Genomic DNA, 72,089 nt, shown 5'->3' with positions numbered 1-72,089 from the left:
TCGAAATAACTGCATGTATGTAAGGGATATTCAACTACAGGCAAACTGATTGCGATGGCTATCGATATATCGATACTTTTCTGCTGGAGCTATATATCTGTCTTATATACGATATAAATGATATGTAGCTGGGTGACTCTGTAGTCATCTTAATAACTGCATATCTGTATAGGATATATACTGCATGCGATAGTTATCGAACTATCGATAAGATTCTGATGTTAACATATGCCTGTCTTATACAACCTATGCAATATTATAAATAGTATTCGGAACAAGAGGCTTCAGTTACACTTTATTCGATATTCACTTTGTTATCGATAAGTTTCAGCGGCTCATTTATGCAGTAATCTATGCCATTTGATAAGGGACGTGTTCGAAAGAGGTAAACAGGGCTAAAAATCTTTCCAGTTGATGCTATATATAGATCTTTCTATGACTAAAAGTTGTATTGGACATGAATTGGCACTGAATGGGATAGAAAACCCCACAGACTCATAGTCAGCACTAATCTACGCCGTAGAGTTCACAAAGTCCGAGGCTCTCAGCCGCATCTCTGACTCGCGCCCTCTCTGGTCACATCGCCAACTTCTACTTGACTTGACCAAGTTTCCGACCGCAATTTGCTAATATATTTTTGGGCATGAACAAGTTAAAAATGTATTTTTAGCTCAACTATTCGAACTCAATTGGCTGGCCGGCAGCCCCACTCAGGCCCCACTCAAGCGCCGCCAACGAATGCACAATCAATTACATTTTCATGGTCTGTCTGATCCAGGAATAGGTCCCCCTGGCCCCAGCCCCAACCCCAGTCCCATTGCTGCTGTCGGCCATTGGCATTGCCTGGCTCTATTGGTTGCATGTTGCCAACAATTTTCTTCGAGAATTAAATAATTAATTATATAATTGCAAGGCATTCGAAAAATCCAAACGTTACATTCTCACGCTTCACTCCAAAACCAAAACCAAAACCTAAACCTAAAAAAAAGAGACAAAGAGAAAAGATAAAATATATTTATTATAATTATGGGACAGCAGCTGGCTCTCGGACTATTCATAGTCATGTCTATATGTATTCATATCTAATTCGATTTGGTTCGATTCCGTTCCAATTCCATGCCGTTCTATTCCGCTGCAGCTATCGGAGATCCTTGGGCAATCGATAAGCGTGCGTGCGCGTTTATTTTTGGACCCACACAAATCTAACAAATTGAGTGAGCCAGCAAAGTTGACATATTTAACTGGAGGTTGCTAACATGCCGACGGCCACGCCTACTTTGCCCACCTGCTGGACAACGTGGGGGGGGAGGGGGGAGAGAGCACAGCCCAGCCCACGCCCACGCGAACAGGTGCTGCTGGCAAAAGTCGCAACTTTAACGCCCACATTTATCATACAAATCAGTGGGAGAGATGGGTTAAGCTGCCTGATACCCTGTAATTGGTAGGCGGGAGAGAGGGAGAGAGGTGGCAGAGCGGGGAATGCACAGATAAGTTGGGGATGTAAAAAGATAATAATCAGTGTAATCTATATACCCTGTAGAAGTCTTACATATTTGAGATTATATATACTCACATTTGTATACCCATTATATACCCTATATATAACTTCATATACACATCATATATCCATCATGAGTCCATTTACATTTACACTAAGTATCAGTCTACGTTGAACTTATATACCCACCCTGACTGCCTGTACAGGGTATCTAACGAGTCAAATTGGCGTGGCAGCAGCTGTTGCCGATGCGGCTCAGGTTATCCAGCCGGAATTGTAACTGTGGCCCGCTGCTATGGCTGCTGTCGTTAGCAGCTCCTCCTGTCATTCAGTCTGTCTCGCACTCTGCCCCTCTCTCTCTCTGTCTCTCTCTCTTTTGCTCTGCCTGCATTGCGTTAACAAAAAAGCTGCTCTTCATTTCGATTTCAATTATGCGCAATCATTTTTCAAGTTCAGAGCGATGATGCTGCACACCCTTGTTACACAGCGTTCCATTCCCACTCCCATTCCCATTCCGTTCCGTTCCGCTGCCGGCACGCGACAAAAATTAATAATTGAGCAGCCGAGCGATGCCATTTGCTAAATTGAAGCCGGCAACGCCAAAGTGGCAAATCAATTTCGTTTCACTTTGATTGTATGCAAATCTTCGCTGGGGGAGTTCCGAGTGCTGCGCTCCGACTCCAACGCCGACTTCAGCTCCGCCTGTGGGTGAGGGCGACAGCGGTATAAGTGTGCACAGCAGCAACAGCAGCAGCAGCAGCATTGCTGTCGCATGTTGCATGCAAATTAAGTGCAACACTTGTTGCTACCAACAGCACTACACAAACCCCATCATCATTATCATCCACGTCCTCGTCATCAACTCAATCACAGCTGTCGCGACTGCAGCCAGCTGCTGGCCACAGCAGACCTAAGCAGCAGAAACATCTTTTTAGGGTTTGATGAAACTATAGAGGAAGATGATATCGATAGAGTATATATAGATAGATATATATGTAGATAGAGCAATGTGCATATCTTTCAGATGAGCTTATATAACTTCATTGAACTGAGAATAGTGGTGACCAAAGATCGAAGCAATGAACTCAGATGCGGTAGTTTATCGATCTGTGTTGACTTTATAGAGATTTGTCTATGAAGCCATATGTCGATAGATGTATATCTATAAAGTCATTTGCATATACTGCAGGTGAGTTTAGATAGCTTCAATAGTGCTGACCAAAAATCAATGAGTTTTCCTTATAAGTTCATGTATAGACATATATATATATATATATATATATATATATATATATATATATATATATATATATATATATATATATATATATATATATATATATATATATATATATATATATATATATATATATATATATATATATTTATCGATACAGCTATATATTTCAGTTGATCTTAAATAGTTTCATTGAAGCAATGAACTACTCAACGGTAGCTTCACGATCTTTTCCCTGTTGCTTTATGTCAATCTAATGGTCTATGTCTATGGAGCTTTTTATCGATAGAGTTATATATATCGATAAAGCTATATCATTCAGTGATGTTTCATGAAAGCTATAACCGCTGGAAGATAATTTTAGGCTTTTCCTTAGGTCAGTATCTATATACATATGTGTTATATGTACATATATGGTATGTCTATGTCTTTTAGATAGATTCTGTTAACTGTATTGGGTAGTCGCTGCTGACTACAAAAGACAAATAAGAAGAAGAAGAAGATGAATCTCATTAGTGGGACCTTTTGACCTTTTTACCTATTTCTATATCTAAAGAGCTATCTATATCTCTATATGTATCTATACATCTATACATCTTTATATCTATACATCTATATATCTATACATCTGTATATTTATATATCTTTACATCTATATTACATATCTCATATATCTACATATCTATCTATCCATCTATCTATAAAACTCACACTCCTATATATGACTGCATCTGCATATATCTTCTCGGTCTTCCTCATTGAGCGTTTGCAATGTGCATGCCCACAATTTTTAGGCTATCGAATTAATTGAAGAGTTACGCAATGCCTCGTCGTTCTGCCACGAGTTAATTAAAATAGTTAGTGTAGCATTTCAGCTGCTTGAAAATAATTTCTAGTTTTTGCAGCTTTCCACTTGACTTTGCTCGTTTCGCTGTGTCTGTTTTTTTTTTCTCTCCTCTTTTCCTCCATTTCTATTTACTCTTACTTACTTTACGCCGCCAACGGTCAGCAAACTCTGCCTTTGGCTCGGCTTCTAATTAAGATGAATTAAGCAAAATCATTTCGATTAGAAACTGGAAGCAGCGGCAAAAACAAAAAAGGCAGCAACAGCAGAGTAAGAGAAAGAGATAGAGGGAGAGAGAGAGAGAGAGAGGGAGAGTAATGTTGCTAACTGTTCTTGAGCCGTTTGATGATCAGCCGATGAAAGACAACAACAACAGCAAAGGCGAAGCTGAAGATGAAGATGAAGCTGCTGGAGCTGGAGCTGGAGCTGGAGATGATGACCACGATGATGGCTCACAAATGTCGCTGACAAACGGACAAACTTCGGCTGGGAAGGCTGGCTGCGCCAGCAAATGCGGGCCATAAAAGGGCTGCGCCAGCCGGGCATATTAGCTAGGCCAGCGGGTTGACCAGGCCTCGCTCTGAGGTCTTCTGGCTCAAGCACACATCTGAATGTCTTAGACTTCAGCTGTGACTTGATAGGTTTCCATATCCCATATCGTATATTTATTGAAATAGAAATTTCATTTGCTTTGCTTTTTGTCTCTTCTGTTCCGGGAAATCGCTTCAGCTCGTGCGTAATTGCAAAATAATATTTTCATTCGAGCGAGTGTAGTTTGTAGTTCGTTTTGATGCTGTGTAGAAGACTTCTTTTTTTTTTTTTTTGCTGTTGTTGTTGCTTATTGTTGTGTGTACTTTAATTAATTAAGATTTATAAGCAGGCAGCCGGAGCAATTCAGCGGAAATTTAAATGCAAGAGCAAGACAAGTGGGCTGGCTCTTTGGTCGCTCGCTTGGGTTGTTGTGCGAAAATTTTCACATAGTCTTTGGCCCCATTCGACCGTTCGTCCCCTCCCCGGGCCGCGCGAGCCGCCCGCGCTGCTGGCGTCTTGCTAAGTGGTAGTAGTGAGCGTTGTTGCCATGTATTTAATTTAATTGAATTTGCGTCGCCGTCAACGACGACGACGACGACGGCGACGGCGACGATGATGACGAACTTAACGAGCGAAACGTGGCCCGCTGGCCCCCAACTGGACCCAGGCAGGCAGGCAGGCAGGCAGTCAGTCAGCCATCCAGCCAGGCCGGGTCCAGGCACATACATATACATCTAGGGGTATGGGTAATATGATAAAATGATTACACATCCGGCGCAACTTTTGCACCGAGACATTACTCATACGACACGTTGCCCGTTGCCCGTCGCTGCGGCGGAAATGTGTTTAGTGTAATCCGGCGGCGACCCTTAAAGCGATATCCACGCGAGCGAGATGTGCGCATGACATACGCTGTCTGTCGACCCCAGCAATGCAATTATGAAAATTTACGAGTTTTTGTTTAAGGCGACCAACTTTCAGTTGAGAATTGAGCGTTGCTCTTCCTCTTCCTCTTGCTCAAGCTCTTGCTTTTGCTCTTGCGCTTGCTGAATATAATTTACGATGTGCCAAAGTTTGACCCCAGAGCACAAACAATTTGCAAAGCATTATAAAAATTGAACGCAGTCCGAGAGAAGCTTCAGCTTCAGCTGCAGCTGAGGTCAACTCGACAAAGCATTTGCTTATGAATGCCAAACTATGGAAAATGAAACGAAAGTTGGGCCAAGTGCTCAAAGGAATCTCAGATTAATTAAGACAACAGAGAATATATGGCTTTATCTAATGTGCTGACGCAGACGTTCATTTAGCTCGTTTTCCCTTTGCCACTGTCAACTGTGGCCTCAGTGTCTCTGGGAATACTTCTCTCGTCTTTCACTTGTGGAAAAGCTGAGGCTTTTGTTAGCCTCAGCTTACGGTAATGCAATGAATATAAATTCTTGATCAGAGCCAAGAGTTGACTTAAAGCTAATCTAGCCATATCCGTCCACCTGTCTATGCGTCTGTCCATTCATCCGTATTTCCATCAACGAATTATAGAGATTTCAATACCATACACAGTTCGAGCTTATCATTTGAATATTTAAGCTTATCATTTGAACTTTTTTATAGGGTTGTTAAAAATATCTCCAATTTACGACATATCGATATATTTTTCCACAAATAAATATATGTATATATATATAGAAATTTTTTTTTGCCCAAATCTGAAATATTTTTGCAATATTTTTGATATATTTGCGTTGGTCAAAATTGTATAAAATTAAAAATATGGTGATAAGTGAAAACGTATTATTTAAATAATGGAGCAGCCAATGAAAATAAGAGCTAACCCATTAAATATGGGGTCGCATATCAAAAACAAGCATTTTGAGCACACTGAGTACCGTATACTGGAGTTAGACAGTCTTTTTCATTTAAATAAAAAATATTTATTGCCATTATTCTTGTTTTTTGGAACAGATTATATATTTATTGTGGAAAAAAGTTAAAAAAAAAAAAAATCGAAATATATTTATATATCGATATTATTAAATATCATATTATCAAATATCGTATTGATATTTTTCAAAATTTAAAATATCTTCAATACGATATTTTTAAATATTCGACAATCCTATTCATTAAATAATCATTATTATTATTAGTTAAATACAATCAGTTAATTTGATTGAATTGAGCGTAGAGTCTAATTACATACATATAATAAAAAGGTTGTTAACAAATATGATATTTTAATAAAGCCCACGGACAAAGAATAAAAGAAGAATAAAACAAGAGTTATTCAAGAATTATGATGCCATAGTGAAGCCCATAGATTCAGATTAATTCCAAGATTCATTGATATAGCTGCTCCTTAGTCGGCTGAAGGTATTTGTTAGCTGGGCACCTTATATATAGCCTTGCCGGGCAATTTCATTCATCTATCTGCAGAGATATTTATTATGCAGACAATAAAATAATATCAATAATAATAGAAACTTAATATAATATAATATAACATGATATAATATAATATAATATAATATAATATAATATAATATAATAAATAATACTGTTTCAAGTATATTCTTGCCTAAGATATTGCTAAGCTTGACCTATGCAACTTAATGCTCTCTCTCTCTCTCTCAATTGGGGTCAACTATTTCGCAAATATATCTATAGCTAATATCTATGCACAAATAACACTTAAAGTTTTTACTGCAAATGCTCGACTGCTTGTCGAGCTCCTTCCACTCAGTCAGTCCACATATGCATATTTGGTTGTTGCTTTTTTTTTTATTGCTTCACTCGAAATTCCTGTTTACTGTTTATATACAAATATCTATTGATTTGATTAAAATATTTGAAGCATTTCGTTGAAGCCCTCAACACACAAAAATTCATTTTTGACACGCTTCAAATCAACTCTAAAAATTTCAACATAACTTGGATAGAATATTTATGGCTGCTCTCAAATTAGCCAATGATAATTTTGTTGCTGTTGGCTATTGATATTATGCGTTCTATGGCTGTGCGTGATGTCTCTGCATGTGTGTGTGTGTGTGTGCGTGTGTGTGTATCTGTCATATAGTATAATGCCATAAACTGGCGCCAAATCATTCGCAAGTCTCAATGACACCTGCACGAATTGTCGTGTAACGCTTTGAATTTATTTTTATATTATTTCTAGCTTGATCTGTGTGCGTGTGTGTGTGCTAGTCAGGCAATGGACGGGTTTTGTGCGTCTTTATGTTTTCAAATCGAGCAGCCAAATCAAAAGGCGACGCTGCCATGGACCACGCGTCGTATGCGCAACGCGGCAGCTAAACAAAAAACAAAAAAACAAAAAAAAATCAACTCGACGCGAGACATGAAAAAATGTTTGTCGCGTGGGCGTTGCGTCTTCAACGACGGCAACAGCCAGATAAAAACCTGCCCCACAGCTCTTGGCTATAACTTTGGATTTGTTTTGATTTTATTGCAACAACAACAACAAACACATTGACAACAGCAAATGACAGAGAAAAATGCTAATAACAATAACAAAAACATAAAATGGGCAACAGCTAAAAAATAAAAAATAAGTGAAAAAAAAAAAAAAAAATAAGTTCGATTCGAAACGAGTTTCTCCGGAGAGCCAAAATGCCCTGCACAAATCGCGCCCTGATGGGTATCCATAGCATTATTACATTAGATTCGTTGCGTGCCAAGTGCAGATCATCATATTTTAGTACTATATCCACAGTAATCCAATAGACAAGCATATTGCAGAGTTTATGCTCAGCCAGAGCTTAAATATCGTATTGAGGGGAGAATATATTTGATATAATTTCAAAATTTTATTTCAACAATTTTTAGCTTTTCGATACATAAATATATATAACAAAAGATATATGTATATTTATTTATATATATAATTTAACGAATTTAATAATTGTATTTTTTGTATTGTATTATATATAAAATTTAACGAATTTAATAATTGTATTTTATTTTAATAAATTAAATTACATTTTTAATTTAAAAATTACATAATTAATTTTGAATATATGAAATAAATACCTCTTTGAAATGCTTAATAAAATGCTATTTATAATTTTTTGTATATATGTATATATTTTATAAAATAATTTAATAAATATTTACTCTATTTTCATATTCTAGTCCCAAATATTCTCAATTAATAATTTTGCATGAAGAAACGTAAAATATATTATGCTTGTATTTTATTTTAATTTAATTTCTAAAAATATTTAAATATATTTGTAATAAATAGCTCTTTGAAATGCTAAATAAAATGCAACTTATGTTTTTTTATTTGTATATTTTACAAAAAAACTTTAAAATCCTTAATCTACTTTCATTTTCTAGTTCAAAATATTTTTAATTATAATTTTTTTTTTTTTTTTTTTGCATATTTGCAGATATATAAAACATAATATTCTTTTTCTTTAATAAAATTTTTAAATTATTATTATTATTAAAATATTAAATTTTATATTTTAGTTGCATTTTATTTATATTTTACAACATCATTTAACTAATATTTATTTTATTTTGACATTCTCAATCCAAACGTTTTTAATAATTTTTTTTTTTTGCACATTTTACGTGCTCTGCCGTTTTTTCCAGGGTATTTACAGCTCTGGTCATTTCGCTTCGCTTCATTCAGCTCGCTGTTGGCCAACTTTTTGCTTGAGCCTCGTGTCCACTAGTGCATATTGTTGCTGTTGTTGTTGTTGTTGCTGCTGCTGCTGCTTTTTTAATTCAATGTTCGAACTGTTCAAAATGCTTAATTTAAGAAATAAAAGACGCTACAGCCGAGGAAGAAGAAGCAGAACTCGAACCAAAAATGTTTTTAAGCACTTTTGATTGTGTCGCCAGCTTCAAGTTTAATCAAGCTGCGTTTGCCTTCTATTTATACACATGCACGAAAGTGAAATGGGTATATTGGTTTCTGTCCACAGTAAGTGCTTGGGGAGTGGAAGTGTGCTATATATACATATATACTGCTGTAGGGCGTATATATACACGCTCATTGGAGGTGTGGCCAATGGGGAAATGGATGATGCCGTGAATGGGTATGCTGCAGTCGGCTAAATTCTCATTTACTCTTGTTGTAAATACTATATAGATAAAAACTGATAAATATATAGATATATATACATATATTCCGTATAAAAATATATATTTATTTACATCTCCCTGTGGCTTCGTTTCTCGATATTTTTATGCGCTTTTTATATATTCTTTTGCGCATTTAATTTAAATTTGATTGGTGTTGTTGTTGTTGTTGTTCTGGTTATTTAACTACCTGATTTTTATGGCAAACAAAACACAAAATGCTCAACTGCAATTTCACGTTGCTGGATCTGGCTCTTTGTTTAGGTTATTTTTGTATTTATTTTATTTATTTATTTTTTATTTTTATTTATTTTTGATTATTTGTTGTAGGCGCCTCCGAATATCGTATTTTGCTGCCGTTTTTGGTCAAATGTCTGTCATTGAGTGTCTGAATGTTTCTTTTTATTTATTTATTTTTTTTTTTTTTTGGTTTTTTTTTTCTTTTTGTATGTTTTCAGTTTCGGCCATTTGAATTGAAAAGCGTCATAAATAATTTTCAACAACAATTTGATAAAGGAAATCAATTAATCTATTGTAATCGAATGGCATTTTGTGGCGTCTCTGATTTGTCTGCGATTTGTCTCGCTGCGCGCATTCGCCGAGGGCGTGAATATCGTGAAAGTGAGTTGATTTATCAACTGATTTATGTCCAACATATGCCAAACTTGGCTAGGAATGTCATTTGGCCGGCCATTGGCTGCCAAGTGGGACAGACTGAGACAGAGATTGGGACTGGCCCCCTCGCACGGCAGTGCGCTCTATCTAAATATTTTAATTTATTAACTGTTTTATGGACCATTAAGCTAACAACTTTTGGCCCAGTTTTTATTTATTTTTATTTCATTTTCTTAATAGATTTCTAGTTTTCTGGAGAATTTTATGAAGATTTGATAGACAAAATTAAGTATATTTAACACTGATGCTGCATCACCTACAGATAAACGCCAATTTTGGATGCCAGGGGAACTACAGCTAGTCTGAAAATCTAGCCACAGATTAGCTAATTAACATCATTTGATCGAGGCCGTGCAGCATAGACTCCATGGGTTACTATACCTGCTCAGAAAGTCAAGAGAGTATATGGAATGTTTCACTTTCGGTATGATAAGTCGAGGTAGTACAGAGGTATTACCTAGAATCAGCCGCTTCTTTCGTATAGACGTTTCTTATCAATAGCTGTATAGATTCTAAAGTATGGATATACATACATACATGTACATGTCTTAGATCTGATATTTCAAGGATAAGCTCACAGTGGAGGTATCTTCTAGTCGAACACAATTACTTCCTGCTGAGTAACTTCAAGTGTAATATTAGGCATAGATATGAAGTAGACATGGATATAAGTATAGACAGATACCTAAACTAAGACTTCTCGGATAGCGACTTATAGTGCAGGTATCTTCTAGTCGGACTCATTTTCACTTCTTCCTCATTCTCTTAAAATATAAAAGAAATCTTAGATATGAATTACTTATAGATATAACTATAGATGGGTTAGCTAAACATATGTTTCTCAGACAGTTATTCGGAGTAAAGGTATCTTCTAGTCGGGCCGCAGCTCTCTTACTTCTTTGTACATATAAAGTACATGCACAGAGGAGTAAACAAATGATGACATCTTGCTGTGAATATACCTTCAAGTTGATCCAAACTTACTTCCATATCACTTTCTACAAGTTTACACATTGAATACTTGGCTAATTTCTCGACAATCCTCGTTCTCAACTGTTTTACTGGCTGCATATTCGAGCCGTTGCCTTTCGCTCTTGTTCTGCTTGCCTTACGAAATTTCCTTCTGCCACGCACATTGAGAGTGAGTGAGTGAGAGAGAGAGAGAGAGAGAGAGAGAGAGAGAACTATGTTTACACATCAGCTCTCAGACTTTCGTTCTAATGCACTTTCACTTTCTGTTATGCAGCGACTCCTTTGCCCTCAATCCTCTCTCCCTCCCTCCTCCCACCTCCGCCCTCTCTCGTCAAGTGCAGCCTCTCGAAAGTTTTGTGCGTCTTGCTCAAACGAGGCTAAGTAAGACCGAAGCCCAAACTAAACTTGGACAAGCTGCCCCAGCTGTAATGGATATAACTATGTGAAACACAAATTTGTTTTGTTTGCTGCTTCTTCCACAGTATTTTTGTATCTCTTGTGATGTTGCAGTTGCAGTTGTTGTTGCAGTTCTTGTTGTTGTTGTTGCTATTCTCTGTTCACATAATCGCACAATTTGCATTCGCAACTCCATTTGCCAGGCACGCATCAAAGCAGCTGTTGATCTTATTACAGCAATTGCCACATAGGTGCGAAAGAGTGTATGCGACTAGCACATACCCTGTAAAGCTGTTGGCTTAGCACTTCCCTGCCTCACTTCTTCTTCCTTCTTCAAATCTGCTGCTGCAACAAAATGTTGCCCAAATGTTGTTGCTGCCCTCTCGCTCTCTTAGCCCCTTTTTTGAGGCAAGTCTTAAGCCAAGTTGTCTGTCGAAACAGTTAGCTTGCATTCTAATTAAGCCATAGATTAATTGTGCGCTCTGCTGGCGCTGCTTCTGCTGCTGCTGCTGCTGCTGCTGTTGCCTCAAAGGCGGACAGCTTAGCCGAGTTTAAATACTCTCATAAAGCAATGGCAAGGGGCAGGGGGAGGGGGGGTCGACGGGGCTGGCGGGAAGCCACGTCCAGTCGAGCTGCAGGTGATTCGTGCTGAAAAGAGCTCGACGAGAGGCCAAGTCTCGCTCACAGTTGGGCTAAGCCCAGGTAAATACCTCAAAAACTTGGATGCATTTTAGCCAAAGCAGGATTCGAAAACGAATTAAAATGTCATCCACTCAGCAGCTGCAAATCCATTCAGCTCGCTGGCTGAACTTATGAAATGTTAAATGTATATATGTATGTAACTACAGCTCGGCCAGAGTGTGGCGCAGTCTACGGTGGAAACCAGTGGAAAATATCGTGAAAAGTCTCTTGAGCAGAGAACTTTCGAATTGCTTGGATCTTCGGCAAAAGTAACTGGGCAACTGGGCAGCTGGGCAACTGTTGCTGTGGGCTCAACTGTGAGCAACAGCTGTTGCTCACCCACACACACACACACAGGGGGTGTGAGAGAGGTGGAGAGGGGGTTGGGGGTGGCAATCAACACGCAGCAGATGCGATTGCAATTGAAGAACTACAATATGAGATACAAAAGTATCTGTAAGCGTATGCCAGCAATGTTCAATTGTGTGCATGTGTGTGTGTGTGTGTGTGTGTGTGACAGCAACACCTTGGCATAGCTAAAGATTCTCACCAACACGAGCGAGTGTAACAAATTGCTGTGCTACTTTAAATGTTTTACTAAAATATATATCTTAAAGTCATTTAAATGCCATATCAAATGTCTATGTGCGTGTATGTGTGCGTGTGTGTGTCTGTGTGTGTGTGTGAGCATCAGCTTTAAATATTTCACAGCAGCAACAAACCGAAATTATTATGCCTTGGCGTGGCTATAAAATATGTCTGTCTACTTTTTGATTATCACACACACACACACACGCACGCACACTCAGACAGAGAGTGAGAGAAAAAAAACACAAGAATACAACAACAACAACAAAATGCTGATGATGCTTTGACGCCTGACGCTGGCTTTTGGGTTTTCTGGGTACGCAGCACAAATCACATCAACAGCATTTGCATCCGATTCGAGTCGAAGTGATTGAGTGTGTGTGCGTGTGTGTGCGCGTGTGTGTGTGTGTCTGTGTTGTGTGTGTATTGCAAATGATTTATGAACTGTTTGCCAAATTCGAACGTTGACTAATTTCAAGTGTTGTTTTTGTTGCTGCCACCGCCGCAATCACAAATATAACAAATAGTCATAGAACGCGTTTTTTTTTTTTTTGCGCGCGCGTTTTTGGCGCGTTTTTTGACGCGTTCCATTCTGCTGCTGCCAATTGAAAAATGTTTGGCTCTCGGCTAAGGCAGCTGCCGAGCTATGCTTTAAGCCAGCATATCAACTGCACAATCGCTCACATCGATTGCCCATTTGCGTTTCGGCCGCAATTTGTCTTACCTGTGCGCAGTCTTATCTTCTGCCTGCCTGCCTGCCTGCCGGACTGAATGTCGTACTGCCAGTCGTACTGCCAGCCGGCCAAGCTCTTACATCATTTATTTTGCTTATGCAAAAAATGATTTACAATGGGGTGTTTCAAGTTGCCGAATTCACTGCTGGGCTTGGCCGCAATCGAAGCTGAACGTGTTGACGGGCTGACTCTGGGAGGGATCTGCGACTGGGACTGGGACTGTCTAGACAGAAGCCAGTCCAAAGGGAGGAGCTCAGCTGTTGTCCTCGAATTGATCATTGTGCAGTGGTGAGCGTGAAATGGAGATGTGGCGACTGAAACTACACTTGAGAGGGAGAGAGAAACTACACTAGCCTGCTTAGGTAGAGTCCGGGCTACTACTACTAGGATACTAGGCTAGGAACAGAATTGAGTGTTGGATATTAATGCCAGCAGCTAATGCAGACACCGTCCTAATAAGAGACAGATAGTTTGAGAAAGTAAAAGTAAGACACAGAATAATCTGTCTAAGCAAGCAGTTGCATGAGTAGAGTCAGGGCTCTACCGAGCCAACGATCGGTCGTTGCTGGCTAAAAGAACAAATACTGACTGTTTGAGGCTAATATCTAATATCTAAATAGATAGAGAAACTGGTGGAAAGTGAGGCAGATATAGTTGTAGACAGACAGTTGCTTGGGTAGAGTCAGGGTCCTACTAGGTTGGCAACTTAAAGTTAAAGAATTTAATTTTAGATGCTATTACAGACACCGTCTCAATAAGAGATAGGAAGTGAGAGAGAGAGTGTAACTGAGTGTGAATGAGACAGAGAACAGTTAGTCTATCCATGCAGAGTAGAGTTGCCTGGGTAGAGTCAGGGTTTTACTAGACCAACAATCACCGACAGCTTAAAGTAAAAGAATTGAGTGTTACATGTTGTTACAAACACCGTCTTAATATGAAAGAGGAAGGGAGAGAGAGAGAGAACAGTTAGTCTAGTCATGCTGGGTAGAGTCAGGGCTCTACCCAAAGGAAAGAAAAGAATTCATTGTATAAGTTATTACAGACACCGTCTTTCTAATAGAGAGCAAAAGGCAGGCAGATGGAGAGTGCGACTGATACAGAGAATAGTTAGTCCAACCATGCAGTTGCCTGGGTAGAGTCGCGGCTCTACCAAGCCAACGATCGTCGATAGCTTTGGCTTAATCTTCGTAAGCATCTACTCTCTGACTGTAGTATGAACTCTAATACTTCGCCGACTCCCTGTCTCGCGGCCTCAAGTACATCGCCTCTACACACCCGTATATACTCCCACTAGAGGCTGCCTAGCCAGCGCATGACAAATGTTATCAGCAGACAGAACCGCAAGACAGTGAGGTGAAACTGAAACTGAAACCGAAACCAAACCTCCCCGAAAAAAAAAGAAGTCGAATCTATTGCGAGTCTCGCACACGCGGCGGGCGCTTATCAGTGGCTTGTCAGGCCCCTTGGCCGTTGGACAGACCCCAAGCAGCCCCACCAGCCTCATTGTCTGAGGTAGCTGCGGCGGCGTCACATTTAACCTTTTTGTTTCAGCTGCGACTGCTGCTGCTGCTGCGGCGACGTTTGCGAAATTGAAAGTTTGTCGTCGGCTCTTGGCGCCAAAACTGGTTTACGGGCCGAAAAATCAACTGCAAGTTGCACCGCAGCGGGCACCCAACCTCAATTTCTGCTGCTCTGCGGTCTCTAGTTGAATTGGTATTGGTATTGGTAGTACCTGGTAGTGCTGCTGCTGGTTCGACTTGATTTCGTTTTCGCTGTGCTGGCCCCCAACTAATTTCTGTGCACCTCCTGTCAGGGCTGGGCAGGGCGGCGGGGCATTGAAACCACTAATTGTGCGCTGTGTGGAGGCATGGGAGGCGTGGCATGTGGCTGCCAACTCCACTCCCAAAATGCAAAGCAACAGCAACAACAACAGCCAAAAGAGGCAGTTTTTCCACATCTTCGATGCACGTTTGATATTTGCACAGGTTGCCGGGCAACTTTTTGTTGCGGCCAAACCCGAAATTATTTACAAGTCTACAGCTCACACTCTGACCTTTAGCGCGACGATGACGCATACACCTGCCCAAGTTTATGGAAACGCATTGCCGAGATTAGAGCTGATTTCCGTCTTTCCGTCCGCTTGGATTCTACTTGGTGCCACTATTTGCCTCACAGCCTCAGCTCGACTTTATTTTGCCTGACTTGGGTTTTCGGGTTTTCGGGCTTTCGGGCTTTTGGTCTTTGGTTTTTGCGCCGCAATTCGGTTACTTTCATTGTTTGCAAAGTTTTGCGGCAAGTTTGGGCCGAGCTCAGGCAGTGTGTGGCAGCCTCTTCGGGCAGGCAAATCGGAGCGCAGCCCCCAACAATTATGCAGTGCACTCGGAGCGGGGCTCCTTCGAGGTGCTATAAATAATTACAAGCAGCTGAAAAGTTGCTGCGGCTCTGCAGTTGGAACTTGTCTTTGCCTGGCTGCCAGCACAAGCCGGCGCCCGTTCCCGGCCGGCTAGCCTGAATCTGCGGCACGCCAGCCAAACAGCCAAACTGCCAAAGAGTTCTGCCAGCCAGCAGCTGCGCAGGCGGCAGTCCATTTGATAAATTGCTGCTAATCCCTAGCCTGGCTCAGCCACGATGCTCGCCCATGGGCAATAGCCAGCTCACAGTGCAAAGTCGATCAGCGAGTCCCAATCGAACGCTCAAGCACAATCAACTACGACAATGCTGCACTTAATAGTTCCATTAGCTCTCGGTCTTCAACTCAAATTCTCATATTCACGTCCAATTTGAACTGTTAAGCCCTTGAATCTCTTCAGGTGCTCAGAGCAAGTCCAAAGTATTGCACTTGAAATTAAGCTTGTCTCTGCCAGACTTTTCGACTTTGACTGAGTTGCCTCATAGGTCACCAATATGTAGAGTATAAGAGGTTACGAACTCTAAGGAATCCATTGTTTCATATATGTTTATTATGCCCAAGTCCAGTTTAAGGATTTCATATCATTTTATTGAAATCACAATGCAAACAATGAGTTCAAAGGGAGTATATTGGCTTGCCAGTTTCTGTGGAGAGCAAGTGCTTAACGCTTGGAAAAGCAATTTAAGCGGGATCTTAATGGAGAAAACACACATTTAATGGGTGAAACATCGAAAAGATCGCTCATTTTTGCAGTTTTTAGTCTTTCTCTCTCCACTCTCACTCTGATCCCCTATGTGCCAGTATCTCTCTCTATTATGCTCTCCCTTCTCGTAAACTCCTTTTCCTGCGGCTCTAGTATCTCTCTCTCATTCTCTATGTTAATATATATATATCTGTCTTACGTATTTCTGTCACCCTCTTTCTCCTATTCTCCATTGTGTCTTTCGTTTTCCTCTAGATGCTCCCCTCCTTTTCCTCTTTTCCTCTCAACCCTTATTTCTTTCTCGCCATCCATCTCTTTCTCTCTCTCTGACCTCTCTCTTCTTGATCTCTCGTTTCCTGCCCTCTCTGTGGCTCTCCTCTATTATATTCTCTCTCTCCTCTCCTCTTATTCTTAGTATCTCTGTATCAGCTAATATCTGTACCTCACCTCTTTCTGTCACTCTCTCTCCCTTTTCACTCCCTTCTTTCACCAGTTCTCGCCAATCCCCTCTCTCTCTCTCTCTGTCTCCCTCCCTTCACTTTCCCTTTCATCCACTCACTCTTACCACTTTATCCATCTCTCCATCTCTTTCTCTCTCACTCTAGAGCTCTCTCTCGCCTCTTGGGCAAACCGTGGCATGGAGTAGAGTATTGAGCAGTCGAGCGCTCAATCGCTCAAGCGCCTTGTTTACTGACCATTTGCTGCGGCCACTGATTGCATTGAGATCTGTATCTCGAACATGTGCGTATGCTACGCATCACATAACAAACTCCTCACAGCGCTCAAGCGCCAGCGCTGCATGCTCTCTGCTCTCCCGCCGCCTCAATATGCGCCCGTCGCTCATTAAATCCATTGTCCAAGCCGAGCAATATGAGCTGCCAAAATACACTGCAAAAAAGCCAAGAGAGAATGAGTGAGAGAGAGGGAAGGAGAGGGGGAGAGGCGGAGAAACAGCTGGAGATGGAGCTTAGAGAGAGAGAGAATATCAGAAATGAAATATTCGAGCAGTAGCTGGCAGTTGAGCTCACTCTTTTCGCTCAGTGTATGACTGTTTGCATGCAACTGGGCTCGATGCTTGGCTTGGTCTGTGTTTAATTGCGCCTTAATTAACTTGCATTGTTGAAGCCGACGTGTCGCTGCCCGCCAGCCCGCCAGCCCGCCAGCCACTGCAATTGCAATTGCGCCCCACCCACGTCAAGCACCGCACCGCACCCCTCATCTTGGTGCGGCCGAAGAAAGTGCGCTTGGCTCATGTTTGTGTTTGCCTTAAAGTGTTTTATGTGTGCGTGTGTGTGTGTGTGTGTGCCTGGTGTTGTTTTGAATGCCAACTCAAACAGTCAAGTGTCGTGCAGTGAACTGTCAATAGAGTGTACAACATTTTTTTTTTGTTTTGTTGTTTTGTCTCCTCGGCTCCTTCCTCGGCCTCCTGCCTGCTCCCCATAGGCATGCGCCTCGGCTTCTGTGCATACAAATGCTGGTAAATAGAATGAATTGTTGCTGCTGCTGCTGCTGCTGCTGCTGTTGCTGCTACTGTTGTTGTTGTTGTAGATGAAGCAGACAAACAAGACGCCGAGCACACCACCCTCAACAAACAGCAGCAACAGCAGCAGCAGCTCAGAATGTGACAGCTTTGTCTAGCACCTTGGCCAAGGCACGCTAATGAGACGAGAGTCCTGCCGCCTCCTGCCTGCCGATCCTCTCCCACTGCCCGCTTGCCACTCAGCCGTCCCACAAGAACTTCCTGCTCCGCTGAGCCTTTGTACGGCCAGCCCGGCTCCTCGTGCTGACTAATCCGTTTCATTGAGAACTTATCTCGGCATCTCGACTGCGACTGCGACTGCGGCTGCAGCCCTAGCCCTAGCCCTATCCCTGCCCTACCCTGCCTTACCCCCCTTTGCGGTGCTGGCTATGGACTGTGACTGTGATTTATTTTATGAATGAACTCGCATTTCATTCAGTCGTTCATTCACAAATACTACGGCCGTACTACGTGCGGCATATGCAATGGCATGCGCCCATTATGAGTGCCATGCCAGCAGAAGGATATGCTTCCGTCTTTGCCCCAAATAGAATGCTGATGTCGACAACGCATCGTCCTGGCTGCCAATTAAAATGCCACCGCCAGGCACATGTCAATCTATGTGTGTGTGTGTGCGTGTGTGTGTGTGTGTGCGCTGAGCTTTTGTTGCTGCAAATTCTGGAGGCGTGGCTGGCCACACAGCCCACATTGAGGCTGGCTGTCTAGCAGACTTCGCGCTGCCAGCGAACCCCTTTAATGACGCTAAATCAAGCGTGCTTTGCATTTTTCTGAGTACAGCAGCAGCAGCAGGAGCAGAGGCAGCGACAGCAGCAGAGGCAGCGACAGCGGCAGCAACCGCATCCTCGCAGAATCCTGCCAGCTTCCTGCCAAGCAGCCAGGCTCCCTTTCTGCATATCCTTTTCCCGTTACCTATCCGCAAGCACTCGCTGCTAACACTCTTCAACACGGTTAGGCTAGAGCTCTATCAAACATATGTAAATCCTATAAATTTTGTTTATTATTATTATTAATATTTATTTTTTTATTATTATTTATTATTATTATTATTATTATTATTATTATTATTATTATTATTATTATTATTATTATAATTATTATTATTATTATTATTATTATTATTATTATTATTATTATTATTATTATTATTATTATTATTATTATTTTTAATTTTGTTTTTTTTTTAATACATCAAACAAATACAAATTTTTATTCAGTTGAATTTCTTAAATTATCTTGAATAATGCATAATTTTTTATAATAATACATTCTATATATATATTTTATATTTGTTTTTAAATCAATTGAAATTTATTTTAAATGAAATAAATTATTGTTCGTTCAAAAGAAATTATTTTTTACTGTATGTTTCATTTGTTATTTCTTTTATATTTTATTTTATTTTTAATTTTTTAAGCGCTTTACCGATTTGTACTTTAATTGGTAAAATAAAATTCATCATTCTTTTTTTTTTCCAAATAAAAACCAACTATAAATATTTAAAAAATTTAAAACAAAATAATCAATCGATTTTTTTTGTTTATTTATTTAATTCATACTTCTTTGAAGATATCAAGTTAATATAATATTCATATATTTAAACCATTAATATTAATATATCAAATATATAAATATATATATATGAATAGAATATATATTATATTCAAGCCTGACGGAATATATTTTTTATTTTTATATACTACACTAAAACTATAAATTAAATAAAACAAAAAAAATTTTAATAAATAATAAAAACAAATAATGTTTTTTTAAAATATAATTAATACTTTTATTTCGATTTTCATTTAAATTATGTTGGTAATTTGTATTTCATATATTCTTAAATTTTTGTTTGGCTTTTTTTTTTTAATTTGAAAAATAAAATTTTGCTGTGCAGTAGGACTCAGCTCCTGTGTGTGTGTGTGTGTCTGTGTGTGTGTGATTGGGGCAACAACCCATGTGACATGTACTCGAACTTTCGAGTGGCTGACGGCCCAGACTTCAGGGGAGGGAGAGACTGATGTTACATAGTGTGGGCGTGGCCAATTAGCATTCGACATTATAGAGCAGCAGGCAACGACTAATACAAATACTGGAGCAGCAGCAAAAAAAAAAAAGAAGTAAGCAAAATAAGAAAATGAGAAAAATAGTCGAAAGTCGTAAAGTGTCAAAGGGTTTCCCCCATTTGCCGAGGTGAGTCACGTTGCGACAACAACAACAACAACAACAACAACGACAACTTTGAGTTCGATGATGCAGAAAACGGCTGCACACAGCTGAAACTGGAACTGGAATAGGAAGTGGAATTGGCATTGGAACTGGAAGTGAAATAGGAAAATAAGGTAAAAACACGAAATGGAAAAAAAAAGGGAAAAGCATGCCTGGCGAGAGCTGAGAGCTGCCCACGTTGTGACGTGACGTTGACAAATGCTTCGAGCAGGAAGCGGGAGCGAGCCAGCCCGCGCCGGCTGCAGGGGGACGTGGGCGAGGGTCAACATGAGTCAGCCGGGCGCAGGTAATCAGTGCACCTGCGACGGGCACGCGACCAGCCGGCTATGCACCCCGCATACTGAACACCCAAAACCAAATGCCAAATACCAAAATATCTCCGAGACGGAACTCAGCTCTCGCTGAGCCGCCCTCGCCCTCGTCCTCGCCCTCGCACGGAGTCAGCCAAGCGAAAGTCAGCGTAGAACCTTTTTTTTTGGTATTTTTCCTTTGACTTTCACTGTGTGTGCGAGGGTGTGTGTGTATGTGTGTCTGGTGTTTGATAAGCGCAAATTATGCAAAGCACAAGAGAAACAACGACAGACCCTGCACTTGACGGGCTGCCCATTGAAGCATTGCAAATGGTTGTCTGTCGCGCACTTTGTCCCTCCAGACAGACACACGCACACACACACACACACTCACACACACAGACAGCGACTTGGTGTCCTGCTTAGTCCGTCCGGCCGTCGACTAATTGCCGGGCACGTGACGACGGCGACAGCATTTGGAGTGAGTTTTCAGGTAAAGGTAACCGAATCGCCGCCAGAGTAATGCGAAACTGATTGAATGCTGGCCAATGCGAGCGAGCTGAGGGCAAGGAGGGCGACCTTAAAGTGCTCAATAGTCGAGAGTGTTTCCAAAATATGCATAAATCAGCAGAGCTGCACAGATAGACCACTGAGCGAGCTCTAGCCGGAAGTCGTCGGGCGTCCCTTCTAAAGATTTCCCTGCGAATGCATATGGAAAAACCCCCAAGCCTTGACTACTTGATCGGCGAGGGCGAAAATCAGACGAGCTAACTGGGGCATCTCTAGTCGAACACTCGGGAAAGTTTCCTTCACTTTTCCTGCATCGATTTTTATTGAATTATTAATTTGAAGAGATCGCCAGCTGGCAGTTGGATTCCTTTTTGAAAACGATTTTGAAATTATTTTAATCAACGCCGACGAATTTCTGGGCTCATTTGGACAATTGCTGGGATCTGTCGGCGCGCAGTTTGAGGCGGCACGAAACGCTTTGATTTCAAGGTGAGGCTGCGGCTGCGGCTTGTTGGGCGTAATGAGACCAAGGGTTATGGACACTGATGCACAGCCAGAGCAGGTAGTGCAAGGAGCGAACGAGAGGCGGACGGGGCGATGCGTTAATTGCTCTGGCAAGGTCGCACGCCCGTTGTCAATGCCACGCCCAGCGCAAAGGGGCTTGGCTAAGGACCCGCACAAATTATACAACTAACAAATTATGATTGTTATGCATGTGCAAGTGTGTGTGTGTGTGTGTGTGTGTGGGAAACTGTGGCAGTGACAAGTCGGCAGAGAGACAGACAGACAGAGAGAGAGACAGACAGATATATGCGAGAGATGCTAAAGATGCTGGCACGTCTAATCCCCGAACAGCAGCCTCATTTCTGTTTGTTAATTACACTTTAGTGTGTGTAATTTTCACAGGATCTGACAGCCGGACTGCTTCACAGGAAGCCAGACTCAGACACAGCCACAGACACAGACACAGCCACAGACTCCGATGCCGACTCTGAGTGCGACTCCCTGGCCGAGACTGGCAAGTGATACAAAAGTATTTCGAGGCAGGTACAAAATGACTTCACACAAAACTAGATAAATAAATGTGCACAAAACAAACGAGCGAAAAATTCAAAGAAATCAATTGCAGGCCAAAAGACACGTCCACCGATCCAGGCACCGGCCGATCCGAGTAGATCCACAGTCGACGTTCGACGAGATGAATGAACCGCACACGCACACGCATAAAACACGCACAGCGCTCTTTGTAAATGCCCACTGCTGGCCCGACCCCTGCCGCTCCTGCTGCCTGCTGCCTGCTGCCTCCTGCCTGCTGCGCTCAGCCCTTTTGCTGTCATTCCAGTTTCTGTTGAGCGTCAGCTACCGGAAATGCAGCACATTTCACAGACTCCAGACTGCAGACTGCCGCAGCGGAGCCTAGGCCGCCAAGGTCTGAGGCGGTGCGTGCTGCTGCACTCGCTGCAGCACTCAGCAGCGGCAGCTGTGAAGCCTCACTGCACTGTGGTGCAGAGCTGGACTATAGCTAAGGCCCGAGAAGCCTCAAATCAGTTGTGGGGCATACGACTGGCAATAGATCAGAATATTCGCCGATAATTCTTAGCTATTGCAGAGGACATTCAAGTTTTCTTTCCCAATATACTCTGATGTACCCTATACGTAAAAGTTATCTAGATAAATTCTTAAGGAAGTCTTATCTCATCTCATCTCATCTCATCTCATCTCATCTCATCTCATCTCATCTCATCTCATCTCATCTCATCTCATCTCATCTCATCTCATCTCATCTCATCTCATCTCATCTCATCTCATCTCATCTCATCTCATCTCATCTCATCTCATCATCTCATCTCATCTCATCTCATCTCATCTCATCTCATCTCATCTCATCTCATCTCATCTCATCTCATCTCATCTCATCTCATCTCATCTCATCTCATCTCATCTCATCTCATCTCATCTCATCTCATCTCATCTCATCTCATCTCATCTCATCTCATCTCATCTCATCTCATCTCATCTCATCTCATCTCATCTCATCTCATCTCATCTCATCTCATCTCATCTCATCTCATCTCATCTCATCTCATCTCATCTCATCTCATCTCATCTCATCTCATCTCATCTCATCTCATCTCATCTCATCTCATCTCATCTCATCTCATCTCATCTCATCTCATCTCATCTCATCTCATCTCATCTCATCTCATCTCATCTCATCTCATCTCATCTCATCTCATCTCATCTCATCTCATCTCATCTCATCTCATCTCATCTCATCTCATCTCATCTCTCTCCCTCTCTGGTGTTGGTGTTCTATATATCTTTAACATAGATCTTCGATTACTTATCGATAAGTAAACTTTATTTTTTAATCAGATTTCAGACAGTGTGCACAGCTCCTGCTGGCTGTTGGCCTTGTCGGCCATGTGCTGCTCTTAGATAAAGCCCAGCCTAATCAAGCGGATTAATCGCATTGCAAATTGTCCCCGGGCTGCATTTATGCCAGCCGACGAACATAATGGGAAACTAAATGAAATAAGGCGCATTGATGGCATGCCACATGAAAGTGCCTCCTGCTGCTGTTGCTGTTGCTGTTGCTGTTGCTGCTGTTGCACTTGCTGCACTTGTTCTCGTCCATAAATTCTTGGCCCCAAACAACTGGCTGACCTTTGAGGCGTTTCAGTCTGCAATCTCCGATCCATGCATCAGTCTGCGCGTTGACAAAGACCAGAAGCTGAAGCAGAAACAGATACGGCAAAGAAAATGAAAAGCAACGCCAGCAGCGGGTCCCACAGCAACAGCAGCAGCATCAGCAAGCAGAAGACAGACGCAGGCAGCTGCAACGCACATGTGGCACAGTCGTCGTCGCACCTACTAAGTGAATTTAATTGACACCCCAGCGATGGCAAAATCCGCGCCTGCAATTAGCCCAGACTAGGGCCGCAGTGAGTCAGAGCGAGAGAGAGACGAAGAGAGAGCGTTGCTGTTGGTATTCTCATCATTTTCCCACATGCCACTGACATGTTTCCCTAGCTCTGCTCAGCTCAGCTGGGCTCGGTTCTGGCCAAGGTTATTATCACTTGGCTGCATTCAAATCTGCGCTCTGGCTCTGAGCTACTTTTCCTGGCCTACAAATTATGCATAAATTTTTATGTGCCGCCCTCGCCCTCGCATTCCTCCCACTCTCTCGCTCTCTCCATCTCTTGCCAGTTGAGATTGCTCCCCGGTGGCAACGCTGCGTTACCATTCTCAAGCAGCACAAGGTTGCCAATTGACTGTGAAACCCCCATTGTGCGATCCGAGCAACTTGCCCAGCAATTCACCTGAGTGTGCGTGGGTGTGCGAGCGAGCACCTCTGGGCCTACAGCTGGAGCCAAAGAAATGGAAAATGGAAAAGTATGCACTCACTCAAGCAGCGCTGAGTTCTCGCATTCTGTGCCACATAAAACACAAATATGACTGAAGATGATTTATACCGAAAAATAATATAAAAGCAAACAAATTTTATTAGAGACAATAAAAAGTCAACAGAATTTGATTATACAATTCTCTATTCACTTCAGTTGAAACATCAATTTTGACCTTGTTCCGTTTCGACTTTGGCTCAAGCATCTGGATGTTGGCTTAAACAAGATTCTATGATCAGCTCTCACTTCTTCTTTCTTCTTTGCATAATTGAAGTAAGACTCTTCTGATATCAAGCTGTCCTCGGAATTCGCAACTCGGAGTTTCTTCGTTCAACTTCCATTACTTCCGCCGCAATCCCTTTTCCTATGAACTCAGAGCCGCTTTGATTCAACCGATAGTTTCTGGCAGATCCTTTGTTCCTGAAGCAATGCAGGTACCATCGCCCATAACCTTGACTTGAAATGATGCTACGATCTCTATCCTCTTGCCGCTCCCTTCCATTGACTCCCTTGATGACTCGTTAAGCCAGAAGCTGAGACAAAACTCTTCATAATTATCGTTCTAAAGCTAAGAAATCTGAAATTGAAATGTAGTTGCAAGAGTCGACCAATTACTGAGGTGACACAGTGCTACTAAAAAACGAAAAAGGAACAAAATAAATGGGAAGAAACTGGTTCTGGGCATTGCATGAGAGCTATGGATAATGGTTGCCATAATGAGTGCATGTAATCTTTGGATTTCCTTCCATGAATACGTGAATGTCCAAGTTTCAATTGTCATTATTTTTAACTGAGGCGGAAGCTGCCACAGACACAGAGAGAGAGAGGGAGAGAGATGAAGTGGAAGAATGTGAACGAGTCAAAGACTATGTCTAAGGTAAAGGTGTTTATTGTGCGCTTAGCTGTTTCTATAATTGTTCTTCTTCTTCTTGTTGTTGTTGTTGTTTCTTTTTAACACACGCAACACGAAAATGACACAGAAAAAAAAGAGAGTATATGTGCGTGTGCGTGTGGCTGTGTGTGTGTGTGTTGTAACAATAATAATAATAATAATATAAGAACTACAAACGGGGCTCTGGACATGCTATTTAATAGCCCCCCCGAGACGCGACGCTGTGAGAAACAAAAATCTCTAGCTGACTAGAGCGCAAAAGCAAAAGAAAAACAAATCGAAAAAAATAACAGAGAGAACGGTAGAGGGGAATGGGGGCGGGGGGTGCGAGGTAAAACAGTGAAAATGAAAATAAAAATAGAGAGACGAGGGAAAAAAAAAGAAGAAAAACAAAGCAATGCAAACAGAGTGAGAGAGAAGAAATTATTATAAATTTTATTTAATTACGACAAGATTTTTGTTGAGGTAAAACCCGAAACACATGGGACAAATGAAAATGTCAGAGGATTGACCCAAAGCAGCGCATAAAACAGCAGGAAAAGAGCTAGAGAGAGAGCTAGAGAGAGGGAGGGAGTGCAGAGATCTAGCTGAAGTTCAGTAAACCCGCCCACACAGAACTGATCGAGCACAATCATTGATCATCATTCAAAAATTTGACTTTTAAATTGACATATTTCGCCCCGCAACTCCAACACTTTCGATCAAAGTCAACTCGGACTGTCTGATGGGGACTCAGAGTTGGGTCTGTGGGATACTTGGCAGCTGGCCGGCTGGGCTCGGCGATCGACAGCGATCGTAAAATTACGAAATTGGAATTTGTCGGCCCGGCACAGAAGCCAGGCAAGGCCAGACTTGAGTCAGGCAGGCAGCATGGATCCTTTTTAGCTCGCACGATCACGTACAACCTTTTTCCACTTCATTAGCAGCATGTACACACACACACACACACACACAAACGAGCTGTAGATACAGATGTATCTGCAGGCATGCTTAGACGGATTTCGGGCTGGTATCTTATCTCGGTGTGCTTAGGCACAGGTCGCGCTTGTGGTTGATATTTTGGACTGTTTGTTGTTCGCCTTTTCGACTGCTGCATTTTCACATACTAATGATGCTCATTAGATGTCGTTAATGCTCATCAGATCAGTTCTCTAGGAGCTGCTGAGAGTCGTCCGATGCCGATTTCTCGATTCCCAGGCGACAGTTCGTTCGAATTACTCAACAGCCGACAAGATTTCGGAAATTTCTTTTAGAGTGTCTGGCAGCTATTTGTGGGCGCACTTGAGACTCGGATTTGGTGTTGATTTGTGATGCACAAGTTCAGCTTACAGCCTGGGGTGGGTCTATATTTAGACAACAAATGTCTACGGCCTGCACTCCAGCCGGAAGGGAGCGATGCATGCAAGTCGAAGTCGTCTCTTGCCCCACAGAAGATGTGCATTACAACTATAACAGAGTCAACTTTATGGTTATGGTTATGATCGTGTTCACTGAAAACTCATGAATCTTAAGGGAACTACAAGTCACACATGAACTAGATCAAAGAGCGTAGATACAGATGGGCTGTTACATAGTATATAAGGATTTGCAGCTGCCTCTTGCGAAGGGGTCACTCAGTGTTCGAGCGACTTTGACTTTGACTTGAAGAAATATTTGAAAATCATATGATGATTTTATGCGATATAGTTAGAGATACGAGATATGATTACAGATTCGTTTGAATATCGTAATAGTACGATTTTCAGTAATAGATTATCTTATATATTAGTATAATTGTTACTAAAACCTCATTCGATCTATACCTGAGTAGCGTGTGATATCAATTTTTACAACTGTCTACGAATATCGTAAAATTACGATATTCAATAAAATATTAAAAATGTACTTGATTTCATTTTCAGACCAAACATATACATATGTGCGATGCATATCAAAGTAAATTTGAATATCGTAATGTTACGATATTGATATATGAGCAATATAATTGATTTTGTTGCTGATATCAAGCGTATTAATGATTTATTGGTACAGTTATAAATACATATTACGATATTGATATATGAGAATTGTAATTGATAATTTATTTGTATAGTTATATTTAAATATTGTAAGATTACGAGATTGATATATTACTAATAAAATTCATTTGAGACATGAGAGGCGATAAATTACCTCATTCAAGATTCATTTGAATAATCTAATACAATATTCAAAGATACAAGTTGCATGCGATATACAGGCTCATCATTATATATGACATGGGAGAGTACACGATTCATTTGAATATCGTTGCGATATTGATATAGTGTCAATAAGGCTGATTTCTACAAATGCTTTTCTTCTTCTATTTCATGAGTAATTATTAAATAGAACATTCCAAGATAAATTTGAATATCGTCTGTATGATATATGAGATACGATAAATCACAAAACGCAAGCTAAATTTGATTATCTTAAGTTTATGATAGTGATACGTTGCTAATACAATTTATACGACATTTAAGACAATAATAATCCCATTTCAGGCAACTTTTGAATATCGTAAGATTACGATATTGACATTTTCGCAATGGAGTAAGCAAGACTTTCCAGTAGCTCCAGCTATAGATGCGACATGCATACATATAATACGTACCTACATATATATTTACACATGTAATTCAGTTAGCTTTTAACCTTAGCCGATTTCCATTGCAGAGCCCGCAATTCGAGCCATGTGAAACAATGCGGCCCAGCGACAAACAAACGGCATAATTACCAGCCTCCACTATTTCACTTGGACTACGTTTTCCCCCATTTTTCTCTCGCTTTGTTTGGGTTTTTTGTTGTTTTTGTTTTTGTTTTACTTTTGATAATTTGTTGCCGTTTATACTTGCCTTCAGCTGCTTCTTTTTCTTTTTCTTCTCTGTTTTTTTCGGGGAGGAGACCTTGTCGCAGCTCGCTTTTCATTTAAAGACGCCGCGTCGCACCATTTCCCATGGCAAAGTAAAAGCTGCGCTTAGGTTAACATGAGCCGACTTAATTAAGTTACCAAACGAACGAAGAGCTAAACGAAAACAAAAACAGAAGCAAAGAGAGCAAAAAGACATTGCTATAAACAGTTATGCCACAGTACGAGTACATATATACTAGATATACTAGATATACATATGAACTATGTATGCATTTAGAGATCAACTAAATAACGACATCGCATAAATTGAATTGCAGCGAATTAAATCAAATGAAAACAAAAGCTCCGCGCTGACGAAGCTGTGAGAAATGTTTTCCCATTTTTCATTTGCCAATTTGCAGCTGAATCGAAACACACGCATCCCAAATAACTGCAAAATGCCAATCATAAAATATATATATATGCACACATACATATATACATATGTATAAAAATATATGTATTTAGCTGGACAAATCACTATATATACAAGAGAAACACAAGTAATCACATTGAAGTCGGGTGCTAACGACTGCAGCATACTCATTCACGGCCCAAACGCGGCCAGTTGTATTTCTGCGACTTGCCACGCCCCCAAGTGGGCGTAGTTATATGCAAATTGTTGTTGTGCTAACCTCGGTATATGTTTAAAACTTATCAGAATCTGTCTTTTCTTCCTAGCCACGCCTCTTCTGGCCGAATCAGGAACTCTTATATGCACGATCTCCAAAATTTTACATCTTTCTAGTCTAAATTTCCTCCAAATCCTTTGCATACATAATAATAGACATCAAGATGTACGAATGGACGGACTCAAAGAGCATAATATACCCCCTATACATGTATGTATATCCCATATAGTTGCACAAAACCAATATGCCCATCTAACTGTCTTGAAGGGGCATTGAAAGCAGCGCTCGTTAAAAGCAGAGTTTGTTATTTCTAGGTGTTGCCCTGAACCGCATACAGATCCTATGAGCCACATTTACAAACACGGCCCACAGATTTGGCCCGATTCAACATCCATATCCACTCAATTTGCATGGCAGCTGCTTTGCTGCTGTTTTTGTTTTTTGTTCGTTGTTGTTGTTGTTGTTGTTTTGCTTTCTTTCTTTTTTTTTGCTCATATATAAAAATCGGAAATAAATCGGCGTAATTTAAAATTCAGTCAATGGCGTCGCAAATAAATCAAAAATGTATTGTAACGCATTTAAACGCATGCATATTTTATCTAAAAAGAATGAAAAGAGACAGCGAGACAGAAACAGAGAAAGAGAGAGAACGACTGCGAGAGGCAGGGCGGGCGGTAGACAGAGGGCGGCTCTTCACTCGTGACAAGATTGCGTAGGAGGCATTGCCGAGCGAGGCAGCCGCTCACCTCGCTCACTTTATTAAAGCCAATTTCAATTTGGATTCGCTTGATTTAGAAATAGAAATTCCACGAGTCCCTCGGAAAACCCTTTCTGCCGGAGCTCAGCGTATTCCCATACAAGGTTTTTATTTATTTATAGCAAGAAAATCGCTATGATATATGAAAATATTGAATATATATTTATATAATCAATAGAAACCTTATGAACGGGGTAGTAAATATGCTGAGGTAATACGAGTTTTCAGCTCAACTTTGTTCATTAACTTTTGTTCCATTACTCATTATTATTATTTATTTATCTATTTATTATTCTTGGGAATCTATTAGCATATAATCAATTAGTTTATTCCAATCAGACATTATTTTACGCCCTTGCTAACATGTTTTCCCAATTCCCTCACTTGAAATTTTATTATCTGTAATCTTGTTCAGCCTTCGATGTCATCTCTAGCTCGTCAATCATACACAAGAACCTTTTCAGGTCTTAGGCTGGTGGAACCAAATAGAAGCCAAATTTGATATAGATTCTTTGCTATATATTTGGACTTAAGTAAAAGTCTAATTCGAGCTCTAACTGATCATCCCAAATGGCTAAGCTAAAGACAAGTGAGCACCAATATATCGAATCGAATATCCTATGGACGTTAGTTGCGTAAATCTCATATCCTCCAAACATCCTCTTGGATGGTAGTAAATCGAGAAACTGGGTATTATAAGGCTATTAGGTATTGGTAGCTTGGAGCATAGTAAGACCATCTAGACTCAGTTAGACTGCCTCTGAATGTAAGGTCTGTAAAATATTCCCTTAATCTATGATTAGTAGAGTCTACAGTTATTTCTTTACCTAAGCTATGCCTTTTAGTGTTTATTATCTTTCATATCCCTAAAAATAGATATCTGATTGCTTGATTGAAAAGTGTTGTAGCTGGACACTAATCCATAAATATTGTATAAAATATTTTGATTCATAAAGGGAAATATTTTAAAAAGGTTGCATTGAATGAACTCAACTCTTAATATACAAAATATAAGAAGAAAACCTATGCCAAGCCATGCCAAGTCTTCAGTGTTTTCAGTCAGAGATTGAAAATTACTGAAGTTTAGGAAAACTGAACGAGCTCTTGCACAGGGGCATTGTGTAATGGACTAAAGTTGATTGTCTTTCGTATGCTTATTACTGAAAGAAATAAAAACCAAAAAACAATCAACTAAGGGCTCTTTGTAGCCACTTTAATAGGGCTTAAGCAAAGCAATTCGCTTTGCTGAAAAAGCCAAAAAAAAAAAGTATAAAAAAATGACAGCTAGTTGCAATACGAGCGAGACTTTTTGGTTTCTTTTCAAGTTCATTGTCACTTGCGGCAAGAGTCTACAGCAACAACAACAGCAACAGCTGGAGATGCAGATGCAGATAGCAAGCAAAGCAGTCAAAGTCGAAGTCGAAGTCAAAGTCAGAGTGTGGTGGGACCCCCTTCAAGCTGGGCGCGCAAAGGCGACGCCAACGACCGCTGAAAGAGCTGAAAATGCCATAATCCAATTATGAATTTTCACATAAATTTTTACTCAACCCGAACTCGAACCCGAAAAAATGAAAGAAACAAAAAACGAAACAGCAGCGGCAGCGGCAGCGGCAGCGGCAGAGCTGGCGACACATCAAGCCAAAATGAAAATAGCTTGAAGAGTGCGAAGAGAATCAGCGCGGCGCAGCTCGCTCGACTAATAATAACAATAAATTTCCGAGCATGAAGCGATTCAATGAAAATAATGTCTGAATGGAGATACGAATTGGAGTCGGAGTCGGGGTTGGGGTTGGGGTTGAGGTTGGGATTGGATTGGGTTGGGGGTTGGAACTGTTGGCGACAGACGAAGCTGTGGCCAAACTTCAACGTGAGCACATAAAGCGCTCCCCCAAAGCGCAAGGCAAAGTGAGACAGAGAGAGGGAGAGAGAGAGAGAGAGAGAGAGAGAGAGAGAGAGAGAGTGTAGAGTGTGTTGTACTTTATTTTTATCAGTCAGTCATAATGATAATGCTGTCTGCTTCTAATAATTACACTTGGCTCCAATGATAGAGTGCAGCATGGCTGGTTTTTTTTTTTGGGGGGAGGATGGTGGTAGGGGGGTTGTAGCAGTGATTCTTGAGGCTCGATGTGTGCTCAATATGGCAAAAGGCAAGCAGCGTCTGAGTTGAGTCATTCAAAGTCATCAGCCGAGGCAGCAGCGACAACGTCAACATTGTCATTGTCAGCTTGCAGCAACAGCAACAGCAACAGCAACATCATCATCATCATCATCATCATCATCATCATCATCATCATCATCACGAAAATCATCAGGCATAGACGTTGAGGCTGTCATCTTAAGTTGTTTGCCCCTTCGCAGCGAGACGCCACATCAGAAGCCCATCGGGTATGACAATTTCATTTATTAAACATGTTTTCATGCCGCATTCAGGATGCGTTTTCGACTATCTCTCTCTCACTCCCTCCTCTCTCCCTCTGTCGTCTCCCGTCTCCTGCTGCTCATTTTGAGATTGAGTGGTGCCATTCAGAGTTGATTAAAATGTGCTCGAAGTGAGCAAGTTTTTCCATTTGTATCATTTGCATTGAGCCTCCGTCGGCTCGCCAACTCAGCCAACTCAGCCAACTACTTGCAGCTGGCATTCACAATTCACAATTCAGAATTCACAAGTTCCGTGCTTTTCAAATGTATATGAAAACAAAGTGGATGGATGTTCGAATCAAAGCGAATGCCGTCTGCAGCCCGAATGGAACTTTAGCAGGAGACGGAGTCTAGTTACACTCTGCCATATGAATGCCACTCAACAGATTTACGATATCTAATGGCAATCCTGCCCGCTGACCTAGCCCCAGCGAGCGCTTTAATCGAGCGAATCATTTGCATATGCAGCTCACTATGTGGCTCTGGCTCTGGCTGTCTCAGATTGCCTTCCATGCTGCGCTCTATACAATTATAATCTTCACACTCGCTGCCACTTTCGAAATCACTTTCAATCACAGCCCCCACAGCAGACAGCTCGAAAGCACTTGCCCAAAAAAAAAAAAGAGAGAAAAATGAAAATAATAAGAAAAAAACTTCATACGCCCTTCGCTTGCCCTGCGCCCCTGCCTGGAGATAAGTACATATCGAGTGATCTCCGAGGCAAGTGTCTCGGCTTCGCACTTTGCCATGACGTGGCTCCGTCTCTGTTGCCAGAGGAGTTGCTGGCGATGCTGCTGCCGATGCTGCTGCTGCTGCTGCTGCTTTGTGTGATTATCAGCAATTTTCATAAAGAAATGGAAAATCGAAAACGAAACGAAACGAGACGAAACGAAATGAAATGAAAGCAAAGTGGCAGGCGACGTGGTAAAGTGCCAGGGCCACGGCTCCGTTTGCAGTTCCGGCAATGAGCTACGTGCCTTTTCGGCGTTTTTGCAGCCTCTTCGGCAGCCGTGACTGAAAAAACAAACAGCCAAAAAAAAAAAACCAAAAACCAAAAAAAAAATAATAATATACGTAATGTAGATGGGCACAGAGAGCGAGAGCATTTCCAGAAACAAACAATGCTCCAATTCAATTGAATGCTAGCGGAGATGGGGGCGGGGGTTCACTGAGACCCACTCAGATGCCAAGTGAGATGCAGACTGGGAACTGTTTCTGATATGCGGGAGGGTGAGAGGCGGGCGAGCGTCAGTGATTGGGGCGTGCGAACCTACGCAATGTAATTGTTGACACTAGCTGAGCTGGGCGAGGGCAGGGCAACTGTAGTTTGGGGAGGGGGCGGGGCAACAGCAACACCAAACCCATTGGAGCCTAATCAGCAAGTGCACCCCCTACACCCCCCGGCAGACCTGACATGCCATGCGGGTATCGGGTAACCTGTTTGCTGGCAATTTTAATTACTTGCATTTCACTTTTGCAAATGGCCAGCAGCCGCTCAAGTGCAGAGACTGGCCGTTCCACCCCCTCCCCCGCGCTTCGTCTACTCGCTCCCAAGCGTGCCATAAACCGTCGCACGCACCAGAAGTAACGCTCGCAGATCCCCAGTCACGACTTTGTCTCCAACTTCACTGGCAGCGCTGCGAATTCGAATTCGAGTACGACTCCGATTTCGTGTCCGAGCAGGAGACGGCAGGAGGCAGGCGGCAGGCGGTTGATTTTTAAGTAATTACCGTTCGTTCGCCTGCCATTCACCTTGAGCCGGCCCCAAAGCGCTGCTCAAATAACCCGAAACCGTTTTGCGAAATAATTTAGACAGCGAAAGTAATCGGTTGGCCGGCGACAGACAGACGCAGCGACGAGGCGAAGCCCAAAGAGCGCCGGCTGCAAGGCGAGCGTCAAATTTAAATAAACCTCACCGAGTGCAAAATACCAACACGTATGGCCACTCACCCACCCAGCCACCCAACCACCCACTCTCGCCCGGGAAGCACTAAGAGTGGAGTCGACTTCATTACGAGTGCCGATTGGCATTGGGGCCGGGTATCCGTCCACTCGCAGCTGCTGCCAGTCACGAGGCATTGAGCCCGCCCGGGACGGAGGCGGTGCTGCTTGAGGCACCTTTTGTGTGGCCAGCAGGGATAGAGATGAGCGAGTGCGGCCAGAGTTGCCATACAGCAAGGCAGTTAAGCTGTGCCGTAGCTCACGCTCACGCTCTCTTCCTTGGCCAAGGGGCGTGCTTATGGCCATGGTAGAGGCTAAACCGGAAGCTTTACCTATCTCGGTCTTTGTTTCTCTGATGTGATTGGGATTTGCTTACTGCTCTTCACAGTCACGGTGACCGACTGTGACTGGCTGTGATGCAGTCACCGTTGGTGACATTCACGCTGCGAATTCCCTTTTTGCCAGCGATAATTACATGTCGTCTTAAGCGGGTGAGCCGGGAGAGGGTTAGCCATGGCCCTGGCCATGCCAAACGGCAAAAGGTTCTATCGCCCCAGGGGTGGCTGCTGCTGCTCCTCCTGCTGCTCCTGCTGCTCTTGCTCCTCCTGCTCCTCCTGCTGCTCCAGCTCCTCCTGCTGCTCCTGCTGCTGTTGCAGCTTGCCAAGTGTTAGTTACATGGCCCGCCATTCTGCTGGCACGTAATTTGCTGATTTTGAATTTTGTCTGCGAGGCGGCAAATGAAATGCTTTTGCATTTTAATGCGCCCAGACTGACAGCTGGCCCCATGACGTCCCGCCAGCAGCAGCAGCAGCAGCAGCAGCAGGGGCAGGGGTGGGGCAGTTGATCTTTGTGCGTTGCTGTTGCTGCTTTATTCGCCTCCTCTATTCTCTCTTTTTTTTCTCCTCTTTTTTTTTTTTTGGGCAAACTATTTGTTGCTGCCGCTGTCAACTCGAGGCTGGCAACAGTGAACGGAGATCCAGCTCCACCACCAGCACCAGCACCACCACCAACAACAACAACAATGGCAATGGCAATGGCAAACAGCCGGGCCCCGGGCCATTTCTCCCCCGAAACATATTTGCACTGTCTGGCAATTTTTAAGCAATTTCAGCTCGGCTGCATGACTTGACTCGACTTGGTCGCCAATGGGGATGCAGTCCAGGAATGGAGGGGATGCTGCCCTTGTTGCCATTGCCGCTGCTGTTGCTGCTGTTGCTGCTGCTGCCACTGCATCCTGTTTAAATGTTTTGCCGTGTTCTTCTCTCTCTCTCACTCTCTCTCTCTCTCTCTCTCTCTCTCTCTCTCTCTCTCTCTCTCTCTGCCTCTGCAGTCACTCCAGTTGCAGGCAACGCGTCGCTTAAATTAAAAATAAATTTCACAGTAAACACACATAAAAAGCGACGCTGGCAGCGCTCCTCATGGTATTTCAGGAGGCTTCCAGCCTTCGGATAATAACAACTCAGCCATCAACCCCTTCCCATATGCCGACTATCAAATACTCGGCGCTGCTCCTCGCCTCTCGCCCATATACCCTATGCCTTACAGGGTATACCAAGGCGAAACAAGATACGGCCGGACGTTCAAAAATAGTGCAAACGCTTCGCCAGGCAGCACTGCGATTGCTTCGAATTGGTTTAGATTGGCGGCGTCTTGGCTTTCGTGCCATAAAACGGGCTGCTCGCCCTTGAATTTGGCACAACTCATTTGCAGTCGTTGTTGTTGTTGTTGTTGTTGTTGCTGTTGTTGCTGTTGCTGGGGAAGAAGCGTGCCAAATGGCAACCGCCGCCATCTGAATGAAATACAGCTGTCCGGAATACGGGGGCAGAGCCCAGGCCCAGGCACGGGCACGGGCACGGGCAGAGGCCACCCCAAAGCGACATGGCTGATATTTTAAGCAACGTTGCATCCGCTGTCGCTGCTGCTGCTGCTGCTGCTGCCGCTGGCTGACAACAATCAGTGGGCAGGGAGCTGGGGCTGAGATGAGATGAGATGGCGACAGCAAAAACGACTGCGGCACGAGTTTTGCAAATAGCTCTGACATTGACTGGCTGTTGCCATGGACCATGGTCTAAGCAATGCGCCAAACCAGCAGCAGCAGCAACAGCAGCAGCAGCAGCAGCAACAGCAGCAGCAACTAATGAACAGCAAAACTGTCAACTAAATGGGGACTCTGGCATTCAAGTGGGCGGAGCATGCGTTGCGTACGCGTCGGGCGTAAAAGGGATTACATTAGATTTCATTTGATTTGATGAAATTGAATTCAGCAAGCGCCCAACTCCTGCCCCAACTCCTGCCCAGCCCCAGCCCCAACAGTTTCGTGGAGTGGCTGCTAGAAATAGCCGCACTCGAGGTACAAAGTCTGCGCCCAAGTCTGCGGCCCCTAGGAATTTCTAATTGCTGTGGGGTGACGCGTTTTAAACATAGAACAAGACACGACGATGCCCACCTTCAGCCAAGCGCCTGTCGTTGCCGTTGCATCTAAATTAGTCGCATAACGGAAATATTACATAGTTCTGCGAAACTTTAAGATCCCGATACAACCAAAAATTTGATAGTTTTTGTCAAGGCACTTGAAAGTAAAGCCAGCGCGGGGAAAACAGAGGAAAATCAATCAAGCTGAGCAAGCTGGAAGTGGAAAAGTTTCCAAGGAACACAGGAAGCGAGTGAAGTCAGCGGAAAGTGAAAAGATGTGGCGTGACTCGCGCTTCAGTCCGAGCCAGTTCAATCGAATCTTAAGTTGGAGTTGTTCAGATCCCCAGCTTTGTCATAGAAAGATTAGTTTTTGCTCAAGGAATCATTCCATCATGGACATATCAGAGTGTACCGAAATTCCTTCCGTCGATAACCTATCCAAACATAGTTGCAGCAGTCGCTGGTGTCGATTGTTTATAAACAATTGCGAGAGGCAGAAAAAACAGAAGCGCTCGAGTCAAAGTGTGGCAGCCTCTCGCTCTTCTAGCTAGCTGTGTGTGTGTGTGTGTGTGTGTGTGTAAATATAGACCAGAAAACATTGATATTCCCATGCGTGGACCATAAATTACACGACAATTACCAAAAAAAATAGAAGCAGACACACAAACACACACACACACGCATACCGAGCATCATACGAAAGAGAGAATATTGGATGAAGCGCAACGTGGCGCAAACACTTTATCACTGGAAGATATACCAATGCAAGGGGATTCAAGAACTAAACACCAAACACCCTCTCTTACACTATCTCTCGGCCTCTCTCTCTCTTACTCTCCCATTCTCCTACTCTCTCTCTCTCTCCGTCTCGCTCACATCTCGCACTCACACGCGTAGTTTAAATTGCGCTCGATGCGTCGTGCCATAAATTTTCCACACAAAAAGTTAAAATAAACATTTCCTATCGAGAACATGCACACATATCTCTGCTCATTGTCAGTTCGTCCGTTCGTCCGCTCGTCCGTTGTGTATCGATTCAATTATGCAGCATCTCAGAATCGGCGCATCATGCAGACAACTGATTAACACGTCGCATCTCGGAAAGGGCTCCCACAGTGTCGTCTTCCAGTCGCAGCTCCGCTCCACTCCGCTTTGCCCCCCCTTTAAGTCTTTACCTTTTTGTCTTTCCTTCTCTTGTCTTCTTCTGTGTGTCGTTCTTTTTCTTTTGGCAAAACCTGTGCCAGACACAAGCGCCCATTCACGATCGCACCATATGCCAGCGCCTCAAGCAAGATGTTGCCGGCTCTGATTGCCTGCCTAAGTCGGGCAGCAGCAGCAGCAGCAGTTGTGGGTGCAACAGCTGCGGCTTTGATTGCAGCCTAACGAAAAAGCAAAACATCAAACCAGGAACAAGATTAGCAACAACAGCAGTTGGCTCGACTAGCCCACATACCCTTCATCCACTGGCAGTTGAGCCTTAGAAAAGTGTATAACATGAAAGTAGTTAGATCTTAGAGCTGATTTGCTTTCAAATCGATAATTATCGATTTCATGTAACGATATTGCAAATTTATATTATATATCGATATATATTCATATCTTTTATTGTATTTCCATATGTCTTTCATTAAACACATCGATATTTATCGATTGTATATACCGATAGTATACATCGATATTATTTATCGATATGTATCCATATATCTCATCATATATATATCGATATATATCCATGCATAATTGTATTTTCAGATGCCTTTTGATTTTATGTATCGATTTTTGCAAATCGATATTATTTATCGATACTTTTCTACATCAATCATTATATTTTGATATGCTTCATGTAAAATACAGATTTGAATGTATACTGAGCTCAGTCAGCTTGTGCTTACATTATTCATATATCATTGGTACTTCCTCTGCTCGATATCTATCGATAAATCCAGTGAAAACTCTTCCTTATGCCATACAATGTAACTTCTAATTAGAAAAGATATCAAAGCATTCGTCTATATAGATATGCCAATCAGCAAACCAATCCACCCCTTCACAACATCCAGAGGGTATCAAATAAAACGCTAAGATTTCGACTGAGTGTCATGACAGCATTGACCTCAGGCGAATTCTTCAATTTTGGGCAACAGTTGCTGCTGCTGCTGCTGCTGCTGCTGCAGTTGCCGTTGCAATTGGCCAAAAACCCACGCTGTGCTTAAGCCCATCTCCCCCCCTCCCACCTCTCTGACTTTGCCTTTGGCCGCCCCACTCACCCACCCAAGCCTAGCCTTGCACACTCACAACGGCGGCCATAAATTCGCAATTAAGCTGGAAACTGGCTCTGGATAGAGCCGGGGACTACCTCAGTGGCAAACGCCAAGCGGCGCAATGGCGCATCGGCCGGGCCAAAGCCAGCTAAATTATAGGAAACAACGCCAAATGATATCCCCAGCAATCATCCTAATGATGAACAGCAGTTCGCCACGAATGGCAGCCAACGCTTCTCCCACTGACATCCGACACCCAGGCCCAGAATCGAACCGGGAATTATTAGCGTCAGGCGATGACTCCAGCCAGATAGTTGAGCGGGTCAGGCGAACAAACTGGGCTAAAACTTGTCAAAAGAAAATGGCTTAGAGCAGCGCAGTGAACATGTTCCAGATAATCTGGGTAATAGTCACAAAGAGAGAGGGAGAGAGCGAGAGACAGAGAGAGTGAGAGAGAGTGATGGCGAGAGAGACAGAGAGAGATACAGAGAGATAGAGAGAGAGAGAGTGAGACAGAGTCTTGAGAGTTTTAAAATAAACCTGTAAATATATTTCTATTAGTTATATTTATTTGATATTGATGAATCAATAGATCTAGTTAATTTCAAAGTGAATTTGGGGGTACGAAGAGATTGTCAGTTAAATTAAGATATAGATAGAGAGACAGAGAGAGAGAGAGAGAGAGAGAGAGAGAGAGAGAGAAAGAGAAAGAGAGAGAGAGAGAGAGAGAAAGAGAGGGAGAGAGAGAGAGAGAGCAAAATATTCATAGAAAACAACAATCTATATAGGGTTAAATTTAAAATTTTCGAGTATATTCAATCAATCTATATAGAAATAATAGTTGATTTCTTTCCTAAGACATTCCGAGTATACCTAGATATTTTTATTTGATTTTAAAGAGCATTTAGAGTAAGCAAATCACACCTCTTGCTCCCTCAATCAGTTTAGATTGATCAAAATAATTCACTTTGGGTGCTGCTTCGTCATATGTATAATAATGATATTCCCGTCATCTCTTAAAATTTTGCAAAATTTTAAAACAATTTTAAACTAGTATTAATAATCATATATTTTTCCTATTATCCATTTAGATATTTTTTCCAGTTTATGACTTGAAAAAAAAAAAAAAACTTCTTAAATATAGCTCTTCACAAAAATAGGAATACTATAGCTAGAAAGAATAGCTAGAAAAGGTTAGAAAAAACTGTTGCAGCTTAGCTTCATAAATTTTAGACACCTTCAAACAGAACCTATGGCATTTCATTTATTATATGTTTTGTATAGTGCAGCAGTACATTTTTTAGTTGCATATACATTGTATGTATGTATGTATGTAGATTATGTATGTAGATTGATCACTTAAACAACGCCCGTAGGTCTCATGCACACATACATTTATATGATATTTTGATTATATATGATATTTTACATATGTATATACATTAATCTATCGATGGGCCTTCAGTCAAACAATCTAGTTTGATAACGCTCATAGCGCTTAAGCCTTAGCTTTACTCCTTAAATACATATGTATGAATTGATTCATCCGTAGGTCCTCGCTGATCTTATCTTAGAATACCCAAAAAGTACAAAGTTTTTTAAAATTTATTTTCATTTATTAAATATTCGAAATAATAGAAAACTAAAATCGATATAATAATTAAAAAAGGTTTGTGCGTCATATAAGACTGCAATATATTCTACTGCATGCACTTCCCACAGATTAAACGAGCCCTCTATCCATCCAGCTTGATCTCAACTCATTAACTCCAACGATTCCATGCAACGACTCTCCTGAGAAATTCTCGTTTGGCTGCTCTTCGCACGGCGCTTAACAGTGCAACAGCAGCGCGTTAACAGCGCCGCTCGAACGCGCTCGAACATGTTCGTGCTCGCAGTCGTTGGGCTCGATGCGCCGCCTTGGCTGAATCTCTGTCTGCACCCTCACCTGCTGCTCGCATTGCGTTTCGTTAGCTCGTGGCGTGCGTTTCGTGTCGGCGGACTTAAGCACGAACCGATTTACTCGACGGCCTGGCCTCGTCTCGTAATTCTCGTAAAACTCAGCGCACAGACAACGTGCGTTTGTTTATATACAATTGCAAATTATTTACTGCTATTTTTTTTTTTACACAAATCAAAAGAGAAACAAAAATTAAAGTGAGTGTTTCATAAGAAGCGAATACAAAAATTTTTTTTTTCAAGTGTCTCGCAAAAGTTTTTGTTTTGTATAAGAAAAAAAAAAAATAAGAAACCGAAAAGAAAATCAAACTGCGGTGTGGATTACCAGTGTGTTATCTGATGCAATTGCCACAATCTCTGTAGAGTTATGAAGTGCATGCATTGGCGCCGCAGCAGCCGCAGCCGCAAGGTGCAACACTAAACAACAACAACAACAACAACAACAAGAAAATAAATGAAATATTTGTAAAAAGCAAAAATTGCCAGTGAAATTTTTCGAGCAATTCAGCAGGATTTTGTTTACCTTCGTGTGTGTGTGTGTGTGTGTGTGTGTGTTGCTGCGCTGGCCTGACATTTGAGCTTGCAACAAGAAGCAGCCGCAACACTAGCAACAACAACAACCAACCAGCAACAACAACAATTGGCAACAGCTGAAAATGTGAGTAGAGCTTTAGCCATAAACCGCTTTTGGCCCGTCCATGCCGCAGCATTTGTCACTTTTACTTTGCTCGCAACGTGCCCCATGCTGCACTCTTTTCGGTTTCAGTTCGAAATTTATTTGGTTTTGCTTTCGCTGCCCAAATGTTGCTCAACATGTGCGTAAATATTGCTGGCAACAACGGCAACAACTGCAGCCCCGGCGACTGGGCGCAACTCCATTTGGAGGAGTTGCGAATGCGCTTCGACTTTAGTTGCTAAACGAACTTTAACCTTTGCCTATGTAGGTGTGTCTGTGTGCGTGGGCTGTGGCCCCCAGTTGTGGCTGACATTTGGCTGCCCAGACGCCTTTGCAACTTGACAGCTTGACTCAGTTAAGGCGAGCAACGGCAAATTGACTAAAAATATTAAAAAAAAAAAAAATAATAGTAAAAATAATTTTAATATATATATATAAAAAATATTAAAAAATATTTAAAAATAAATGTACTTCAAAATAATATAAAAAATTAAATAAAATAAATTTGCATTTAATTTTTAGTAATTTTTTTCAATTTAAAAAATTCAGTTACAAGTTCTTACTAAGAACCTCTTGGGCTTAGAGTGAGATTATTCACTTTTTGAAAAGCCACTCATCTGAAGTCAAGTTGTCAAGTCAAAGCCTATGCGCATTTACAATAGACTTTTATCAAACTATGATTTAGCTAAAATACATTTCTCTATGAAAAGAGTTTCAGTTATACAATATTTATTTGATTTTCTCTTAAGAAAATTCTGGCTGTAAAATCAGAGTTGGAATTTATGTAAAATTATGCAATTTATGAAATTGTAATTTTTGCTTAACAAACTTAGACAGAACTTAGTATTATCATAAAGATTCATAAAGCTTGATTCGTGAACATTTCCATAGATAAGTCGTAAAATCTTTTAATCTCAGTAAGGCTGAATTATGGCGTTCTCTTTTCATTCCACATGGACTGAGATGATATGTTTAATAATTATAAATCATAGTGAGAATCAGTTATGCCATTATCTATTCATTGATTTCGCTATTCACTGAACTCTCTATTCCATGAATTTATTAGCTCTTTTTATGTCTCGAACTAATTGAAAATGACAGCCTCAAATGCCATTCTGGGTTTTGTTTAAATCTATGCAATAGAGAGAGGGAAGCTTAGAAAACAGCATAAAAGAACTTTTATTCTTTATTCCCGATCAAAGCGAAGAGCTGCGTCGATCTAGTCCTAAATATCTTTCCGTCGTTATGGAATTTTTCTAGATTTACTTTCGGAACATATATACCCTGCTAGAATTCATATTACAGAGTATTCAATGAGATATAAAGTCTGATTAGAGCTTATATATATTTTTTATTTTTTTATATTTATTTGCCAAAAAAAAAAAATATATATATACCCCGCTGGTATTCTTATTACAGAGTATTCAATGAGATAATAGAGTCAGACTAGATTTTTTCTGGATTTATCTGAATTTTTTTTTTAAATATATGTACTCCAACTACAGAATATTTAATGAGAAAATTAAATACTTTTTAAAATATTATTTATATTAAATAATTATAGATTTTACAGAGTATTTAATATGTGTATCAAATGAAAAATCTAGAATAAATGTGATTTTATATATGTGTATCTAATATATAAAATCACATTTATTCTAGAATTTTCTGTATATGCCTAAGCATGTGCAGCAGTACTACAGTCTGGCAACTCTGTCCAGTCTAAGCTGAAGTAAAACCTCCTTTAATTTCAGCACTTCTTTCTAGACCTCTCTTTCCATATTGATAGTATTCAAATCAATTAGCATATACATAACCTCAAATTTCCAACCATCTGGCAGCACTGGCCAAGCCCAAACCTCAATTGCTCTGACTCTGGCCAGACTCTAGCTTTCTGCTGCGAGTCCAGCACCTGCTTCAAAACATGCCCTCATTCTTCGCTTGGCCCGATCCGATCCGAACACTCGGCTACAAGTCTCTGTTTCAATTTACTTTGAACTGAACACAATTAGTAACTGCGTCTTGGAAATGTCTCTCAGCGTCGCTCGCAATGATTTATGATGACTGAAGCAACACAAGAAATAGAAATAAAAAACAAATTAAAATAAAACAAAAAAAAAAAAAAGAAGAAAGAAGAAGAAAAACGATTATCGTAAGAGATTTCAGTTTTTATTTTTCCCTTCTCCTCCTTCATCTGCTGCTGCTGCTTCTTCTTCTGCCATTTGGCTTGAAGAGATGAAGTTTGAGGCAAAGCGCTTCGAGTGCTGCTGTGAGCTGATGGATGTGCAGCTCGTGCGTCCTTGCCACACACAAACACACACACACACACACACCTGATATTCGCGGCAGGTGAGTGAGTGAGAGAGAGAGAGAGAGGGTGGGAGGGGGCTGGCTGGCAAGTTTTGTTACCAGCTCATAATTTGGCCCAATTTGCTGGCGTTGCAAATTGCTAAAACGTCTGGCAACGACAGCCGGCGGAAGTGCAACATGCTCAAGTTACTGCCGCTGCTGCTGGCTGTTGCTGCCGCACAATCAATACAAGTACAGTTACAGCAGCAGCAGCAGCAGCAGCAGCAGCAATTGTGGCAGCAACTGCGGCAAGCGGAACCCTTCGATGCCTGTTCGATCGCCTTTGACGCGTCCTCGTCAGCATGTCGAAAGTTTTTTTCTGTTTTTTTCTGTGTTTTTTTTTTTTTTAGCTTTGTTGTTTCGTTTTTATGAGCTGTGCTGTCGCTTTGTTAGCTCTTTGCATGCCACAAATTATGCAGCCACGCCCCGCGCCCCAGCTCCTGTCAGTCATTCACAATTTCTGACAGCTGATGCGATCAAAGCTGCAGGTTGAACGTTGCCATCGACGCGTCGTCTCCATTTCCAATTCTCAGTGATTTTTATAAAGCAGCTGCAACAGCTGCTGCTGCTGCTCCTGCTGCTAGATGTTGCATGTTGCTGCTGCTGCTGCTGTTGTTGTTGCTGCTGCTGCTACTGCTGCTGCTGCTGCTGCTCCTGCTGCTGCTGTTGCTGCTGCTGCTGCTGCTGCTGCTGCTGCTGCTGCTCCTGCTGCTGCTGCTGCTATATGTTGCATGTTGCTGCTGTTGCTGCTGTTGCTGCTGCTGCTGCTGCTGCTGCTGCTGCTGCTGCTCCTGCTCCTGCTGCTGCTGCTGCTGCTGCTGCTGCTGCTGCTGCTGCTGCTGCTGCTGCTGCTCCTGCTGCTGCTGCTGTTGTTGTTGCTGCTGTTGCTGCTGCTGCTGCTGTCTTCAATAAGCTCTCGTACATCTTTAAGTAGGCACGCCGAGGTCCATTGTTAATTTGGTTAATTGGAGGCAATTGAAAGCCGCTTTGCAGTTGATTAAGCTGCGGTCACGGGGCACAGCCATCGACCGCCTGTGGCAATATGCATGCACTACTTTTTTTTTGATCAGCTTATTGCCTGTGACTGTGACTGTGGCTGTGGCAGTTGTCGTTGTCGCCAGACTAATTAAAATATTTGCACTCAAATGCTTAAGCAATAAATATTTGTCAAGCTATCATCATTAGACCTCAACGACGACGACGATGACGACCCCAAATGGCAGCGCACTTAGCTGCATGCCAAATGGAAATGAACATTAAAATAACAACAACAACAACAAACGACAACAACAACAACAACAACATATATAAATGAAAACGAACTCATGAAAATTAAAAACAGAATGAAAATGAAAATGAGAATGAGAATCTATGTGCGGCACTTCTAAAGTGCTCCACTTGTCCAGGGGCATGCAAAGGGGCGGGGTGCGGGGGGCGGAGGCGTGTTTTGGCTATCTTGCCCGGGCAGCAGCTCTTAGCATAGGCAAACTGGCCTGCATTTCGAATGAGCTTTAATGGCGCCGCCTTAATGCAAGTGAAGCGTCCTCCATATCGTGCCACTCCCCAAACCCAGCCCACCCCACACCAACCCCAACCCTCGCCCACACGACCATCTCGGCTTGGCAAACAGAACGCCAATTAATAGTCATTGATGGAACAGTCGAACCAGAGCGCATTCAACTTGAAGTGTAGCCCATTTCTAACTTGAGGGCGGCCAGCTGCCCCAGAACTACATGTGTGCAGCAGCAGCAGCAGCGAGGGTTGGCAGTCAGCCCCGAAAAAGAAAAAAAAAATAGTAATAATAGATGAAAAGGAAAAGGAAGAGAAGCGAGCGCAATGTGGGCGAGGGCCATCAAATTAGCCCAAAAATCCGAATGGCAAATAGAAAGCCAAATGTGAATTTCGAATGGCCATCAAATTTGGCCCATTGTTGACAAACGCTTTGCCACAAGCGAAAGAAACAGCGAAAAAAAAATAACTGAAGCCAAAGTGAATATGACAAAGGCAAAAGTATGAGAGAGAAAAAAGCTAAATTTCAATGAATGCAGGAAAACCCTAATTAACAAATTATTGTTCAGCCCAGTTGAATCTAATTGATAGTAAAATTTTCATTACTTGGAAGCTCACTCCATGACTACCTCTCAGTGCTCTCTCCATCAAAGAAGTAGTAGACAGCAGTAGACAAGTCTTACGACTTTGGTTTGCATTTATCAGTTTTACGACTTCGGTTTGGTGCTACCTTTTATGTGATCCCTTTAAGAGCTAAAATTTTACCACTTGCTAATGCAACTCGCTTAAGTTAACTCCATGTTCAGTCTAGAGACTCAGAGTTAATGTCACTCGTCTCATTAGCTATATTTTCATTTTGAGAAGTATTTGATTTCTTTTCTTATATCATAGTTACAAGTATTATCTGTACAAGTATTATATCTGTATTCTTATATCATACTTACAAGTATTCTTATAACTGTAGACCAATCGGAATTAGAAGTAGAGCATTATGATCGACTATCGATAAATAGCTATAGTCGTTATCGGTATTGGGGAGCACATGCCATCAGTAGGAGAGAACATTTGAAAAAGCCAATGTTTGCCTATATACTAAAAAAAATATTCAGTAAAGCCTTCACCAGAGTTAATCTATCGAAATATATTCTTGTAGACCTTTACACGTCTTTCACTCTAACATATGATCTTCCGCCTCTTCTCTCACCTCTCTTTCTCTCTCTCCTCTCCACTCTCACTCTCTATCTATCTATCTCTCTCTCTCTCTCTCTCTCTCCCTCTCTCTCCACCTCTTAAATGGGATTTTTATTGGGCGTTTCAGTTTTAGTTGCGTATTTTCCATAATACTTGGGTTAAAATTCAACTTCTTTTATATATTTACCATTACTTACGGCTCTTTCAAATACTAAAGACTTAACATTTACTTGTTCAAGACTTAAAGCTAATGATCTGTAGTACTTCATATGAGTAGAGTAGTTTTCCAGATTTTTAAGCTAAGCAACAAATAGAAAGAGAGAGAGAGGGAGATTGAGAATGAGCATGAACGAAAGACTTGACTTTATCTCGACTTATTCATAAAAGATTATTATTGATCTAACACTCAAAACTAACTTAAGAGCCTAGCCTAGGCAATTGGGGTCTCCTGCTTTACTTTTCCTTTAAGATTCATCACTTAACATTGATTCATATGCATTTCAATCCGAGCTACTATCTGGCCCGGTACGCTTTTGCTCTCTCACTCAAACGTCTGTCGCTTAACTCGACCAATTCTAGGAAATTTCAGTTGCGAGCTCATCATCAGCCAGAGCCTCCAGCCTCGACTATCTGTGTTGCCCAAGTCAGTTACCCCATGTAATTGTTCACATATGTAGCTGTGAGGCAGGCACCCACAGCTCTACCTTAATTTGTTACCTGCTCGCAGGAGAGCGGAGGAACGTGTGAGTGTGTGTGTGAGAGGAAGCGAGAATGGTTCAATTATATGGAACGGATACAGAGCACTTCCTGCCTGGCAGCAGCTCAAGTGATCAATGTATTAGACCGACCGGCGCACATCCATTTACACAAAAATTGCATCGACTGGCAACGCTTTAGTCACAGCTTAGCGAATAGTTTCCATTACCAACTCGTGGGTGTGTGGGTGTGGGTGTGTGTGTGTGGGGGGGATGGGTGTCGTTGTCCCATGCGATTTTCTAAGCAGCGTCTGCGAACAGAACTTATGAAAATGTTTTACAATATCCTTTTTATGTTATTACAAGTGTATGTCCTTGTCGCCAGCTTTGTCAAAATGTCTGGCAACGCTTCTGCTATGCTTCTCTTCTTTCTTGGTTCTTTTTTTTGCTTTATTTTATATACATATATGTATGTGTGTATGTGTATATGTGTATATATATATATATATGTATTTTTTCTTCCTTCTCCGGTTAGCTGCTGTATTTTTCTTTCTTTCGCCTTGGCGTCTCTTCAGCTTGGCTGAGTGGGCGGCGGCAATGGCGGCGGCGGGGCAGGTTGACGCCTTCGCCCGTCGACAAGTTCGCGCTGCGTTTGAATATGTCATTACTCGTCGCTGTTTGCCACGGCTCCCAGCCACACACACACACACACACACACGGAGCAACCACTCTCTAACCAACAATAACAAGAGCAGCAGCAACTACAATGTCAACGCCTCGTCCTGCGACTCAGCTCGTCAGCAAGAATGTATGCTGATATGTCGCTGTCGCTGTCGTTGTTGTTGTTGTTGTTGTTGTTCGCACTCTTGTTGCTGCTATATTGCTGTTGCTGTTGTCAGCAAATGCGTGTGGTGTTGGGTGGGTGGCCTCGCAAACGGAAGTGACAGTTGAACATTCATTCATTCATTCATTCATTCATTCATTCATTCAGTCAGCCAGCCAGTCAGCCAGCCAGCCAGTCAGGCCGTGTGCCCAGTAACCAGTAACCAGCAATCCAGCCCACAGTTGCCAGTTGCCGGTTCTGCTGTAAAAAAATAAAATAAAATACAAAAAAAAAAACCCTTCCTCCAAATGCCCCCAGAGCCGTCTAAGACGTCCGACGAGGCAAAAATCAAGCCAGCGACGAAGGCGAACATAAAGGAAGAGCTTGACGGGCCAAGTAAAGCACAAATTCTATGGCAATTTGGCGGCATGTGTGTGTGTGTGTGTGTGTGTGTGTGTGTGTTTGCGAAATGTCTTCGTGGCGCTCCTTGCCGGAAACACAACGCTATGACTGAGCGGAAGTTTTTTGGAAGCGCATAAAATTATTATGGAGTCGTCTTCCATTTTTTCTCTTTCTCTCTCCCACTCCCTCTCTCTGTCTCCCTTTGCTATCTCAAGTTGTTCGCTCCTTGTCGTGGACGTTGTCGTAGCGTCAATTGCGTCAGGACCTTTGGCTAGCACTTCATAGTCATGCCAAAAGCTTTTTATAGCCGCTGCATGCCAGCGCCCTGTCCGCGCCCCACGCGCCCCACGCTTCCTCCAGCTTCCAGTCCTGCTCTCTGGGCTCTTCTCGATATTTCAATGTAGTCTATTTCAAGTTGAAGCTGCTGAAGTTCGTCTCCATTTGGCGTTTAGCATTTAGCATTTTCTTTGTATCTCTTTTTGGCGTATTATTTTTATGCTCAAATTTAATATTTACATTTGGCCCGAGTGGATTTGAGCCTCAACCGACTGACTGAGGCCGAGGCGGGCCCCGGCTGACCGCAAACGGTTGTCTTCTATGTGTGTGCGCTATCTGAATATCTAGATGGCAGGCGGCACTCGCTACCAACTTTGCGCCCTCCAACCAAATGGCATTTAGATAAGCCCAACTTTGCGAGCGACGCTGCCAAATATTTGCGGCCATCCGCCAAAGGAATATTCCCACACAGAGATAAATAATTGCCGCCCAGCTGTACATACTTGTAGAGTAGATATCGAAATCATCTGCCAGCCGAATGCAATTTAGATAAAACTATTTCATAGGAAATTTATCAATTATCTGGCTGAGCCTCTCACTTGGACTCATCTGACATTCTCATCATTCTTAAGTCTCAGTTGGAGCTGTTGGCTGCTGAGATTTAATGGAACTGGAATGAGAATAAAACACTCAATGGAACTAGCTGTAAAGTAGATGTGGATGAAATCTGATTCGATGAAATCTTACCTCTAAAATGTTGCAATTGATCGTTGTCTTACTCCCATAGAAGTTCTGAGCTTTTCAAGCAGCTTTTTCCTTACATATGCATGCAATAATCCTTCTATGTGCTTGTAGAGCTTTTCTAGAAGCACACGTCAACTTAAGTGTACTCTTAGAGCTTTACGAAAAGCTTTTTAATAAGCAAAGTCGTTTTTGTATAGTTTTTAAGCTTTTCAAGAAGCTTTACACATAATATAAAGCAAGCTTGCTTTTGCATTTGTTGTTCCATACAATTATGCGCAGATCAATTTATAGGATTATTTTGAGCTTTTCTAGAAGCTTTTCCATCCATATTAAGACCTTTTCTTAAAGAGTTTTCATCATGCATGTGATGCATATATGTATGCATGTATGCATTTATATATCTTTGAAAATACACAACTCAACTTGTGTATACTTCTTTATCGCCTCAAGGAACCTTTTCACATTCATGCACAAAGTAGCTTTCATGTGCTTTTAGAGCTTTTTCTTATGATTGTTCATTACTACGTTGTAAGGGCACTCAGGCACGAGCATAAACTTTGAGCTCCGCTGCATTTCAAGCAAAGATCTGAAAGTCGAAAAGCTCATAAAAAGCGTTGGGTGTTGGGGGCTGCGCTTCTTTATAGATTTTTTTGATCAAATACTCAACAGCGTAATGAATAAATGTTTCCTAGAATATTTTCTATAGCTGCCAGTCACCCCCCAGCTCCAAAAGAATGACTCATAGCGCAACTTCCCCAGCTCTTGCTTAACCCCAGCCACTTGCTCAACCCCCCCTTGCACTGCACCAGCTGTTCCTTATCTTGGCCGCGTTCTTTGTGTTCTCTAGTTGTAGTTGTTGTAATTGCAGAACTCCCCCAGCCAAACGCCAGCTCAGCTGGCATTGAAGTAGTCAAAAAAAATATATATAACGCGGCCAAATAGCGCAACCCCCTGGCAGCACTGCCCCCACCCCGCACATAGTGCCACCCCTGCGGCCTGTGACTGGATGAGTCATGCGTCGGCCGCTTTGTCTCATTTGCTATGCCTACTCGATTTTTGTTCGCCCTTTTTTTGATTCGGTTGCGCTTGATACCCCACTGGCCCGGCCCAGCACGCCCACCCCGTCGCCCGCTGCGTAAATTAGCGCGCTGGCCAGCTGACTGGGACAGCTGACAATCCTCAGGGACGCGAGAGTTACCCCCGGAGAAGAGTTACCCCCAAGCTTCAAACACATTCGACTGACGGCTCTCTCAATCGGTTTCAGCTATTTCAATTCTCATTTATTTGTTCCGCTTGTTGTTGTATTTAGCTATTTCTTTGCTTTGGATTTTTTATTATGATTCTCATTGTTGTTGTTGAATTTTCTGTTCAGTTTGTAAAACATTTGAGGGGACAACAGGCAACCACTTAACGGTTGTTGCCACGTTCATCCATTTTGTAGCTGGAGCTATCTGTCTGTCTATCTGTCTGTCTCGTGGTCATGTCCTGGAGTGCGTTTTATTTTTCTACACCCATCCACACACACACACACACTCACACACACACATATATACTTTTATTCAGATAGACAGAGCTTCGACTGATTCATTCGGCAACGGGACTGGGGTTCCATTTGGCTTGCTTCGCTTTCGTGCCACACGTTTTGTACCTTGTCGCTGTGTTTCAGCTTTTCATATTTGTTGTAGTTGTGTTTTCTGCTTCTTTTTTTATTGCATCGCATGTTTTCTTATGAATACGTCGCATATATTTCACTTTTATGCCAACTCCTGCTGGCGCACCCGCACCCTCACCCGCACCCTCGTCGCTCTCTGCTCTCGGCGAGCATTTCCGCATGCATTTTCGTTAGGCTCTGGCGCATGCAAAAGGATAATAGAGCCTGGCCCATGAATCATGGCATGCTGTTTATCAAATACAATCGTATGGGCCTGCCACCACTGCCGGATCATGGTGGGTGGAGGGGGGGAGGGGCAGCAGGTGACTTGGCAGAGAAACAACCCTATCTGTGGTTACTTATAGCCACTCTCGCCCACTCGCCCACTCCTCCAGCCGCCCCACCGTTCCCACAAATATGTCAATTTTTCAATTTGTTACGTGCATGCATTGGTAAACAAGCAACGAATGCAGCAGAGCAGCTATGCCTGACTCAGAGATACCCCTTACTCAGCAGCTGCTCTCAGCTTCTGCTCAGGCATTTCCTAGCACTTGGACTGGACCTAGATTAGACTAAGACTTAGACTTGGACTAGACTTAGACTTAGACTTAGACTTAGACTTAGACTTAGACTTAGACTTAGACTTAGACTTAGACTTAGACTTAGACTTAGACTTAGACTTAGACTTAGACTTAGACTTAGACTTAGACTTAGACTTAGACTTAGACTTAGACTTAGACTTAGACCAGACTTAGACTAGATTTGGACTAACATTAGACTTAGACTTAGACTAGACTTAGACTTAGACTTAGATTGTACCCCAATATAGACCATCTATGCCCCATTCAGAGATATTTCTGACCCAGCAGCAGCTCCCCGCTCCTGCTCAGCCCTTTACTATCATTTATATCTAGACTAGACTAGACTAAGACTAAAACTATCTCGATTATGTCAACTATTTCCTATCAAAGTCTTACCAACTGCAAGTCGGATATACCCCAAAGAGCAGACAACTGCACGACATGCAACAATATGCCGTAAAATACGTTGCAGAAATTATTGCAACTATTTGCAAGAGCTAACTTCATCTCACTCACTCTCCCTCTACCTCCCTCTCTCTCTCTGTCTCTCTATCTCTCTCTCTCTCTCACACACTTTTGTCTGTTGAATCTATCAGCATTTGTCTCCGGCTTGCGTAATTCAATTAAAAACTTGCATTAGCAGCATAAAACAAGAATGCTGTGAGCTGGAAGAACTATTTGATATATGTATACTTCTCTATATACATATATATCTTTAGAATATAAATATATGTATGCACATATATGTATGTATGTCTGTCTGTCGATAGCTAAAGTTTTAGTTTGTAGTTGCATCGCAATTGCTGCCGACTTCGTCGAAATGTTCTTGGCCAGCTGCTGCGCGCCGTAAACCAGTTGCCAGCTTTGAGCTGTGGCCGAGCTTAGCTCAATGGCATATGCCATCAAAATTTAGCTAGAAATTAAGAGCGATTTATGTGCAGCGCCCAGTCCCCATCGATTTCAGAGCTTGCGAGGCTCTGTGGCCCACTAATCAATTTTCAATAGGCGCAGCCATAAAAACTGCAGCAATTATGGAGGCCCCGTCTCCTGCTCGTTGCCGCTGATTATGAGAACTGCATAAACATGTCGATTTTTATGCGAAAAATGCGTGCTCCGACTAGGCCAAGGAGTAGGCCGAGGGCTCCTAGGCGGCCGAATACGGAAGCCGGCGCGACCCAACACGACTCGTGCGTGTTTATGGCCAAACAGAGCGAGCAACAATAGAAACAATAACAACAATTAATATGTACACAAGCCTCAAATTAATAAGCTGACTCCCTCTCTCTCTCTCTCTCTCTCTCTCTCTCGCTCTCTCTATATTTCTATATAATATTTATATATATTTTTGTATTATTTTCTTGCAGAGCCAGAGACAGCGGCGAAGCAACGAGGACAGCCTTGAGTGGGCTATGGTAAGTCTGTTTGACAATTACAGCCCATAAATGTGGCTGTCGTAAACAAATAATAGTCCAACTACTTGATCAACTTGTTTGCCATCAAAGTAGTAGGCCATTAAGCAAAATCATGTATATGCTTCGGGGAGATTACTACGAATGTATGAGAATGAAAATTTCATTTGGATATTAGCATTTGTCAGTGAGGTTCCTTGAATTCCTTAGTAATGCATGGATCATAAAACATATAGAATACTCGGAGTACTTACGGTACTCAATGTAGCATATAGCATATATAGAATTCTCAACTGGTCTTAGTCTTGAGACAGAGCCGACGCAGCCATGACGTAGAGTCAGGCCAATTTGTTGTTTGTTGTGTTTCTCAAAAATACTGTTCATTAACAACAATTGAGGAAAAATAATTAAAAACAAATTTTTGTATATACAACAATTTAAAAAGCTTAAAAAAATTACAATAGTTGTAAAAAAAATTCTAAAAATTAAATAGTTTAAGTAAAGTAAAAATTAATAATAATTAAAAAAATAAAACAAATAAAGCAGACTGAAATAATAAAATACAAGTATATAAATTTGGAAAACAAAAATTTAATTGATTTAGAAAATTTAGTTAAAATTTAAGACCTAAAACTAAATTAAAAGAAAATATATATACAAAAATAAATTAAAATAAAAATAACAAAAAAAAAAAATAAATAAAAAATTAAATAAACGAAAAATAAATATTAAAATTACATTTTTTAAATATAAAAAAATAATATTATACATAATAGAGATATTATTAAAATAAAAAAAATATACATATATATATAAATAATCAACATATATAAACAAAACAAAAAATTTAATTAATTTAGAAAATTTTGTTAAAATTAAAGACCTAAAACTAAATTAATAGAAAATATATATACAAAAATAAATTAAAATAAAAATAACAAAAAAAAAAAATTAAATAAACGAAAAATAAATATTAAAATTACATTTTTTTAATATAAAAAAAAAACATAATAATATTATACATATTATACATATTATTAAAATAAAAAAAAAATATATATATATATAAATAATCAAGGTACATATATAAACAAAACAAAAATCACTTTAAAAAATCAAGTAAAAAAAATAATAAAAATTTTAAAATTGAAAAAAAACTAAAAAATTACTAAAAAACTTAAAATAAATATAAAAAATCAAATATTAAAAAAAAAAATTCATAAAAATTTGTTTTGTGGCTTTCTCAAGAATATTAATGCGACGACGAACAAGTACAAAGCAATGGGAAACTCTATGAATTCTTAAAGTACCTACCACTAGTAACTACTATATAGAGAATAGACAAGCTCTCCGCTTTCTATCTACTTTACATTAGATATGTAGAATACCGGATTAAAGACTATATAGATTCACGTTGTCATTTGGATGCACTTGCTGATAAATCGAACAGACGTTTGACTCTTTCCAAATTGGATGAGATTTACAGCAGCGGCAGCAGCAGCAACAACAACAACAACAGAGTGACAGCTTTGTGGGTCTGGCTGCCCACACCAAGCCCTTGGCGGAGCCGAAAAGCTTGGGCAATCGTCAGGGCCAGCATTGAGCTGGCAGAGCCAGTTGACAGCTTCGTCGCGTTTGGTGTGTCTAGAGTTTGGCGTTCATAATAATTAGTTATAATCGGATTTAGTTGGACGGCGTTGGATGGCGTTGTCGAAGGTGTCGTATGGCTGCGCCATTGCAAACACGCCCACACACACACACACACATAGACACACACACACATGAATGGCAACTGGACCGCAAGTCAAATGAAAAACCATAAAGAAAAACTCAAGCTTGAGCTCGAAACTCAAGTGTGACTGCAGCGAGTGAGTGGGTCGGCGCAGTTGGTTGACTTTGTTGTTGTTGTTGTTGTTGTTGTTGTTGCTGTTGTTGTTGGTGCCTATGCTAGTTCATTATTATGCTCTTTTCTAACACGTTTCGATTCGATTCGTTAGCCCAAACTAAGCCAGCATTTTTCAGTGCGGCCCCCCCTGAAAGCGAGCAGCTCCAATCCCAAAAAAATAAAGAAGAGAGAAATAAAATAAGTAAATACAAAATAAAACCTGTATAGAAAAAGTCTTTTATGTGACTGTGTCTACGAGTGTGTGTGTGTGTGTGTGTGTGTGTATCAATTTATTGAATCGATTTGTGTTTGTATTTCTCGTCGATTTTAAATAGTTTTTTTTTTCTGCTTCTCTCCATTCGAACGTTCACCTGTTTCCCCCCCGCTGCACTTTCCGCACCCAACTGCCGCGTCATGCGGCTAGCGAACATGGGGGCTCCAGCGGCGTTGGCCGTGCCACCGACTTTCGGTATATATAGGTATAACTCAATTAGCTGCCCACGGCTGCAGGCCGACAGGCTGACAATGTCTGCATCCAAAATCCAAGGCCTAGAACAATGTCGTGTGTGTCAAGCGAGGGCGCGCTGATTGCATTCCCCATAGAATTGAGTCGCAGTAGAACTGTCAGAGTATAAGACAGTTATGAAGCATAACCGAATTAGAAGTGTTGCTCAATGCTGGAGAATGCAATTAAACAATCAGATGATGGGAAGCAGAAGGCAGTTGGTGGAGTGGTGTAAACAAGAGGTAGGGTAGTAGATGTAGTAGTAGTAGTAGAAGTAGAGGTAGTAGTAGTAGTAGTAGAGGTAGTAGTAGTAGTAGTAGAAGTAGAGGTAGTAGTAGTAGTAGAAGTAGTAGTAGTAGTAGTAGAAGTAGTATTTGTAGAAGTAGTAGTATAAGTAGTATTTGTAGTAGTAGTAGTAGTAGTAGAAGTAATAGTAGAAGTAGTAGTAGAAGTAGTAATAGTAGAAGTAGTAGTAAAAGTAGTAGTAGAAGTATTAATAGTAGAAGTAGTAGTAGAAGTATTAGTAGAAGTAGTAGTAGAAGTAATAGTAGAAGTAGTAGTAGAAGTAATAGTAGAAGTAGTACCAGTAGAAGTAGTAGTGGGAGAAGTAGTAATAGTAGAAGTTGTAGCAGAAGTAGTAGTAGAAGTAGTAATAGTAGAAGTAATAGTAGTAAAAGTAGTAGTAGAAGTAGTAATAGTAGAAGTTGAAGTAGAAGTAGTAGTAGAAGTAGTAATAGTAGAAGTTGTAGTAGAAGTAGTAGTAGACAATAGAGACAAGTAGAGATATGCAATACCTTGAGTAGAAGAAGTAGAAATAGAATAGTATAAGACTTGTATGAACCATATACATATATGAAACATAGATACAGCTGCATTCTGTTGTAGTATAAGTATATGAGTATAAGACAAGTAGAGCTTCAATACGATATATGTATCTTGTGTAGTAGCAGCAGAAATTGAACAATATAAGACTTTTATGGGACATATATAAGAAGAATAGTTAGCTACGTAATAAGTGAGTGTAAGGCAATTAGAGCTCAGTTAGAACATATAATGCAAACAATATACAACCAGTGTGTATTAGACGTTGACGTATAAACTTGTAAGGCTTTATTGAAAAAAAGTATTAGTAACGGAATGCATTCCATGTGTAGACCATGGGTATAAGACAATCATTTTTAAATAAATAACACATTGATTAATGGAAGTATAAGTAAAAGTATGGGAATCTTATAAGCTATGAATCACGCCTGGGCAACTAAAGTTCTTATAAGTAATAAGGGTATAAGAAAATGTTACTGATTAGTTCAATAAGTATAAGACAAATAAAAGTCGTAAAAGACAGTAGTTGACAAAAAGAGAAACTCTCAGACATTCGTTGCAAGACACATAAAATACTATAAAATATTATACATGATGAAATCAAAATTGTTGAAGTGCATGTTAAAAACTTGTTCTGAATACCAATTCGTATAAGACTTTTGGGCTAGTTACCCTTTTGCATGGCTAGTGCAACCCTTTTCGAAAGAGACTCTCGGTTCAGGCTTCGTTTCGGGCGAGCAACTGGTTTCGACTTGAGACTCAGCCTGAGAGTAAGACATTAATTGAAACGGGTTTGGCTGAGTCACGAAATATTAAAGTTTATTCTAATAGCGATTAGGCTGTATTAGGCAAAGTACACGTGTATGAGCTGTCCACTAAAGAGTTACAAGTCCGCCGTGGGGTATAAGACAAGGTTTACGAGCTATGCGAGCCGTAAGCCAAATGAGCTTTGGGCTATAATTCAGTTTTGTTGTTGTTTTTGTTTTTGTTTCTTATTTTTTTCCTCTCGGACATTTCATAACCAATTTCAACATAGGCTTCACTTGTCGCTGTTGTTGTTGGGGCCAACAAAATGAATTGGTATGGATCGATCTTGGCCAGCCCACACGGCCTTTTCACGTCGCCGTCGTCTTGTGGCAAAAAGTGTGGCCAGAAAATCGTTGCTCGTTGTTCGTTTTGTGTGGTGTGTGTTGTGTGTGGGCGATCGAGCTGGTCTGGCATGGGGCATACAAAACGATCGATCGAACGGGGCATAAAATATGTTAATAAGGCTTAAAGTTATACAAATCTTAAGATATACACACAAAAAAAGATAAAATAGCGGGAGAGAGAGCCAGAGAATCATGCAGAGTGAAAGAGAGCGGGCGAGAGAGAGGGCGGGCAGAGGCAGAGACTTGCCCATCTGTTGTAATACAAAACCATAAACATGAATTTCTTCACAGATTTTGACAGCACTTTGCAAATGGAGCTGGAGTTGGCAACGGCAAAGGCGATCGGAGTTCGAATTGGAGTTGGAGTTGGAGCTGGAAGCTGGAAGCTGGGATCTGGCTTGACAGCTGGCCAGATGATTTCCAAGTTGTCTTGCGTGTCATTTCGGCTGGGGTTTGTTAGCTCTCTATCTCTCTCTCTCTCTGCTTGCCTGGGCTGCGGAACGTTAGCTCTCTCTCTCTCTCTCTGCTTGCCTGGGCTGCGGATCGTTAGCTCTCTCTCCCTCTCTCTCTCTCTCTCTGCTTGCCTGGGCTGGGGATCGTTAGCTCTCTCTCTCTCTCTCTCTCTGCTCGCCTCTCCTGTCTGTCTTAATTTCCTGCTGCGCCCCGTTTGCTCAACTTTAGCTGTTCCTTCAGCTGCTACCGTAGTAGTTATTGTTGTTGTTGTTGCTGTTGCTGTTGCTGCTGTTCTTTGCCACGTTTTTGGCGCTCTCGTTGCGTCGGCAACATCTTCTTTTCTCCGTTTTGGGCCTCGCACACTGCTTCTCCCCAGCACGAAATCAGTTAAGTTCAGGTGTTCAATTTACTGATTGAAATTCTCTCTGCTTCGATGTGGCCGGGCAACTTTCGTTCAGCAGCGTCCAGTTTCTGTTGTTGTTGTCAACTTTTTCTGTTTTTTTTTTTTTTAATCTTCTTTTTTTGGTGGGTTTATTTCTGATTTGTTGCTTGTTAAGAGCTTGGCTGTATTTATTTATTTATTATAATTTGTTTTTTGTTCTATCTCTTGCCACACATATGATTTTGTTTAATAATTTTATGCTTGAGCGTTGTAGCTTGTCAGGGAATTATGTTGGAATTATGTTAATGATGAGCCCGCGCATCTGCAGGGGCTGAGTGAGTGGCTGTGCGAGCCGGCTAATCAAAGGGCAGCAGCAGCAGGAGCAGCAGCAGGAGCAGCAAAAGGGCTGCCAAATTGAACTGATTAAATGTCAAAACGATAAGCTGGCAAATGTTCAAGTCGCCCTTGGCCTGATCGATCCATAAACCCAAGCAACCCTCCACTTACAAATGTGAGCACATATCGAGACAGACAGAGAAATGGAGAGGGAGATGGAGAGAGAGAGAGAGAGAGAGAGACAGCGTGGGTTTGCCTTTTTATCTCGCATTTCCTGCGTGCAGGACTGAAACTCAACTTTTGCTGACTTTGTAGATATGGGACTATCTTGAATGGGCCACCCACAAGGACCCATCATCTCTCGCTCTGCCTCTCTCTCTCTCTCTCTCTCTCTCTCTCTCTCTCTCTCTCTCTCTCTCTCTGTGTGTGAGCTAGGGACTGCGTGCCATTAATAGGCGATTTAAGTTTATTTTTTGCCCGTTGGCCCCAGCCTTTTATTGACACTGGCCCGAGTTGCCCTTGAAGCACTTTGCATGGCGCCTTCCGAGTGCTCCACACATTTGTATTGAATACACTTTGGCCTCCTCCCCACGCCCATGCCCATCCTCATCCTCGTTTCCTCTATGGGCTCTCAGCCTCCGCTGTGGATTTGTTGGTTTTTCTTTCACTGCGGCCCCTTATTGCGCATAGGCAGTGCCTTTTAGTTGATTCGTTCAGGCAAACAAACTGGCAACAAAGTGCAATACACACTCACACACACACACACACACAGACAGCCAGACACACACTCACAAGGACACAGACTCAGTGGGGATTGGGCACACAAATTGATTTTAATTGTTAAGCATTCCCTTTTTTAATTGTCCTAATCTCAGTCAAACTCTGCCCTGGCCAATATCCGTTACCTTTGTATGCTGCCCCGCCCTTCGCCCCTCGCCCATCGTCCACTGAGCCCACTTCACTTTCCCAGTGCCCCACTCTTTGCCATTGCCATTTGGCCATTTTCTCAGCAAATGTCCTTTAAGAAGGCCTTTTTTTGCGCTCTGAAGGGTTAACCGGTCCCAAAAGGCCAAAGCCATGTGTCAGTGTGTGTGTGTGTGTGCGAGTGTGTGTGTGTGTGTCGGTATGATTCAGTTTAGCTTACGGTACAGTTGACACTTTAACTGCTGGTTAATGTGCCAGTTAGGATTGTGCTTGATTCTCTGCTCTCTCTCTCTCTCTCTCTCTCTCCTTCTCGCCCTCTCGCTCTCACTCTATAGCAATGAGCTTATGTATGTTTGTATGTGTGGTTCTCTCTCAATCTGAGCCTGTCCATATATTCCGCTAAATTTTTCTATTTTGCTCTATCTCTCTATTTCTCTCTCTTTCTTTCTCTCTATCTTTCGCCCTCTCGCTCTTTCTCCCTGTTTATTTCTAGTTTATTTTTAGTATTCGTTGTTTCACTACCCTCTGTGTGGTTCTCTTTCTATCTCTGACTATCCATCTTTTCCGCTAACTCTTTCTATTCTTCTCTATCTTTCTCTCTTTCCCACTCTCTCTCCCTCCCTCTCTACAGATATACATATTCTTTTCTTTACTCCTCTCTCTCTTCATGTTTCACTATCTGGCTCATTTCCTCTCAGTTTCTGTCCCCTTTCTCTCTTTTTGCTTAACTCTCTCTCTCTCTCTCTCTCTCTCTTTCTTTCTATCTGTTCCTTTTCATTCTTTGTCTCATTTCTTTTTGTTTCTACCGATTACCCTTTATAATTGTCCATGTTCTCCTGTCTTGCTTACTTAGCCTCTCTGTCATCGTTTCTCCCTCTCCCTCTCTCTCTCTCTCTCTCTCTCTCTCCCTCCCTCTATCCCTCTCCCTCTCTCCTTCTCACTCAGCATGTGACTTACCTTACATAATGAAAATGGCCTTTCCTTTACCCTCTACCCAACTCAGCACCGCATCCTTTCTCCCATTGCCTCTACCATCGCCTCTACCTTCTGGAATTTCATAAAATCCGTCAGCATCTCGCCTGCTTTTCAGCGCAAAAACTCTTCGGCACGCATAATACAAGTGGAAAACAATTAGTCAGCTGCCGACAATGGCTAATTGTTTAGCTGGTCGAAAAAGAAACTAGGCCCAGGCCCCTGTGGAGGGGGCGGGGCACATCAAAAGGTTCAATCGTTGCGCCCCCCTGGGCCGAGACCCCATTGACATTTATCGGTGGCTGGGTGGGTGGGTGGCTCGCCTGTGTGCAGCTGCAAATGTGGCCTTAAATCTTGGCCAAGAAATTGGCGTCGAAAGTGGCTCAAGTCAAGCGAACTGGCCTAGCTGAAAAGTTTGCCGTGGCGGGCGTTCAATAAAGCATTTCTCAAACTTATTTGCACCAGGTGGGCCGTTTATTGATTTATGTGTGCGAGGGGCAGGTCGCTCGATTGCCCGCCGTCGCCGTCGTCGTTGGCAATGAGGCCAAAACTGTAAATGACAAAAGTCTGAAAGTCCGAAGGAAGCTGAACATCCGCTGCAGCTTGCATCTAATAACTAAAAGATGATAATAATGCGAGCGAGGCGCGCGAACGGTGCGAGTAGAGCGACTCTACAAACTGGTTCGACCGGAGCGTCGAGCATAAAATAATTAGCATGGGGCCGTTGCTCGCTGCTCGCTGCTCGTTGGGCGATGGGCGCTGAGTCGAGAGCGCTTACATTCATCACAAAAATAACTTCATTGAAGTGGACTTGAGGCTGGGTAGAGCCGCGACTTGGAGCTCGGGCGTTGCCGCAGCACCTGTTCCCCAATTGCAGCCAGCTATAAATATCGCAAAGATGTTTGGCATGCTGCGCGCAAAGGATGCTGTACGCATGCTGCAGCTGCAAACAACTTGTGGCCGGTGGCAGCCACTGGCCAGTCCGGTGTTTAGCAACAGCAACAGCAACAGCAGCAGCAGCTGCTACTAAAGGAAGCCCATTGGCAGGGAAGTGACGCTGACAAAACAAGCTGGCTTGCCTCCTCCTCTCCTCCACTCCCCCTCTACCCTGCTCACTGCGAGTGCAGCCCCTGTTCATCGATGCATCGATTGGCCGGCCAGAGATTTATGTGTGATAAGCGTCGCCTGAAAAATAATTACTGTTGCTGCAGCTAGCATCTAGCTCTGGGGGCAGCTCTTGGCCAGCAAAAATCGAAAACTGGAGCGGAAAGCGTTCGGAGCGGAAATGTTTTTGTTTGTCGAGTGATTGGCATTTCGGTTAACAGCGCTGAGACCCCATGCCGTCGGCCCAGGCCCAGTCCGTCAAGAGCCAGGCCAACTGCAATCTAGCGATTCGAATATGCTTGATCTCGTAATAAATATTTAATTAGCCAAGTGGGATAGACGAGAAGATAGATAATTCGATAAAGAAAAAAAGTATAATAATAAATAAATAAATATATACATAGAAGGAGAGAGAGAGAGAGAGGGAGAGAGAGCAGGAGAGATTTGTAGTGCTAGCCAGATTTGATGGCTCGGGCTGAAAGTGAAATCTCTGGCGATAAAGAAGCAGCAGGAAAAGGCAGAAGAAGCAGCAGACAGTGGACAGCGGACAGCGGACAGCAACGACAAAAAATTGAATGTAGCAAACGGTGTGGGACGGGCGATAAACGAGCGTGTCTATAATCACTTTTAATTAGCGACCATCGCAGCTGCCAGCAAATGGTTCCCAGTCAGACACACACACACACACACACACACACACACACACACGGCCCGAAAACTCAGTGCATGGCTCTAATTTCAAGTCATTTCCAGGCCTTTGCTGGGGTAGGGGGCATAGCTGCTGCTGGAGCAGGAGTGGGGGGGGGCCTCTTAAGTCAAACGGAAGCAAACGCGGTAATCTTTTGCTTTGTGCGTTTTGGGCTGCTCTTTGGTTTTTATGGATTTCTTCTCCAGCTGCTGCTGCTGCTGCTGCTGCTTCTTCTTTCAGCTTTTACAGTGTCTCTGGTTTTTTATGCGCTGCTATAATTTCATGTCTGTGTGTGCGAGTGTGTGTGTGTGTGTGTGCTTAGCGCCAATTTCCGTATAAATGCAATAAAAACAAATAACAGCCGCGAACTACAAGAAAACAAAATTAGTTGAAAAGCAATAGACGCCAAGTGGCGGAAGTGAACTACTTACGACCAAAAAGAATACACACAGAGAGACAGAGAGAGAGAGAGAGAGAGAGAGAGAGAGAGAGAGAGAGAGACTAACTTACAAATGTAAACAGCAAAAAAAAAAAATAGTAAAGTAAAATGCGTGAGAAAATCCAAGCAGAGCTCGCAGCTGACTTGCGTACAGGTGAAAGAGTGTGAGGGAGGAGGGGAGCCAAGTTGTGCGCTGATAGAGTTACATATCAGAGCTAACATGATTGGCATCAGAGCTGGGAGCACAAGTGGAGTCAAACTTGAAAGTTATTTAGTTGTGCAGCCAACAGTTCCTTTTCCCCTAATCAGCGATTGCAGCGCACGCAACGCAGCTGATTGCTTAGATGAACACACATACACATACACATACACATATGCACATGTATATGCATACATATACATATGTATATATAATCATACATTATAGTCGTGCTCATTTGGTAAATGCTTTTTTCCATTGAGCCCCCAATCGATACGAAAATCAATAAGAACCAAGTCAACAGCCATCAACGGGGCTCGTGCCATTAGTCCTCCCTCTCTCTCTCTCTCTCTCTCACTCTCTCTCCCCGATAACTGTTCATTTCGAGTGTTAAGTAATTGTCTATAGTTTTTGACTCACTAGCATGGGCACTTACTAAGAACCCTAGCTCAACTATGTTCCTAATTTTTTTTTCATATTTTCAATGTAATCTCTGGTAGTTGAGCCAACCTTATTTAAGATCAACTGTGTCACAGCATTCCATAGTTCATATGAAGATTATTAAGCCTTCCCTGCATTAGAGCACCCGAGCTGCGGCTGATTTCCATGCAGTGAATATAAATATTATTATTTATTATAATAATTATTAATTATTATTATTACAGAATTGAAAAAGAAAAGCATTATCATTTTTTATTCTCATATCAGTTTAAGCCACTTTTTATTATATTTTGACTAATTCAGCTTAGTTGTAAGCATTTTTTTTTATACATTTGCTTTAATTTGTTATTCTTATTTTATTAAGTTTTTTATTTATTTAATTTGTTTCTACTTTTATTTTACTATTATTTTATTTCTATTGCATTTTTAACATTTTTTTTTTTTAATTTATTTAAAATTTTTTTCATTATTATTTTATTAATTTGAATTTTTTTAAATTTAATTTTATTATTTTATTATTATTATTTTAATTTTTAATTTAATATTTTTTATTTTGTATTTATTTTTATTTGTATATTATGTTCATTCTCTTAATTTGTTTATTGCATTCATTTCATTTCTCTTTCAATTAAATTTTATTCCTTTCTCGCCATTCCTGTATTTTCTTATACATATTTTGTGAGATTTTTTAAGACATTTTTATATATATTTTTTTTAATAATTTTGTTTTATCTTTTTTAATTAAAACATTTTTTATTATTTTTCCATTTAATTTATTTTTATTTTTATTTTTTATTTATTTTTTTTTTTTTTTGTACATTTCTTAAATGTATTATTTTTTATGAATTTCTTTTATATTTATCACATCACCATATTGTATCACTATTTTTATATTATTTATTTATTCGTTTTTTTTTTTTCAATTCACATTAATTTTATTTTATTGTTGACATACAATTTTTTTTTAAATTTATATTTTATTTTATTTTATCTCATTCGATTTCATTTTCCACTTTTTCTTTGTTTCCACTTGATAAATAAGTTTATTCTCGCTGCACGTCTACACTGTAATCACTTTCCCGCATAGAAGGGCAATTTTTCAATATTTTGCCAGTGTTGTAAAAATGCTTAAAATATGTTGTGCACTTCGTATTCTATTATAGCGCTCAATATTCATTAAAATGTATGATTTATTTGGCTCATGCATAAAACACCAAAGAGTGAGAGTGTGAGAGAGAGAGAGAGAGAGAACTGTGGACTGCTCTTTATTTTTTTACTTTTGCCCATTTGCTCGTCTAGCAAACCCTTTTTTTTTATTGTAGGCCGCATTTCATATTTCTCTGTTTCTACTTCTCTCTATCCCTCTCTCTCTCTTCTTCTTTTTTTATATTTATGACGCGCGCACATTTTTAACATTTTACGAATTGCTGGGCTACATTTTTGCACATTCCCCGTTTATATGTTTCGGCGGTCGTAAACGTGCGGCGCTCAACCCAACCCAACCCAGTCCAACCCAAACCCATCCTATCCCAACCCATCTGAGCTCAGCCCGTACCAGGCCAGGCCAGGCCAGACCAGAGCAGCGTAAGCTCTGGCGCACTTGAGACTCCATAGAGTCGAGCTAATTTGAATGTTATTCGGCGCTTTCCTGTTGTTTTCTTTTTGCATTTTATGTCTTCTCGCTGTTGCTGTTGCTGTTGCCTTTGCCGTTGTTCTTAGTCGCACACGTTCTGGCCTGTCTGCGCGTAAACATAAATAAAATGATATAAAAACAAGTGAGATTGCTGCAGTCGGCCATTACCGACTGCTCAATACTCATTCACGGTCCAAAGCGCTGATAGATTGACTTACCACTGAGCCACGCCTCCAATGGGCGTCAGTTTGGTCGGCAAGTCTGAGCATGACTTGCCACGCCCCTAGTGGACGCATGGGCATAATCTTGATATTCGATAGTTTGAGTACATAGACGATATATACTTTCCACATGTCAAGTCTCAACGCAGCCAATATGCTCGTTTCACTTGCGTGAATGGGTATACAAAATAAAATAAAATAAAATAACACGCCCGAGAAACATCAACAGTGAACAATATAAACAATAAACGCTAAAATAATACACGACAAGAGAGCCGCGGGCTCTCGATAAATTCGCTTAGCCAGCTGAAGCGAAAATCGAAAATCGTTTCGTTTCAATTCAATTATCGAACAAGTTGTTCGAGTTCGACTTTACTTAACTGTAGCTGTAGCTCTAGCTCTAGCTGTAACTGTAACTTTCAGCTAGACATTGAAGCCAACTCATGTTTTGCTCTCCTTCCAGCCGTGCATGAGGACAATGGTCGGGCAGCTGCTGGCGCTGCTGGCGCTGCTGTTGGCGGCGTGGGGCGCGCAGGCGACGCCATCGCTGTACACGAGCTACCAGAACCAGCGGTTCGCGATGGAGCCGCAGGACCAGACAGCTGTGGTCGGGGCGCGCGTCACGCTGCCCTGTCGCGTCGTCAACAAGCAGGGCACGCTGCAGTGGACAAAGGATGACTTCGGCCTGGGCACGTCCCGGGATCTGAGTGGCTTCGAGCGGTATGCGATGGTCGGCAGCGACGAGGAGGGCGACTATTCGCTGGACATCTATCCGGTGATGCTCGACGACGACGCCAGATATCAATGCCAAGTGAGTCCGGGGCCAGAGGGCCAGCCGGCCATACGTTCCACATTCGCCGGGCTCACCGTGCTCGTGCCGCCGGAGGCGCCAAAAATTACGCAGGGCGATGTCATCTATGCCACCGAGGATCGCCGTATCGAAATTGAGTGTGTGTCAATAGGCGGCAAGCCCGCAGCCGAGGTAAGCAACAACAACACCGTCCCCCCCCACCAACAGCGACTCTACCAGGCCGCAGCATGCCGAAAGTCTACACACACTACCCCAGTCGAAACTAATCAAACAAACAATGGACGGCAGTCAGACCGCGCCATGTCGAGGTTGGCTCTGTTACTGTAACTGCCGCCGGACGGACGAATCGCTAACAGACTCGACTGACTCGACTGACTGGTACCCAAATTGAGCTAACACTAACCCACACAATGTTCTCTCTCTCTCTCTCTCTCTCTCTCTCTGCAGATTACATGGATTGATGGGCTGGGCAACGTACTAACGGATAACATCGAGTATACGGTCATACCGTTGCCCGATCTACGTCGCTATACGGCCAAATCGCTGCTGCGCCTCACACCCAAAAAGGAGCACCACAACACGAATTTTACGTGCCAGGCACAGAACACGGCCGACCGCACCTATCGCTCAGCCAAAATACGTGTCGAGGTAAGCATCGTCGTTGTCCCCACCCCCCCTCCACCCCCTTTAAAATTCCATTCAATTTCGAATGCCCCGCAACCCCGTACCATGCTGGTCCCTAGGCACCGGCCCGTCGTGCTGTCAGTGTGGCAGAGCGACTGCAATTTCAGCATCAGCACCGGCATCAGTCTGGTGCGGTGAATGGGCCTCGGTCTTATCTCTGGGCCTAGCACAATGCGCTGACGCGTCACAGTCAACGCTTGAGCCAACTATCAATATTACGTGATGGCTGTGCTAGGCTGGGCTGGGCTGGACTGGGCTGGACTGGGCTGGGCTGGGCTGGACTGGGCTGGGCCCATGCTCCGGAAGTCCAGTCCACTCTGATTTATTTTTTTTCTCATTTTTGGGAAGGGGATTTTTCGGTTTTTTGGTTTTTGTTCTTGTTTTTGTGAATGGGCTTCTGTGCTGGACACGGCCGGTGACAGTGATGGGCTAATTCATGGTGAAACATAAGGCATATGGTAGAGGGAATGCTGAAATCCTTAGTTAAGTGAAGGTATGCAATGGCTTACATAGCCCTCTGTCAGCTGTCAAACTGCCTACCCACACTCTCTGTCACACACACACACACACAGGGCGCGTCTCACGTCCCTGTCAATGTCCCACACTGAGATTCCTGACATCAAATTGGGACTCTGTCAGCTGACAAATTCATAAAGCGCTCTCGAAACTAATTATGAATGGTGCCTAATGAAATGTCCCAAAGGAGCGAGCGCAGCTGGAGCTCGCCCGAGCGCGTATTCGATCTAATTAGAATGTACGAATCGATGCAGAAGACGAACCACAATGCTAGGCCGTCTGACGAGAGATCAAAGCAGCTGTCAGTGAAAGAGAGCCCAGCTGGGCAATCTCAGCTTCCGCAGAGCAGCTGGATATTCCTGCAGAGCTCCGAGCTAGACCTAGGCCCAAGAGCCGCCAGCCCCACAGTCTTTCGCATAATTTCCGATGTTAAATGTTCGCATCTTTTTGGCTTTACTCAACAGGTTAAATATGCGCCCAAAGTCAAGGTGAATGTGATTGGATCGGGAGGTGGTAGCGCCATCAATGCTGTCGCTGGCTCTACCGCTGGCGCCGTTCAGCGTATTGTGGAGCATGCACAGGTGCGACTCGAGTGCCGTGCCGATGCCAATCCAAGCGATGTCCGTTATCGCTGGTACATCAACGACGAGCCAATTATAGGCGGTCAAAAAACTGAGATGGTAAGTGCTCCAGCTGCCTCTACCGGCTGCTGCCCGCAACCCCTGCCCCTGCTGCGCTGTTGCGCAATAGAAAAACGTGGCTGCTCGCCGGGCCACGTCCACATTCCAGCATCGGGCCGCATAATTAGAGCAACTTTGCTGCCGCTGCGATAAAAATGTTGTATAATGCTGGTGGGCCGGACGGGCCGAGCCGAGCTGAGCTATTTTGTCATGGCAATTACAACTGGGAAGGGGGGAGGAGCTGGCCAGACCCGGCCGAGAACCAGTTGTGGCGGCAGCCGGAAAGACATAACGTTCCCACAATTTGCCGTCATTCTTGGCAATCCTCAAACAGAATCTCAATCTCAATCTCAAACGCAATCACACAATCTCCATTGGCAGGTCATACGCAACGTGACGCGCAAATTCCATGATGCCATTGTCAAGTGCGAGGTACAAAATTCAGTGGGCAAGAGCGAGGACAGCGAGACACTGGACATAAGCTGTAAGTTCACCTAACCCTACCACGCCCACCCCTACCACCCCTCTGCCACGCAGCAGCCAGCGCTAACTCGACCGCTTTGTCAACCCCAAACAGATGCGCCCAGTTTCAAGCAGCGTCCCCAGTCCATGGAGGCGGACGTCGGCAGCATTGTGTCGCTCAACTGCGAGGTGGACAGCAATCCGCAGCCGGAAATCGTCTGGATACAGCATCCCAGCGATCGGGTGGTGGGCACCAGCTCCAACCTGACCTTCAGCGTGAACAACGAGACAGCCGGACGCTACTACTGCAAGGCGAATGTACCGGGCTATGCGGAGATCTCGGCGGATGCCTATGTCTATCTGAAGGGTTCGCCGAGCATCAGCTCGCCGCGCTCCCAGTACGGCCTGATCGGAGATACGGCGCGCATCGAGTGCTTTGCCAGCAGTGTGCCGCGCGCTCGTCACGTCTCCTGGACCTTCAATGGCCAGGAGATTAGCTCCGAGTCCGGCCACGACTACTCCATACTGGTGGACGCCATGCCCGGCGGCGTGAAGAGCACGCTGATCATACGCGACAGCCAGCCCCATCACTATGGCAAATACAACTGCACCGTGGTCAACGACTACGGCAACGATGTGGCCGAGATCCAGCTGCAGCCGAAGAGTAAGTAGAACCCAAATGATGGCGAAAATCTATCCATAGTAGTAGTAGACCGATCCAGTGTCCCTTAGTCCCTTAGACCCTACCGGCCCGTCTCCTGCTTTGACTAACCCATGCCCGTTTTGCTTTGTTTGACCCCCCCCACAGAGAGCGTTTCCCTGCTGACGACCATCGTGGTGGGCATTTCGTCCGTGGCCGCCCTCATGCTGCTCACCTTCATCATGATCATCTACTTCAAGTGCAAGAAGCGCACCAAGCTGCCGCCAGCGGACGTCATCAGCGAGCATCAGATCACCAAGAACGGCGGCGTCAGCTGCAAAATGGAGCCCGGCGATCGCACCTCCAATTACAGCGACCTCAAGGTCGACATATCCGGCGGCTATGTGCCCTACGGCGACTACAGCACCCACTACAGCCCACCGCCTCAGTATTTGACCTCCTGCTCGACCAAGTCCAACGGCAGCTCCACCATACTGCAGAACAACCATCAGAATCAGCTGCAGCTGCAGCAGCAACAGCAGCATCATCACCACCAGCAACAGCAGCAGCAGCAACAGCAGCAGCAACAACAGTCGGTAGTGCAGAGCCTGCCGATGACCTTCCTAACCAACAGCAGCGGCGGCAGTCTGACGGGCAGCATCATCGGGGCACGCGAGATACGCCAGGAGAACGGTCTGCCCAGTCTGCAGTCGACGACGGCTTCGGTGGTTAGCTCCTCGCCCAACGGTAGCTGCAGCAACCAGAGCACAGCGACCACTACCCATGTGGTAGTGCCCAACTCCATGGCCCTCAGCGTTGATCCGCGCTACAGCGCCATCTATGGCAATCCCTATTTGCGTACATCGAACTCCTCCCTGCTGCCGCCACCGACGGCGGTCTAAGCCGGTGCTCCCACTGAAAGTCCCAGCACCGGCTGCTGCCCAAGCAACCACTCGCAAGACTGATCTCAAGGGCAGCGGGTGCTGGGACAGGAGCTGGTAAAGCAGCTGCGACTGGGGTCGGGTAAGTGTGGAGGATCCTTCAAACGTTTTTAGCAACCAAAAATTCGAATTGTAGACACTTAAGGAACTTAAGGAAAGAGCTCACATGCCGCATCTGAATAGGCAGCACATAACTAGGCTAAAGCATTCGCCAGATGACTATACTAGAACTATATGCACACGTATATGTATATGCATAACTAACTACAGACATACTTAGTATTTTACTCTAATTTGAAATCGATATACATACGTATATATCGATAGGCATTCGATTCTTCTTCTTCAACATTTGTTTTACGCCCAACTTAGTCGAATGAATGTCAGATATTTAGCGTTACAAATACAATTTCTATCGCTAGTTTTAAGTTGACTGTGCGCCTAGAGGCCAGTTCTACATAGCAGATATGATATATACATATATCTATAGACTTTAAATAGTTGATTGCGCATTTACAAGTCCCTAGAAATTGCTGTTAAGACAAACGCCTTACAAAGATTATTTATTACACACAAATTCAACAAAAAATATTCACAAAAATATATATGAGAAAATTGCAAAAAAAAAAATAAGTTTTATATATGATAAAAATTACTAAAAAAAAAAAAAATAAAAAAAAATACTTGCGTGCCTTTTGTTGTGCAAAAAAAGAGAATATAAATCAAATATACATTTGCTTTGCTTAAAATAAAAAAAATAAAAATAAAATAAATTTTAACTCTCTTCCAGTTCATATATCATATAACTATATTCCACATATCCCCCAGTATACCACAAATATACATACATACATATTTCTACAGCTCAAAACTAGGCAACAAAAATTTTCGAGGCGCGCAATAACAAAAAAAAAAAAACTAGAAAAAAATACTATTTAAGCTAGCATATGGAAGCGTTGATTGAGTGTGGCTTGCATTGCTTAAGAAAATTATGCCAAAGTACCTGATAGTATTTAAGATGTGCATTTTTTTGTCGCTCTAGTATTTTAGTGGTAGTTTTTAAGAGAATTTTTTTTTCATTTTTTTTTTTTTTTTTTTGTTAGAATTTAAGAATTAAAACAAAACAAAAAAACGGAAAAAATGCAAACTTAGCAGCTAAATACTCAAACCCTAAGCAGACGCCTTAACTTATGACACGCCCACATTTAAAAAATAAATAAAAAATTTATGAAAAAAGCTAAGCAAAATAGAACAAAGAATGAAAAATAAAAACAGAGTTGAAACAAGTTTCGTAAGTTCAAGCGTACTTTTAAGTGTCTTACGCTAATTAATCGATATATATCGAAATATACATATATATATATCCTAGCTGCAGTATGCCATTAACAGTTACATAATTAGTTTATAACTATATAATATATAGTATAGTCTATAGACATATATAAAGCTAACTTTTTTTTTTCTCTATTATAATGCATAGACTTAGGACAGCCTTTAGCTTTGTGTCGAGTTTTATATACAATATATATATACGATTATATATATACATGAATAAAATTTAAAAAAAACTATTATTTTTTTTCGTTTTTTTTTTTTTTCCTTAAATTAATTAAGTGAATTGAACGAAAATGTTTTATGTATACAAAACAAAATAAGAAAAACAAAAAAAAAAAAAAAAATAAAATAAAAATATATATATACAAATTATATTAAAGAAAGTGAAATAAAAATTTATTGCAAAAAAAAAAAAAGAAAAGTGAAAATTGTTTGAAAGAGTTGTTGGAAAATTGTTTTTCTTTGCATCTTAAACACGGCGCAAGTTCAAAGCGAAACTGGGCAACGTTTGCTCTGCCAGCTGCCAAAAAGTCAAATAAACAACAATTTTTAATTTGACCCACACGCTGGTGGTGCGCCTGGTGGTTGGTTGGTGGGTTGATTGGTGGATTGGGTTGGGTTCGGTTCGGCATTCAGCTTGGGCTGCGGATTGCCAACTGTCGCGTCACAAAACTGTCAGCTGCAAAAGCTAAAAATCAAACAAACAGCAGCGAAATTAAAAAGCAACGCACCACTCGGGCCCAGGCCAGACATATGTGTGTGTGTGTGTGAGTGTGTGCGTGTGTGTGGGGCACATAACAATGGCATCATGCTGGATGCGTTGGGTGAGGTCGTCTGTGGGCCAAGTCAGTTTGCAGTGCAAACAAACGGCTCGCTAAGCTCGACTAAAAATGCTTAATGAGTGCGTAAGTAAGGGTCGCACACAAACACACACACACACACACACACACACACACACACACAGAGAGTGAGGGAGTGGGAGAGAGAGAGAGAGAGAGAGAGACGTGCTT

At 42.2% G+C, this 72,089-nt stretch overlaps 1 protein-coding gene across 1 annotated transcript; it reads left to right on the top strand.

The window, feature by feature from the left end:
* Positions 1–40,839: 40,839 nt before the first annotated feature.
* On the top strand, positions 40,840–70,841 carry rst (irregular chiasm C-roughest). Its single transcript, XM_089263509.1, has 8 exons — positions 40,840–41,207; positions 52,811–52,858; positions 65,474–65,992; positions 66,269–66,469; positions 67,486–67,701; positions 68,083–68,185; positions 68,279–68,827; positions 68,972–70,841. The coding sequence occupies exons 2-8, from the start codon at positions 52,856–52,858 to the stop codon at positions 69,703–69,705; spliced, it is 2,325 nt and encodes a 774-aa protein (XP_089119635.1). The 5' UTR covers positions 40,840–41,207; positions 52,811–52,855; the 3' UTR covers positions 69,706–70,841.
* The last annotated feature ends 1,248 nt before the right edge of the window (positions 70,842–72,089 follow it).

The sequence above is a fragment of the Drosophila navojoa genome, chromosome X, assembly GCF_054131105.1.
Source record: "Drosophila navojoa isolate 15081-1374.11 chromosome X, UAZ_NAV_1.0, whole genome shotgun sequence".
In the NCBI taxonomy this organism is placed as follows: Eukaryota; Metazoa; Arthropoda; class Insecta; order Diptera; family Drosophilidae; genus Drosophila; species Drosophila navojoa.
This window is presented reverse-complemented; position numbering and strand designations above follow the sequence as displayed.

Coding starts and splice junctions, on each gene's coding strand:
- rst (XM_089263509.1), top strand. Junction 67,702..68,082: donor GCGGTCAAAAAACTGAGATG/GTAAGTGCTCCA, acceptor CTCCATTGGCAG/GTCATACGCAACGTGACGCG. Junction 68,828..68,971: donor GATCCAGCTGCAGCCGAAGA/GTAAGTAGAACC, acceptor CCCCCCCCACAG/AGAGCGTTTCCCTGCTGACG.